Source organism: Peromyscus leucopus, chromosome 5 (assembly GCF_004664715.2).
Source record: "Peromyscus leucopus breed LL Stock chromosome 5, UCI_PerLeu_2.1, whole genome shotgun sequence".
In the NCBI taxonomy this organism is placed as follows: domain Eukaryota; kingdom Metazoa; phylum Chordata; class Mammalia; order Rodentia; family Cricetidae; genus Peromyscus; species Peromyscus leucopus.
The window spans coordinates 89,862,119-89,934,207 of NC_051067.1; the positions used below are offsets into that span (position 1 = coordinate 89,862,119).

The window sequence follows — 72,089 nt, forward strand, 5'->3', positions numbered from 1 at the left end:
AGGAGCCACAGAAGGGCTGAATCCTGGCGTGATATGGATGAGTGCAGCGAACTGGATTAGTGAAGCTAATCGGTTGGGTAATCTAAAGTATGAATAACAAATTTTAAATAAAAAAGGAGGACAAAGGAAAAATTGGGAGCTTATTTAAAGACCAAAGCCAACGCTTTCATTTAGGCCAGACGATTCGTAAGTGAACCGAGAACCTAAATGGCTTTCTCCTCGCATTGTATTATTATTGAAGTCTGTGCCCTGGGTGGGTTACCTGGCACCCCAGAGTAAAGATGTGTAAATATTAAAATTAATTCAATCAACAGCGCGTTACTGTGTAGACGAATTTTACTACCCATTTTTATATCATTTAAATCTACTCTGACATCCACGACCTTATACAAAGGTGTCAATTTTGGTTCAAATCATTTACAACATAAGGAAGTACAACATGAGGTTTAATACAATATTGTCTTTTATTCGCTACTGAGGCAACAAATTTATGAATGAAGGTATTCGTAGCATGTTCGTGTTAATAGGGTAATCAGACACAAAATATATATATCAAATAGATTTGTACCCAAGATAGCCTGGTTTGAGCAAGGTGTGTCATCTAACAGTGCAGAGTTGTAAAGACTGCTTCCCACTCAACGGCGTTGAATCCCGCCCCTCCTGACACATTTTAATAGCCATCAACCCCAGTCTACCAACCTCTGCATCGAGACCTGGACTAGGAAATGTATCATTTATGAGAAATCTACGCCACGTAATAGCTCAGTCTGTCTGTCTCTTCTATATACCACTAATGTCCCACCTCCAATGGAGTCGTTAATCTCGAACGTGGCTGAGGTTCCTCACCTTAAGGCCTCCTTGGCGTCTTGGTGTGTAAACACCACTGCCATCGTCATACCATAACTCAACTCTACCAATAACATCTACATTTTTAGCGTTTCTGGGGTGCCTTTTGACTTTCTTTCCAATGGCGACCGATGCGAGTGCGCTCTAATCTGTTTTTTTAACTACTCGGGGCAGGGACCGTCTGAGGATCTTCTTCATTGGCACGGTAGATCAGTCTGATGTAGAAAAATCCTGCTCAGAACACCATTTGACATTGTTAGTTTATCTCCTCACCCCAAAGAATTAGGCTACGTCTTATGTGTGTCTTTGGCCAACCATTCTTTTTTCTTGGAGCGCATATTTGATGTGTAGTAAGTGCATTGAGCACTCCTCATTTATCCACTTCTCTGTCGCAAATCTGTGAATAGACACCCCTCGAGCAGCCTTTCTCCTAAGCCCAATGAAAAACTAGTCTCTTAGTCTTTCACTTGAGCGTGTGAAGTGTTAGAACTTTCGCAGTTTTGTCAAGTTTACCGAGTTCTGAGCTTCTCTATTGTTCTTGACCTGCTTTCTGAGCTCGTGTGTATCCTCGACACTAGCAAGTTAGTTCGTCCGTTTTTAACATCAAAAATTATTCATACGTAATTGGAGCAATGATAGTAAAAGTTCATAGCAGTTTGTCCCAGATCACCTTTACACGTGAGTGCTCAGCAGCTTTCTGAAGCAGCAGAGGAGGAGCCATGGTATTATAAGATGATATAGGGTGGGACGGGGCGCCTCGCAACTGGAGACTCTCAAAAGCGATACCAAACATGAACACTACTTGTATGAAACTGTACCCTTTATTTTGGTATATGTCAGCGATCATATCGGACTGCGTGAGAGTCCCCTTTGATCCTAATTTGCCTTTCTAAATGACGCTGTCTGTTTCAGCTTGACTCTCATAATGTACTCTCACGCTCTGTGCTTTCTTATTGATAGAGTTCCCATTGGATCACTCTCTAAGATAACATCGTTTCGACTGCCTCGTAGACCATGATAGGAGATAGAGGACGGATTTACTGGGTAAACCTGGAACTGAGGGAGTCAAATGCGTATAGCGTCGATGGCATTGGTATTCACTGTGTTGCGTTCCCTTGCCTGCGCTCCCTCTAACTCACTAAGCACAAGCTGAGACTGGGCTAGAAGAGGTTCTTCCTATGAAATATACCACCTGTACACCATCTTTGTCGTTCTCACTCTCCACAACATCGATCGCTTTTCTTAACTCCAGTATAGCATATTGTTATGCTATGGTAAATCCTGGTCTTAACCTCTTATTCCTGGATCTCACTACGTTATCCTATGAAGCATCTCGTTCTAACGGTTTACAACTGCTTGAATGAGGTAAGTTGGGTGTCTTGTGCTCTCTTTGTACAGATAATATCTACTCCTATAACTCCCCACTTAGAGGTAGATAAACATTCGAGAAAAAGTCATATTAGGTCCCGTAGCTCCTATCGTTCTTGCCTCTCCACTGACTAGCCTCTTAGCGCCATGAGCTGTTATAACAACGTAGGCTGGATCCCCCAAGTCATGGTGGAGAAAAGTATTTAATGCAAGAAAACTTCTTCAAAGCCACATCAGGCTGGCTTCTGGGGCAAAAGGGTATACAACTTTATATTAATAACGTGCCAAGCCTTGACGCTACAGGCCCATAATCTAGCTATCTGGAAGCCGAATTATGCCACAGCCCTTGATTATAGAGTGAGGTTTCAAGGCCAGCCTGCGCCCGTAGAGAGACTCCTGGACCAGTCAGAGGATGTTAAAAAGATCGGAAATGGGTGTGAGCGATTTCCTCTGCCAGCTTCTGCCGCTGAGTAGACTAGCCTTTAGCATTGCAACAGGGCGCCTAGTTCACATCAGTGCAAACATACCCCGAGTTTGGGAGTGCCCGGGCGAACAGCGCTGGGGGCGCGCCCGGCGGGGACACTTGTTGTTATAATTCCCATCGATTTTCTAGCAAAATAGCTCTTCACTTATACTTAGTCAAATAAGTTGTAGTGGGCTCGTACACGTCTAACATTCACGCCACTACCTGCGAAGTCCAGCATCATACCAGACACAGGAACACAATACAAGATAGTGATTTTTCCAGAGCAAATGCGGACCCAATAAGAAGAGGAAGAAAAGAGCTAACCTGACATTTTGTGTCTTTCTGGATGTCTCTATAAAAGGTGTCCAAGGAATACCATATACACGGATAATTGAAACCTTATTTGCATAGGGAGGCATACATCATATTTACTTACACTGAGATGGTCGGTTTCAGAAACGTGGAAGAACTAATAAGCGTGATTGAAGTGTTCGTGTTAAGCCTTGCTCCATTGTGGTTCTGCTCTATTCTTACAGCAGCTTAGCCACATGGCTCTTCGCTATTATGTAATAAGGCAACAGTTTTTTGTGAACTTTAAGGTTTACAACAATTATAAAGCCTCTCTTACTTTTCAGAACCTCTCAATAGGGTGGATGAAGGCTAGCTCCTGCTCTTTAGAGGACCTTGTCTCTGCAGTATCTTAGTTGCAGCCGGGGCAGTTTGGGCTCGTATCGGCATATTCATATTCTTCTAAAAGGTAGCTGGATGTCAGCCTTTGAAGCTAAGTTTTCTACACAAGGACTTCCTCTCTCTCACGCTACTGTTCTCCCATACGTTTTAACATCTTCTATTAAAGATTCGTTGCATGGCTCCCAGGTTAACACTAATCCTCAGTATTTGTAGTGTTGTTAGGCCCTTTCTATTCAGTTGAGACGGTCACAGGGATAAAAATTCATGGACTTAAAGCAGGGTGTTGCGGTTTGAGCTCAATAATAGCTGAAAAAACGCTATTATAACTGTTTCTTCAGATACTTAAATTTTTCAGAATTTGTGGAATAATAACATGGACTCAGAGAAATAAAAGGGGTAAATGAAAAACACCGTCCTTTCTTTGTTACACGTTTTTTCTGACGTTGTGATACACATTGGTGATACATGCCGAAGTGGAAATGGTCCTTTATCTGGGACTGCTAATAACAGCCAAGTAAAGTTTGTGACAGAGGACTTGAGTGTTTCAGGGAAAGACTTTATAGCTTACAAGTGTGAATCGTTGTTGTTTAAAACTGAGATCCCGTAGATAGACCATCTCATCATTCGGGTAGTCAGTCACCCGCAAAAAGCCTGGTCAAGCAGCAGGATATATTTTTGGAGGTACTTACACTTTCATCTCCTTATATATTATTAGGCCATGTAGGAAATAGATGTGGAAGTCATATTACTGTTGAGTTTGAGTTAGACTCTTGCCAATTCTCTGCATAGCAGAAAGACTTTGTGAGTGGGGACCCAGTTTGGGTTCTCCAGCATCCATACAAGAAAGTCAAACCGTGGGTCAGTGCTGTCTTCCTATATTTCACTCAGTGGGTCCACCCAGCATACCTGGAGATGGGGACTTAATCCGCAGGGTTCTGCCTCCGTTAGCTCGTATTTATGTACACCAGACTTTCCTGGAGTATTCTTCTGGCTCGATCTCCCATGTTGCAAGCTCTCACATTATGAGATACATCAGTTTAAGACGCTAACTCCTGTTCATATTTGCAAAATCGCTAGTAGGCATGTGACAACAGTTTAGTAGGTTGCTGGAGGAGACATCCAGAAGAGTTGTCACCTTCTAGGCCATCTCACACAAACAGCTCGTAAGGATAGTCAGTCAAATAGATCAATTTTTCATCTGACATATGTCATATTCCTCCTGGCACCTATGTACGCGCGCACCCAGGCGCGCCACGCAACTGTTTATCCTGGTGCCATTTAGTGATTAGGGCTAGTTTCAGGTAAACCGAGGGGCACACGAGGAAAAGTGAACGAGGCAGGAAGAAACGTATTAGAGACATCTGTTCTTTATCTACTGATTCTTGTTTGTATGCACAAGAGTCGCTAATAAGGGTATAGTGTTATGCGGGTTCAGGACTACATGATAAGTACTGAGAACGGCAGACGAGGACAAGCGTCTGCCTTCCTCGGTCCATCCCTTGCTTTCTGTCTCTAGCCAGTTCAGTCCACTGTTGCACTGTAACGCATCGAAGCTGGCTCTCTTCTGAACTCCACCTACTTCAGACAGCTAATTAAAAACCCCTCTTCACAGGTTGGCGATAGATGGTTTCCACACAGAGCAAGCCCAATATGAAGAGCCACTATGAGTGAGGTCAAATCTGAATTACTTTCCGATATAAATCCTCTATTAATAGAAATATTTAGGCAACCTTCCTACACTGTCAGACAAGAGCCTGCAGCCCTATCGAATCGCACACGTTCCCGAAAGGTATTCCTTGTATATTTCTTATGTAGAGTGGATATATAACATATACCAAAATGATGATCAAACGTGAAACCTAGTTACTAAGCGATGTCCCAACATTACCATCCTTCTCAGTGGTCTATCCTACCCAGAACTCTACCCATCCTCTCAGTCGATCGCAGAAACTATGTCATCCATTATAATAATAGAAGCATGAATGTTAAAGTAAAACAATGTAATAACATTTGGCATTGCTAGAGATCTGCAAAGTGTTTTCAGAAGTATACCTCTCAATGAGGCGCTTCCACCCACCCTTTCTCTAGCTTATCTCCACCTCTCTGACTGCGGGTTGCCACCACTATGATTGAACCTTAATAATATAGAAAGATTTTTGGATTCATGGGTTCTCTCTATTTTAGACTATTTTCAAACATGAATAATAAGTGTTTCGTCATATACGCCATCCCTCTTGTCCATTCTCGTCGATCCCTTTTTCTTTCTTTTCTGTCTCCTTTTCCCTATGCCCATGTGGCCTCCTCTCTGACTTCATTTCTCCTGTTTTCAAAGACCTATAGTGTCTTTTGCATGGAAAAAGTGTTATGGGTTAGTCTGCTCTCGCAATATGATTTGCCACTAGGGCTCCATGCACTTGCTGCAACTCATCCAGATAGGCCTGAGGTCTCTTACCACACAGAACAGGCCGATGGCCCTCTGACTGCAAGTGTGCGCTCGTCCCTATTGTAGGCGTTAATTTACCCAGCGTTGGGCCATTTTGACAAGAGCACATTGTACACCAGATTCTACGCTCTATTTTGGATGTCCCCAATGTTGATCTGGACTGAAACATTTTCCGCCGAATTTTCGTGACATCTGCTCGTAAACAGGTAGGGGTAAATGCGGATCAATTTAGGACTTCAGACTCCTCGTGGCAGAAATAAGATAAATTCAGCAGACGTTAGATACTAAACCATGAGGGCTCATCTTCTTCCTGCAACTAATTCTCTGATATGGCCACCCCTACTCGCCTCTATACTCGCCTTCCTAGAGGCTTACAAAGACACAGTCCCAACATGTCCGAGATTCAAAATGCGGCGTTTTCGAGCCCCTTAACTCCTGTCTGTGTCCTCTTCTCACTATCCAGCTCTCTCGCTCGCTATCCATTTTCGTGCATGTCGTTTCTTCGACTATCTCAGTGTTATAAGTGAGTGATGAAGTGCCGCTTGAGTGTTTGCATAAGATCATAAACTTCACACTCTCCTAATTATTAATACCTTCTATCATTGCATGAACAGCCTTATATTAATATATACTACTCATTACTCAAACATAAGTATTATTCCATACTCTCTATAGCACTACTCTATTTAGGTGATATTTCAAAGTTCTATAAAGTATACAGCTAGGACTGGCAGTATCTCTTAATCTTAAAGAGTTAGTTAGGTCCTACTAAACCGCTGGTATTGATTATTGTAATGAGACATATCCCATGGTATATCGCCAGGACTGGCAGATAAGTTAGTGGAGATCATGTTATCTTATTCAAGTTTTCCAAGAGGCTTATCATCCTATACATTGTACTTTCTCAGCTTATCACCAAGTCAGTATATTATAGAACTTCAGCCATTCCCAACCAACAATAGGGACTAATTTCACCTCTAGTTAGGCGGCAGGTCTCTCATAGTGCTGTAAAAAAAGCAGCCTGCTGATACAAGCAATCTATAAACCACACGAATCAAGAGTGCACTTAGTGAGAGGGAAAAAAAACCCTCTAAGGAGCTGGGAAGTCGCATTACATTCTAGTGCACCTTAGCTCGATAATCAGGTGCTCAAAATGAGATTGTTTCGCAATCCCACACATTACCTCTGAACATCACAGTTTTCCATAATTATACCTATTAATTTATCAGATCCCAATTATATGTGGGGGTACCTACCGAGGTATTCCAATCGCTCCATCTATGTGCCGTTTTGGAAACATTTTCTGTGCTGGCTATTGTTCTTTCAAGCACTCTGATTTAGTTCTTTACAAGGTACGTTAGATTTCATCCGAGCCTCCCCTAACGTGACGGAGAAAACCGACGCTGGAACATTTAAGTTACAGGCATCTATGCTCATTTAACGCCACAGGAAAATGCCAAATCAAAACCACTTTGGAGGCCAGCACCTACCTCATCTTTACTTGGCTTCCTCTCATAATGGCCTGCGTGATACCGCCCGAAAGACCTCCTCTTCCACAGAGCGCATTTGATGAGCGCATGAGTGACTCACAGGTGAAATTAGCCCTACCATGTTGGTGGACAAAATGGTCTTCCACAAGCTAACGATTAATTATAATCTGTCTGCTGATTCCGACTCAGTAATGGAGTAGCCTCTGAAAAACTTAGAAACTAGAACTAACATGATCCAGCCATTACCAGGTACCCTGGTGGAACTTACAAATAATACATAAAGGCAATTATTGTATACTCCATCAAAGCCGCCTCACGTTGAATAATATTTTAACAATAGTCATGTTGTCATTGTCCGCTTTATTACATGTACTCATGCCGATGGCGTAAAGATAAAATGTGAGATTTACACACACACACACACACACACACACACACACACAGAGAGAGAGAATGATGAATGAGAGACGAAGAGGATGCGAGACGTAGATAGAGCGATGTGCATGGAGACGACAGACAGGCAGATGGACATACATTGAAGTATTATTCAGTTATAAAAAAGAATAAGGGGGCTGGAGAGATGGCTCAGTGGTTAAGTGTACTCGCTGCTCTTCCAGAGGATCTGAATTCAATTCCCAGCACCCACCTAGCAGATCACAAATGTCTACAATTTCAGTCCCAAGCATTCAATTGTCTCTCCTGGCCTCTGTGAACACTGTACAGTTGTATAGACAAACATGCAGGCAAAACACCTACACATTAAAAGAAAAGAAATTATGATATTTGCAAGAAAGTGAATGAAATTGGAGATCATCATTAAGTGGAAAAAATCATATTTGGAAAGACAAACATCACACTTTTACATGCAAAATCTAGGTTGAAAAACAAGAGACATGAAGTTAGAAGGAGGCCACATGGTGGGGAAAGGGGACCAGAAGGAAAGAGAGAAGGGATACGAGAGGACAAGAGGGATGCGTATAGACCAAACACATTATATACATGTTTGAAAATGTCATAATGAGACCCATGATACAAAAATTTTAAAAATTAAGTTATAGTGTGCAACCCAGTCAGAGATGGAGATTCAGCTGAGAAGTGGTGTGAAGATGGAGAGGATCTCAAAAACATTCATTTCAGCAAGACTTTGTTGTTCATTAAATTTAAATTTCTTTAAAAATGCATACGAAGTGGTAGATAGGGAGACTCTGAGCAAAGAGAACTAATTCCACGTCCATTTGTTTTCCTCAAAGAAAACAGGAGTCTTTCCTGGAACTGTTGGTGCTGCATGGCTGGATCAGAGACAACTAGGAAGCTGTTTTTAGCTCCATTTTTGAATCTTTTTTTTTTAGGTTTTAGGTGGAAACTCTTGCCAACCTGTTGGGTTCCTTTTGTAGCTAGAGTTTTCCTGGTCCTGCCTGGCCCACGGTCAGGACAAAGTGTAAGATAGAGGGAGATGGCCAAGAGGAAAGGAAAGATTTTGGCTCTTACATTCCAATGAATGGCTATGAACTGCACACTAAATTTTGCTCGGTTGTGTTGATGTACATATCCTTAATTTCATTAAAGATGATCATGCCTAGCTAATCAAATCTTTACATATGTGTGGAAATCTATTGGTTTTAATGTTCCCACCATTACAAGACCTAAGGATTGGGAGATGGATCTGAAGAATATCCAGTAGGGCCCAGGAGAGAAAAAGTCAATGAATTTTTTTACATCTAGAGCTTTAATGTTAAGGCCATTCTTGGAACCCGTACCGTTGACATAGCTGAAAGTATTTCTTCCAGGCAGGTCTATTATGGCTGCTTGGGGATCAGAGTGCAGAAGTCTGTGAGAATCACCAGGAGGGGCCTGTGGTAGTCATTAATTGGATGGGGCTCTGGTAGGGAAGCAGATCCATTTTAAATTCTGTGGTTGGAGGAAGATGCATAATACATAGAAGTTAAACATTTCCAATAATATACTCCCAATTCTGCTGCCTTGAGAAAGCTTTGTGGGAAATACTGGGCCTACGAATGAATGATGACTGTCTATTAGATGGGATAACCCGACCACTATACTAGTACACAAACTTACTTGGGCTGGTAGGCTCTCAGTGCAGGATTTTTAAGATACACGTTAACAAAAAAACTTGTTTTTTCTTTACCTTTTTTTTCTTAGTCATTTACTTTTCACTTCTGAAAAATTTAAGTTCCTGAGAAAACGTATAAAGCTTTTCAGCATAGAGCAACCAACACCCTGCTTTCAGGATTGCTGTACCCTACACCAAGATGGATTTAACTGAGCATGAAGAATCTTTTTAGAAGATGTATCGAGAGACAGTAGAGAAAGAGAGGTCTTGTAGAAACTACTCTGAAGTCTTTGGGAAATATGAAATATGCCTCGGCCCCCCGGCTGCTACCAGTAGGAGGAAAAGGCCAAAGGAGGAGCTATTCTCCCCTATTGGGGTTCTGAAAAGTGGGTTTTATTTTTAAACCAAGTTCACAACTGTTGTTTATACTGAAGCCATTGCTAAGTGCTGTATGGGCAGAAACCACATGAACAGAAACCCACTTCAGCCATATGTATAAAACCGACTTCAGTTATATATATGATGTATCCTCCTATGCAAATAAGAGTTTAATATCAGTTTTATTGGTATTTAATGAATAACTCTGAAAAGCCAGTTACTCTTCTTTTCTTCCACATTTGCTCTGAAATCACTATTTTATTGTGTCCTGTGTCCTGGTATGAGGTTGGGATAGTGAGTTAGATCCCAGCCCTAAGTCTATTGAAAGTTAAGTGAAGAAGCCTTTTGCTAGAAATGTGGAATTATAACTAACAGTGTCCCCCCGTCCCCGCCTTCCACCACTGAGGACTGAACTCAGGGCCCTGTGCATGCTAGGTAAGCACTCCAGCAAACAAGCTGCATCCCCATTGCTTTTTACTTCTGAGTCAGGATCTCTCTACGGTGCGCAGGCTGGCCTTGAACTCACTCTATAGTCCAAGCTGGCATTATCTCAGCTTCTCAGATAGCTAGGATTATGGGCCTGTATCGTCAGGCTTGGCAGCGATTATTAATTTTAAGTTGTTTACCTTTTGCCCCAGAGCCAGCCTGATGTAGGCTTTTGAAGATTTTTCTTTGCAACCTCCCTTGCTGACCACTTTGTCTTAATTTCTCCAGGTTTCTGTTGGAGCTACACCTTTTTTGTCTCCTAGAGAAGGGAATCACAGATGCATCCCACTCTCATCAAGCAGCACGGTTTTATGGGATAAGTAGTGAATCTAGCTCCAGGTTTGTTACCTGGGAAGGTATTTCATGGAAAACCTCTTTTTGTGTATGAGGTTGCTGGTCGCACAATAAAGGATGGTCTCAAGTCCCGTCAAGGCTTCCGTAGCCCCCTTTCCTTGGGAGTAAGCATCTAGTGAGGGGAATCTGAGAGCCAGCGGCTTTAGTACTGAAGCGAGGTCTTTGTTGCCTTAGTCAAAGTCTCCCCCTGTGTGGTGGAAGGCCAGAGTTTCTTTTTCCGATGCATCTCCAGTTTAGTGCGCTCTGTCCCACGTTATCTATACCTTCCTCCTCCTGCTCTCAGAGCTGGCTGGATATACTTTAGGTGATCTGGGACAACTTGCTATTGACTTTACTATCATTTATTAATTTTATTTTTAAGCTCTATCTTTGGTATTTGTCAAAACAGGAAACCTAGATCAATTAAATTTACAAATTTTACTTGAGCAGGAAAAAGTAGTCCAGAACCCAGGTGGCATTTCAGATTGAAGGTGGTTCAGAGTGCTCACATGTACAAATTAATAGCCTAAGAAAAAAAGATGTGTTGCAAAGAAACAACCTGCTACTTGGGAGACTAACAACCAAGGGTTACTTGAGCCAGGAGTTCAAGACTGACCTGGGCACTATAATGAGACCCAGACCCCCCCCCATACAAAACAGATACGACACTCACAAACAAAGGACCCAGAAAACCAAAAATGATTATTACATTGTATGGATGTGGTTTGAACAAGCAGCCTGTGACTGCCTGAGACTCATTGTTTGGCCCAAGTGAATACTGTCAGAATAGGTTGTGATTTGTTTATGCATATTAAGGGGGTACCATTTACTATGTACAAAGGCTGTTTGGGTACAAAATTATTGCTTACATACAGAGCTTTCTTTATTCCAAAATTACTTTGATTCAATGCACTTCTATCATCATTTCACTGAATTCTCACACAGAACCCTTGATGAAATTATTCATATTTTCAGGTAAGGAAGATTTAAGAGAGAACATGGTAGGCTAAGAGTGGCTAAGTTCCCTGCACCATGATGACTGTGCTACATCTCAACTACAGTGTGAATAAAGAGATGCCTTGGCTAGCATGGGTTCGAGGTATTAAATCATAGGCCTTATAGGTAGATGTTCATTTTCCCCTAAGATTCTTCTTGGACAGTGTATTATTAAAAGCTATTCTTCTTATGCTTAGGCCGTGTTACAGACTGAATGATGTGTTCTCCTCACATTTATATGATGAAGCTTTAATCCCAAATGTGACTGGACTTGAAAACGGGCCCTTTAAAGAAATAAATAAGATGGAAAGAGGTGAGAAGTATAGAATTCTGATCCGGAAGGACTAATGTCTTTATGAGAGACTCAGAGCAAGCTCCCCCTCCCCCTCATACTGTATAAGGAACAGTGAGAAGGCAGTCACATGTAGTAAGGAAATGGTCCCTCACAGCAAACCAAGCTCTCTTGGTTAAGAACTTTGGACACGAAAACACTTCTCTGAATTTAGCCACCTGATCTGTGGCATGTTGCTTGTTATGGCATCAGGTAGATCTGATAGGCTGTCACAGAGGATGCCTATATTCTCTTGTATATGCAATGGTTGTACTATGGAGAGAAATCATGTCTGTAGAGAAAAGGGAGGCCCGGGTATTGCTTATGTGATGTGGACCATCACATTCATTGTTAATGTTAAGGAGTCACCACGGTATAAAGTCCTAGTTGATTTCAAAATGTTCAAATGCTGAGGTAAAGTTTCTTTGTCAAATAGCTCATAGGAGAAATGTGTAAAGCAGCACACATTGGACCAGGGAGATGGATCAGTGGATAAGGGCCGCAGATCCCTAAGGCTGATGACCTGAGTTTTCCAGAAGCCACATGGTGCTGAGAGAGAATCCAGCTCCCAAAGTTGTCCTCTGACTTCCATACGTGCACACACACACACACACACACACACACACACACACACACACACTTAAAAAGAGCATGCAGGCTGGGTGTTGTGGCAGCACACCTTTAATCGAAACACTTAGGGAATAGGAGGCAGGTGGATCTCTGGAGGTTCAATGCCAACCTGGTCTACATAGAACATTCCAGATCAGCTAAGGCTACACAATCAGCTCTGTCTCAAAAACCAAAACCAAACCAAACCAAACCAAACCAAAAAAACATGCATTAATTAATAAATGTGTGTGCTGTGTTTAAACACTAGGTGTTCATACACACACACACACACACACACACTAAAGAGAGGAGTGTGTTGTGTGTGTGTGTGTGTGTGTGTGTGTGTGTATTAAAATCTACATAAATAATCCTGTGATCTTTGTGGGGATGTTCCATGTAATTTTCTTTGATTTTTGTTTACATACTTTTTTTTATGTTTTTATCATTGAAAAGGAAATAAAAGTTACCATTGAAAAGTTATCATTGAAAAGGAAATAAAAGGAAATAAAGTTACCAACATAACTAGAAGATTGTTGGAGGTATGTCTCTCTTCTTTGTAGAGAGATGAAAGATTGTAGGTGAATGTTCAGAATCAATAAGTTGGAAGTGTGCTTTTTTCAGAAAATCTCTGGCAGTAATTTGAGGAAGCATTTAAAAATAACCTCAGAATCCCCACAAACTGTTCTCCAGTAAACACACTCTCTGGAGTTGCATAAGCTGCATGTAGACTCTTTATAGGTGGTCTAGGGAGGTGACCACATTCTCCTCTCCAGACAGCTGCGCTCCAGGCAGTGATTAGTGTAGACACCGATAGCAAGAGCAAGGGGGTTGGAATCCACTCACCTGGCTATGAAGAGAAACAATGTAGAGTAAGGGCGGGGGGCTTAGGTCAGGTGTGCCAGCAACAAGATCTGAGATTTAGATGAAAGTGTACCAATATTTTGAAATGCTCTGAGGAAGGAAGCAGGATTCGGTGGAGGAAGATACTGGGCTGTGAGAGATGCAGTTTGGCCTTGCTGCCCCACTGGGAGCTGAAGATAGGTTGGGCCTGCAGAGATTGCCTTGGATTAGGGAGAGGGGCTAGTGTGTTGGATTCCTGACATGATGAGAAACTGAATACAAGCTGTCCCCTGGGAACTGGGCTGTGACCTTGAGGACAAGCACTAGCATGGGTGACAGCAGTGAGCTCCCAGCCAGGAGCACTGTGTCAGATGGGGAAGCTGTTGGGAGCAGAGGATTCCTTGTTTCTGTAGAGTGCTCAAGGGAATCCCTGTCAAAAAAGTTTTCAGAATGTATTTAAAGGGCAAGGAGGGAAACAGTGTTTCTAGAGGGAGATTTTACTGCCATCTACAAGTTTCTTATGTAGATGATCCATGGGAACCCATCTTTCTGTGTTCACCCTTTGCTTTTCCACTCATGTCCACCATGCTTCATCATATTAGTAACAACAAGAATGCCATTTATGCCATGTGATGACAAACTTTACTTTTAGAAGTAGGTGCCAGCTCCTTTCACAAGAAGCACTGTATCACTAATTAACTCTTCAATTAATCACTGTTAAGTTGGCTGATTTGGCCTATAAAAGTCTAGGGAAGTCATCCTGTAAAACACACACACACACACACACACACACACACACACACACACACACACACACACACACAAAGGGGTGAATCAGCCGTGGAAGATGCTTTCTTTCTTTTTTTTTTTAAGGGACCCCAAGTTTGAAGCCACGTAAAGCCTGCTGTGGGGAATGATCTGGCGTCTCTGACCAGAGCTTGTGCCTTGAGTGTGGAAATGGGGAACCTCCAAGGAGTTGATGCCTCACAAACAATATAGGAGAGGAACAATGGCCTCCACTGCTGTCCCACAGGCTGAATGCCAGAATCTCTTCAGCACTCACATCTGTCTCTTCCTTGTCTGCTCCATTCATAGATGCCAAGACAACACAAGAGTCATTCACGGAAGATGCTCTTTAACTCCTACCTCAGATGTGACCCCAGTGGTTGTTAAATGCCATTCCACTGTTACATTTGTACCACTAGTCCATGAATACCAGGACAGCAACTGGTGTGGAATATTACTCTAAGGTGTGTTACTTTTGTTTATGTTGCATTTGTTTAACTCTACGAAGCTGTGATACTGTGCCTGTCTAAAACACCTGATGGTCTAATAAAGAGCTAAATGGCTTATGGCAAGGCAGGAGAAAGGATAGGTGGGGCTGCCTGGCAGAGTATATATAGAAGGAGAAATCTGGGAAGAAGGATTAAAAAGGAGCAGCCATTGTTTTTCTCTGCTGAGTAGTATTCCATTGTGTATATGTGCCACAATTTATTTATCCATTCTTCAGTCGAAGGGCATCTAGGTTGTTTCCAGGTTTTGGCTATTACAAACAATGCTGATATGAACATAGCTGAGCAAGTGCCCTTGTGGTATGATTGAGCATTCCTTCGGTATATGCCCAAGAGTGGTATAGCTGGATCTTGGGGGAGATTGATTCCCAATTTTCTAAGAAAGTGCCATATTGATTTCCAGAGTGGTTGTACAAGCTTGCATTCCCACCAGCAGTGGAGGAGAGTTCCCCAAGTTCCACATCCTCTCCAGCATAAAGTGTCTTCAGTGTTTTTGATCTTAGCCATTCTCACAGGCGTAAGGTGGTATCTCAGAGTTGTTTTGATTTGCATTTTCCTGATAATTAGGGATGTTGAGCAATTCTTTAAATGTCTTTCAGCCATTTGAGTTTCCTCTGTTGAGAATTCTCTGTTTAGTTTTATAGCCCATTTCTTAATGTCTAATTTCTTGAGTTCCTTATATATTCTGGATATCAGTTCTCTGTCAGATGTGGAGTTGGTGAAGATCTTTTCCCATTCTGTAGGCTGTCGCTTTGCCTTGTTGACTGTATCCTTTGCTCTACAAAAGCTTCTCAGTTTCAAGAGGTCCCATTGATTGATTGTTTCTTTCAGTGTCTGTGCTACTGTGCTATATTTAGGAAGTGATCCTATGCCAATGTGTTCAAGACTACTTCCTACTTTCTCTTCTAGCAGGTTCAGAGTAGCTGGATTTATGTTGAGGTCCTTGATCCACTTGGACTTAGGTTTTGTGCACGGTGACAGATATGGATCTATTTGCAGCCTTCTACACGTTGATATCCAGTTGTGGCACATATACATAATGGAATACTACTCAGCAGAGAAAAACAATGACATCATGAGGTTTGCAGGCAAATGGATGGATCTAGAAAAAATCATCCTGAGTGAGATAACCCAGACTCAGAAAGACAAACATGGTATGTACTCACTCATAGGAGGATACTAGATGTGGAACAAGGATGACTGGACTGCTACTCACACCACCAGGGAGGCTACCCGGAAAACAGGACCCCAAGAAAGACACAGGGATTGCCCAATGGTGGAGAAATGGCTGGGATCTACATGAACAGCTTGGACATGAGTGGGAGTAATGAAGAGTGAGGGTAGAGGGAAAGAGAACGTGGGGGAGCGGGAGATCCCAGCTGGATCAAGAATAGAGAGGGAGAACAAGGAATAGGAGACCATGGTAAATGAAGACCACATGAGAAAAGGAAGAAACAAAGTGCTAAAGAGGCCCACAGAAATCCACAGGGATGCCCCCACAATAGACTGCTGGCAATGGTCGAGAGGCAGCTGGAACTGACCTATTCTGGTAATGGGATGGCCAAACACCCTAGTGATCATGCTAGAAACCCCATCCAACGACTGAGGGATCTGGATGCAGAGATTCACAGCTGGGCCCCGGGAGGAGCTCTGGGAGCCTAATTAGTGAGAAAGAGGAGGGTTTATATAAGCGAGAATTGTTGAAACCAAGGTTGGATAAGGCACAGGGACAAATGGCCAGACGAGTGGAAATACATGAACTATGAACCAAGGGCTGAGGGGCCCCCAACTGGATTAGGCCCTCTGAATGGGTGAGACGGTTGATTGGCTTGATCTGTTTGGGAGGCATCCAGGCAGTGGTACCGGGTCCTGTGCTCATTGCATGAGTTGGCTGTTTGAAACCTGGGGCTTATGCAAGGACGCTTGCCTCAGTCTGGGAGGAGGGGACTGGACCTGCCTGGACTGAGTCTACCATGTTGGTCTCGGTCCTCGGGGAGGCTTTGCCCTGGAGGAGTGGAAGGGGGGACTGGGGGAAGGGGAGGGGCGGGAGGGGGAGAACAAGGGAATCCATGGCTGATATGTAGAACTGAATGGTATCGTAAAATAAAATAAAAGGAAAACAAACAAACAAAAAACAAACAAACAAAAAAAAGGAGCAGCCAGAGAAGGAGGAGGACATCAGGGGCAGCCACCCAGCTACACAGGCAGCCACAGAGTAAGAGTAAGATTTACAGAAGTAAGAGAATGGGAAAAGCCCAGAGGCAAATGGTAGGTGGATAAATTAAGTTAAGGAAAACTGGCTGAAACTAAGCCAGGCTAAGGCCAGGCATTTATAATTAAAAATAAGCCTTCATGTATGATTTACTTGGGAGCTGGGTGGCGCTCCCCCCCTAAAAAAAAAAAAAAACCCAAAAACAAGCAACAGTAATGTCAGCAGCAGGACTCAGGAATGCCGGCAGCTTCCCCTCCCCTCCCTTCCCCTCCTCTCCTTTCCATTTCCCCCACCCCCAACAACAGCCTGGAACAAGAGTTACTTTCACTTAAGTAAGTTCTGAGTTGTGGTTCATTCATATGCTGATATCTTTTAGGACTCTCACATCTGTTGCTAATGACAATAAAGAGATGATTAAATATTAAATGCATCGGTATCGTATCATTTAAAATTACTCAATTCCCTCCATTCCCCAGCCCATATTTTCTTGCATTTCTGAGAAAAATTAGCTGGGAAAAAGTCTACACAGATGTCATATTGCATTGAGCCAATAGGCTCAGGACACAGTCAACGTAGTCACTGAGAACAGTAACTCCATTTTCCATGTCCTCTCTGTTCCGCTGCCTGCTCTTGTTTAAACCTTCAATTCCAGGAAGAAAACCTCTTTGCTCTGTTGAGGTTACTATTTTCCTTATGACTGGAAGTACCTGATGATTTCCACAATTACTTCTAGCAAGAAAGAGCCAGCTCATTAAATGAAAGGCATCTCGCAAGAGCCCAAGTTCCACTTCCCGTTCCCTGAGTAGATATGCATGTCTGTGGCCTCTAAAGATGCACGAGAATCCAGTGAGTCACACAGCTAGTTGAGAGGCCATAGCATTTTGTTACTGAATGGTCCATGCCACCCCCACCCCCCAACCATATCATTTAGACTCAGAGAAAGGTGAGGTTTTTCCAGTGGTCCTTTGGATATAAAAAAGATCTCAAACACTTACGTAGTAGTTTTCTTTCCTACAAACACTGACCAGAGTATTCTTAGATCTCTATGTTTATTGCCTGTTTCTCATCTTGGGTCTTGGTTATGCATATTAGCCACCTTCATGTTCCCTGACTCAGCCCTGACTATCTTGAGGATCTCAGTGGGGCATAAAAATTCTCCAGGCTGAGAACTGACTCGTTACTTCCACTTTCTCAACAATCATAGTTCTACTGTACTATATAATTCCTGGACAGAAAAGCTCCATGTACTGTTTTTCATTTCAGAATATTTATGGCTATTTGCATACATTTTGGTTTTCTAGCTAAGGAATTTTCAACCTAGCAATAGTGACATTTTGGGCTAAATGTTTCTTTGTGGTGTGTGTGTGGCTGTGGGGAAGATAGGGTGTCTCCTGTCCTCTGACCTCTCCCCACTGTGTACCAATAGTACAACCTCCATCACATGGCCAAATACTACCTCCACGATGGAGCAGGAGCAATGTAGGCATGTGTAAGAACTACTTTTGGGATACACTTCATTATGAGTTTATCTTGGAGACAGTATAGGGCTGCAGTCATCTGCTTAGACCATTGATTGGGTCAGCCTCTCTTGGACTGCTGAAATAGCATACTGACCTATTTGGAAAATTACTTTGGTTCTTTGTGTCTCAGATTTTTCACCTATAAAAATGGAAAATTAATATGTCCCAATGTCTAATAGTAGAGACACTTTGATGTGAAGAAATTAAAATATTTAGCACTTCTATATATTAGTAATACCAGAAATAATCTAATTTACTTACATTAAGACATATTAAACTGAATACTTTTGATAGAAAAACGTTATCTTTCAACTGAGAAGGCAGATGATTTTTTCACTAATTGGCAATATTTGAAGCCATTATTCAATCACAGTTCTATTCAATTGAATAAATAATGTCTTCAGAGCATCCTGTTACAAACAACACCACTTTCTAGGGGAAGAAGCCAAGAGAAGGGTCAAGGACAATTCATGAGTTGTCTTAAACTGAGGCTGAAAAAATGTGGTTTAGTGAGTGATACATTGCTAGCATTTGACAAAACCGCTTCTGAGAGACTTACACCAAGAAAGAGACCCTAATTAATAACCTTCTTTGAATAATGTTTGCCCACTGGTGATGCAAACCCAGATTAAACTCTGTTCATAACTCTGGAAAGAAGTTCAAGGCTGTATTCAAATCACAGGATACTACTTAATCTTCTCAAGTTTGAATCTCAAGCCCATCTATACTGAAGTGTTCTTTAGCTGACCCCTGCAGGGCTGGAATTCTTGTCCCTAAGTTGCAAGCTGCTATCATAGTCACTGGAACACATTGGACATGGAACCGGTAAGAACTCGGAACTCTGGATGACTCTTCTGGCCACTCATAGGTAAATCCCATGTAGGCTATCTATAGGGGAAATGTGTCTTAGCAACTGTCGTGTTCAGGTTTGTCTTTAACTTTGAAAATGTTAATGGCTTCAACTTTCTGAAAATATAACTGGTCATATTATAGACTATTAAGAATCTCAAACAAAAAGAAAGGAAAAGACCAAGATGACTATAATCCTATACCCCAAGATTAGCAGTTAGCTCTGCAAACAGCACCCCCCCCAACATTGAGCTCTTTACATAGAACTTGTCATCTTTCACATGCTGTTGTAGGTTTATTAACACCCTTTCTTATTTGTAAAACTTGTAGTTTGTATCATGATGTCATCATGTCCCAAGGTTTCCAAAACACCCTATATTTTTACATATCCAAAGAAGTCATCTTGGGAGTTAAAATACACATTTATGCAAAGGCTGAGGCTGAGCAGAGGTCTTCATCTTCCTGTCAATCAAGGGAAGAGATGCAGCATGTGACCAGGGCCTGTTACACCTCCACTTTATGTCTCCTATGAGCAAGACAGAGTGTGTCCGTGTATAAGAGGGCAGAGCATGGGAACACTGGGGTCGCTGGGTTTACCTTTCCTTTGGGGGACTGTGGGTCTCCTGGATCCTTCGGAGACTTCTGACCCAGGAACACTCCAGAATGATCTGTTATACCCTTGGGGTGATTGGTGCACTTGGAGATAAAGCCCTTCTCTGAATATTCTACTCTTTGCTGTCATTCTAACAGAAGCTGAAAGTGAGTTTGCAGCCACCAGGGCATGCCTTTCCAGGGGCGCAGAGCTGGGGACATGACTTGTCGCAGGCACACTCATGCTGTGGGTAGAATTTTTCCTATCTTTTTATTTGAGCAGCGTCTGGATTTCAGGAGTTTCTTTTGTGAAAATAGCTATTTGGTGGACTAAATGCTTAAGATACAGGACATGGGTGCATCACTGTATGTTAACACCACAGCAACACTAGGCTTGTACACTCTTCCCCGGTTCTTTGAATTCCTTATTCACACTGAATGCTTCTTTCTCCCATGTGGACCCTCTGTTTACATCTCTATAAGGAAACACCCAGCATCTAATAATAAGTTTTCTAACTGGCTTCACCACCCTTGCTCATCTCAATCCCCAATGTTAAGAACTTCAACTACAGTCATGCATGGGGTCTTGATGTTCTTTCTGCTTTTGTGTGTTGGGGTGTTTTGTTTTTGTTTTTAGCCAATTTAATTATAAAAAAAATACAAAGGGGCTAAAGGTCATTTCTTCATGCAAACACTAAATTTCAATTTGAAAGTCAACTGAGACGCACAAGGAAACTGCCTAGAACAGTTCCAGGAGATTAAAGCAATATGTACTTTAATTATCCTCTGCATTCCAGAGCTCTGTTGAGACAGAACATTACTCTAATCTCTTACTGTCTTTGACCAGTAAGTTGCTTTAGACATAAGGTTAGACTCAGGTCCTCTCTTAGTCTACCATTTTATATTGTTTGAAATAAGTACATTTAAAATTACCTTGGCACTTGGGTCATAATTGAACTATAATAACTGAATAATATTCTTAAATCTACTTAAAATATATATCAACAAATATTCTCTTATTTCCATTCTTTATTTTAAAAAGGTGACAAGCATACAACATCCTCTGAACAGGCAAGTAGATTCTTTAAAAATTTATTAAAAGTAGATTTAAATTTCTAAGACTAAATATGTATTGTAGCTGTTTACTTAGTTATCAGAAAACAAGGTAAAGCCATATGGAATCTTGTCAACTTGGAAATAGATAGTCACAGGTCTTGTTTTATTTTGATTTTTAAAAGGTATTTTTATTAATTCTTTGAGAATTTCATATAATGTATTTTGAACATATTCATCTCTTACCCCCCCTGCCACTCCTAGATCCACCTCTACCTCCCCACCCCTCCCAAATTCAAGTCCTCTTTAATAAAAACATTGATTATTTTAAGTTTTGCTATAAAGGAGTACAGTGTCAAGTCTAGTCACAAAGTTCCTTAGTCACTTCTATCTAGAAAGTTCTTTTTGATAATTCATTTCCTGAAGTTTTATTAATAAGGGAAACTTTCACTGGATGAATTCAAGAAGTTTGTTGGGAACTCAGATTACCCATTAAAGTTTTCACCTGCACCTCATATTTATACACATTGCTGTAGTTACTTTCTGATTTCTATTGCAAGGATGGGTCTGTGATTATTTTCATCCTTAGGGTACTCTGGTCTTTAAACATCTTTTTGCAACATTAGTCTGAACTCTGAAGGAGTCAATCCAACACTGTCAGACAAATTACTTTGAATCATTCAAAAGCAACTCACTGTTCAAAATATCCACTACTTTTGTGTTGACTTACATATCAAATAATAGATGTGTGTCCTTGCATGCATTTATGTTTCTGGCATTTCTGAATATGAGCTTTATTAGTGTGGGAAAAGCACCCACACCGCTAACATGGAACTGTGTGTTGCCTGTCTGGCAAGGAAGGACAGGGGTAGGACTTGCCGGCCTTTTAGTTTATTTAAAACAGTGAAGCTGAATTCAGCAGTTAGAATGATAAAGGAACTTGGATTTCACAGAGATACTATAAACCTTTCAATGATAACATTATGAACAAAATATAACACAGTCAAATAAGTCAGTCTTAATGGACAGCATATAAACTCAATTGAAATTTTGGAGCAAAATTTCTAGTGAAGTAGTTACAAAAATTTTTACCAACACGAAATCAAGTGTAAAGGAAACTTGTTCGTCATCTTCAGTTACTAATGAAAAGAGGTGTCCCTCCCCCGCCGCCCCCCATCGTGAAGCTTCAAATGGTGACATTTTCTCTTATAACAGTACAGCTCAGGACGGTACATAATTTACTGAGATGTCTGATTCTTGTATTACTTTTTCCATTGACTGAAGTCTTGTGTTTTCTTTGAGGTTTTTCAAACATCGGCAGGCTCTTCTTGAACAACGCTCTGTAGAAGGATGGGGCGGGTACAAAACAGTCATACAGGACACCGTTAGATATGAAACAACATGAGATCGTTGCATCCAATAAATGCCAGGATGCTACATTCTTGGAGCAGTCTTTGAAGGTAATTGTTATAAAATAGCCTTTGTTTAGCTCTATTGGAGGGTTTGTTTGTTTGTTTTAGAAAGGCACAAAGTTTTTCCTTTTGAAGACCTATTTTAGAAATCCCAGGTGAGAAACAAACTCAGTTCTACTCCTCCCTTCTCCAGAGATGAGAAACCACAGAAAGTGGGGAGCGGCAGGGCCTAGAGCCACAACAGTAACGAAGTGAGTTGATTTACATACACATGGTCAAATTGTAGGCAGGCTCCCAGTCTTCAAGGTCTTTCTTAGGAATAATGTCCTTTATGAAGAACCTGCACAGAAGCTTGCTGCTGCACTCCTCTGACTGCTTAGAGGAAAGGCACTCAGCCAGCTCCCTCAGTGTACCCCATAGCCCTACCTTCTTGACTGGAAGGTTGCACGTAGGTCATGTCGTGTCTCAAGAATATAACAAAAGGGACCTGAGGGCATTTGTCCCGACAGCATTTCCTAATCTTCTTGTGTTTGATACCACAGGATGGTATCTCAAATATGCCCAGTGAGCCTGGTAGGGTACATGAGGCTGGTAGGGTCATGTCAGGAAGCCACCATGGGCAGTTGACTAAAATTCACATACTCTAATTTCCCACCACGCCCACGTCATGACCAAGTACAAGGAAGGTAAGCACTGTCTGCCTTGCTCATCCCTGAAGATTCCTGGTTTCTACAGAGACCACAGAGCATCCTGGCCTTTTAAACCTTCAGCTTCAGCATCAATTTGGGACAGTATTCCGTAAAGTAAGGACTAAAGAATTTTAATGATTTTCGTGTTTTCTCACATCTCTTGTGGGATGTTTGAACTCTTAACTCATTTCACTCACAACTATACCCTGAAAAATTTAATCTACACTGATATGGGAAAACAGTGAGCCTAAAATTTGGTTCACGTGTTATGATTATGGGAAATAGTGTTAATAATTATGGGAAAAGCTTCAGTTGATTTTGAGCATTCTAATTCACTGTTCTCAACTGACGTCTCCCCCAATACATACTTCTTAGGTTGATGCTTCAGGCACAATTTCCTGAGAACTGTATGAGTGGAGTGATACCAAGACTGTGCACACAGACAAACTGTAGCAGGACCATTCAGCACTCACTCAGATACTCTGAATTGTTTTCTTACTGGCATGAAGGCCCCCCTTGGCCCTCCTCCCCTACCACCTCCCACCTCTCTCCCTTTTCCCTGCCCCAGGGATTGTTAAAGTTTACATTTTTCTTACAGAGGGAATCCTTGCACTTTGTTTTTAAGATGTAAATATTTCCCAGTATTGCTTTTGTCTTTGAGACAAGGTCTCTCTGCATAGACCTGGCTGTCCTGGAATTCACTATGTAGACTAGGCTGGCCTTGAAATGAACAGAGATTCACTTGAGTCTGCCTCCAAGGGTGAGGGATTAAAGGCGTGTGACACTGTACTTGGCTTATTTCCTACCTTTAAGGTTGGTAATACATTTTCTTTAAACAAACAATGACCCTGGGGCAATATTCTTCGGGATGAACAAAACATCCCTGAAATCTTGCATGTGTGTACCAACTTAGAACCCGAGTATGAAAATAAATGCAGGGGCCCAGACTTGCTGCAGGGGTACAAGGAGGCCGTTTAGGAATGGAGTCTGCCGGTGGGGTGGCCATGTCAGAGGAGCAACAGGTGGCAATTGAAGTTCAGGCATCAGCCCACCAGGAGGAAAATCCCTGAGGGTGAATCTCAGATAGGAAAGGCCCCAAGACCACAGACTCCAGAATGTCTTTTGCTTCTGCTGGGCTTTTACATGTTTGCTGCTGCCATCTTTCTCTGGTATCTGGCATGGTGTGAATGGGTGTGGGGAGATCCCCACTGCCTGTGATGTAGTGTGTTTATCTCATGGAAACATCCCAGTAGACTGGGCATTTTTTTTTTTACTTGTGGATTATTATGAAGATGATTTCTTCCTAAGCTGTACTATCTAATTGATAATAATATTGTTAGTTTAAATAGAGTTTTGATGATTAAAAATACAAAAACAAAGTGTCATACAGCTGTACCACGTAAGTTTCTATTGAGGAGTCATATAGACTGTGGCTTAGGTTAATGATTAAGAAAAACAACTGAATCCCAGTAGCCCAGACAGCTTAAATTCTTTAAACCTTAATGTTGGCAGATATGTTCACAGGTTTTGGAGTGCATCATAACTGAAACAAAGCTTTGAAAATAACTTAAAGTTAGACTAAGATGTTTTTGTTAAATAGCTTTGAGGTGAAAAACCCAAGAAGACAATCTAAAGTTTCAGAAAGGCACATAGTTGAATGTGGAACTCTTTAAAAGTCAGGAAACAAGAACAAAGAAGCCCAGTTATCATTAGCTGATGTGCCTTTCTTGGTTGGATTGGTTGATGACCAAAGGTGATGATTATTTCTTTATACCCATTTCTGCCCTCAATCTCCTGATATAAAAAATTGTTGATGAGTGGGTATGCACCCTAAGGATTTAAAGGAGAGCTTACTGATTGTTTTTCATGTATAAAAATTTAGGTTTGTGATTCCTTTAAGATTCCTTATTAGATTACCTTTCAAAATAAGTAATAAAGTAATTGATTCTTTTTTTTTGTAACCACAATATGCAGCCTGCCAGGAAAAAAAAAATGGGTAGAAAAAAATGCCCTGCTTGCTTACACTCTGTTAATCTACAATAAGTTTCTTTGACGTAAATGTATGTGGGTTCTTGGGATGACTTTGTTTTAATCATGTAAGGGAGATGAAAAACATGTTTTTACCTGCATTCATTATAACCATTCACTTGGAAAATAGAATGTAACCATATAGTAATTTTTATATTGCCTGGAAGATTTTGCTGGGGTATATAAGCTGTAAGGGAAAGAATAAAGACAGATTTAGAAAGAATTAGAAGGAAAACATCCAGAGTTAGAAGGAAAACATCCAGAGTTAGAAAGAGTTAGAAGGAAAAAATCCAGAGTTAGATAGAATTAGAAGAAAAACATCAAGAATAAAGATAGAGTTAGAAGGAAAACATCAAGGATGAGAGAAGGAAATCACCAGGAAAATAAAGAATTGAGAATATGAAAGAAAAATAAACAAAAGGTCTGAAGGAAACCATCAAGAGAATGTGTGAGTGTCTTTTTCTCTAACCCCCTCATATAAAAAAGTCATAGTAAGTGCCAACTCCATGGATTCCCTTTGAGCCCTGCGCTGCTGCTGGAGGCTGGGCCCCAGGGAGTGATAGGAGTCTAAAGTGCTGATGCGAGCTCACAGGCAGGTGCATCCCAGGTAGACTCTTGCTCCATAGCCCAGGCTACCCTCCAATCCACAATTGCCACTCTGTGTGCTGGCAGAAGAAAAGGGCAACTCCTCAAGGTTGTAAGCCAAGGGGTGTGGTGTGGTTTGGAAGCTGGCTGCCTCTATAGTTAGAGCATCACATCCTAACCATGCTTGGGTCTCCCACAGGTATTGCTTTGCTGGTTGGGAACTAAGGAGTACACTAAAAGAGTGTTTATTTTTTTCTTTCACTTACAGAATTTGTTTTACTTTAAAAAAAGAAAAGAAAAGAAAAACCCTCCACCTAGGAGAGACTCTCTTTAAGCTATGAGCAAATCTCAATTAAAAAAAAAATTAGCATTGGTGAATCCAGTTAGTTTGCTTCCCCATGATTCAGAAAGATGGAATTCACTAATCCATTCCTTTCTCCAAACACCAAATGAACATTTCAGGGTTTGAACATTACCTAAGAGAGAATTTCATTTTCAGAAAATGACTTTTCTGCAATGCATAGAGACAATACCACTAACCTGTTCAATAGAACTTAGATGCACATCTGTGTCTTCGCTCTTGGGAGGGTGTATGTCAACTGAACTTTTCTAGGAACAAAACCCAAAAAACTATCACCACCATTGTCTAAATCAAATAAAAGTCCCTCAAACAAAATCATTTTTTTCTAAACTCCTTTACTTTTGGTCGAAAGTTATATAGTCTTATTCTCTTGGGAAAAGTCTCTATCTCATAGATACATAAGAACATTGATTTAAATTCTGTTTTGTTTTGTTGTAACAGGATCTCACTATGTGTAACTCTGGCTGTCCTACTAGAACTCCCTCTGTAGACCAAGCTGGTCTCAAACTTAGAGATCCACCTGCCTCTGCCTCCCAAGTGTTGGGGTTAAAGGTGTGGGTCACCATGCCCAGCTCACTGATTTAAATCTATATCCAAATTTCTAAATAGTATTTCAATTCAACAGGGGTCATACTATCCTATAGAGTGACTTTGCCATATTCTCTGCAAATAGCAAATGTGGAAATAAGAATAAAAATGAAGAAAGTACATTTCCAGAGTCATGTTGTCCAGATCCAAATTCTTCTGTGTATAAAGAGAGAATATTCTATGAATTTTGCCAACTGAACATTTCAGGGTTTGAACATTAGCTAAGAGACAATTTCATTTTCACATATTTTCTGAGAAGATGACTTTTCTACAACGTATAGACTTGAGATGAAGGAGTCATCTCATATCCGGCATATCTCAGATAACAAGCAAGCACCCATAAATTTAATATACAGCCAAATTACTAATAAATAATGAAATGTGTAACCTTGACTGACAAAGTGTTGACTAGGAAGACATATTTACACTGAATAATGAGAATTAGTGATAGAACTGACTGATTGTGGAAATTGCCTATAAAAGTGGCTGAAGATCCAAGCAAAGAGATGGTGTAGATTTCCTGTCATTTTTAGTGTGATGGCCCTGCTACCATAGTGTGGTCTCCCTCTAACTTTATCAATACGATACAGACAGATCATTGTTATTGTGGAGCAATCAGGGAGAGATTAAAAATAGAAGATGCTAAATGCCCAGTTGTCAATTTTATAAATTCTGTTTTGTTTTGTTGTAACGGGATCTCAATTTTAATTGTTGTAACAGGATCTCAAAAGCTGTCAGTTTTATATGACTTGGTGCTTGGGATATAGGACATAGCACTATAGATCCAGGGACAGTATCACAAATGTACAAGGTTTGTGTCTCAAATATCTTAGGTAGAAACCTATATACTCTAGAAAGCTGTTGAATATGTATTTAACAAATTATAGAAATAATTCCTGAAAGTATAGTCTTATATATGTCTTTAAAAATAGCTTTAATGATTAAAAATTCATATGGTGAAAACTAATGGGTGAATTTTGAATAATTTATTTCAGAAACAGCTAGAATAGAAATAAGTAGAAGTGGGTCTGGAGAGACTGCTCAGTGGTTAGGAGGAGCAGTGACTGATCTTACAGAAGACCCAGGTTTTGTGCCAGTACCCACAGGGCTGGTTACAACCAGTTCCAGGAGATCTGATCATTTCTGGATGCTGGAGGCAATTGCATTGACATGGTACACCCAAACTCATGTAAACACACACACACACACACACACACACACACACACACACACACACACACGCACACACAATATCAATCTTAAGAAAGGAAATAAGTAGAAGTTTTAAATGTATCTAAGTATGATATATTGTCTTAAATATTTTATTCACAAATTAAATACAAGTAGAAATTTGACTAGCTCAAAAGATTTATATGCAGAAGTCACCTTAAATTTGGCAAATGCAAAAAAACGGTAGAGTTGAGGATTCCGTGTTTTAGGTGTCCAGTTAAAAAGGATGGAGCTTTACAAAATTTTGCTTCTCTTTGTGTTCCAGTTGTACTCAGAAGACTATGCTGCCCAAAGTTGTTCACACTGGTACTTAAATCACGATGGACAGTGAACTCTTACCTTGGTTACTAGGCTGATTAAGTAATAAAAGAGAAGGATAGTTCCAACGATGCCAGCGATCACCCCCAAAACAATGGCTATTGTCACTATGGGAGATAAAAAGGAAGAAAGTGAAGAATCCACTGTGTCATTTGGAAAACCAAACAGGGTATTATAACCTTGCCTGCTCACAGAAAATGCATCAATACTTCATAGTTTCATCCACATTTAATCTTTAAAAACTTTGGATTTTGATAGTAACCTTGTGGGCACCTGGAACTTTATGCATTTGGCATTGATTGGAAAAAGCCACAAACTCTCTGATGGTTTGAACATTATGAGAGAAAACAATGTTTTCATGTATCCAAGGGTATGGAATGGATCACAGAATCACAGGTTTGGAAGGGAAGTAGCATAAACAGCTTACAAATGAGTAAATCCAGTTGAATGAGGCTGAGGTACCCAGTCAGACCACAGGAGAGCAGAATTAGAACTATTCTCCAGGTCACTTGGGTTCTAAGCATTTTCTTGTTATGGTCCACTTCCTGCACACTTGCTGACAGAAACAAAAGACCAGATCATGTATTGCTACTTCCAAAATTTAAAAGAAAAAAGTTCTTCCTTTAAAATCAGGACTGTTTGTTTTGGTCACTGACGTTAATGGCATATATTCACAATGGCATAGACCCTGTCACTTCTTCGGCATATGAAATGAAAACACTACAATTTAAAAATGGAATGGTTGTCATTTCATTAATGCACACCAACATACCTGGCTCGGAAAAAGGATGGTCATATCTTTTCAGTCCTGAAAAATAATGTTTTCAAAGTAAGTCAGAATAATAAGTAGCATATGTCTTTACAAAAAAAAAAAAATGTTTTAAAACAAGAGGATTTCTGCTGTGGAATAATCCTTCTGTACACTGTGAAAATGTGTTGCTTTCATTGCTAACAAAAACCTGATTGGCCAATAGCTAGGCAGGGTTTTCGGGGTAGAGAGAATGCTGGGAGGAAGAAGGGTGGAGTGAGAGGAATCGTGAGCCAGGCACAGAAGAAACAACATGGAAGTTCATAGATGAGGTAAAGGAGCCTCGGGCAGCACATAGATGAATAGAAGTGGGTTAATTTCCATTGTAAGAGCTAGAGTGGCAAGCCTAAGCTATCGGTTGAGCACTTACAATTAATTAGTCTCTGTGTGGTTATTTGGGAGTGGCTGCCAAGATACAGAAAAGCTCTGCCTACAGATTTCCTTTTTTCTTTTTGAGATTATAATTTATTATATTTCTCCTTTCCCTTTTCTCTCTCCAAAATCTCCCATGGGCCCTTCCCCACTGCCCTTCAAATTTATGGCCTCTTTTATAAAAAATTGTTATTGCATGCACATATGTATATGTATATACATATAAATTCCTAAATATAACCTGTTCAGCCTTTATAATTCTACTTGTATATGTTTTCAGAGAACTATAGGTGACTGAGGAATGCTGGGAATGGGAGGACTGTCCTTCCCGAGGGAAGAACATACCAACTGGTTGTCCAGTGCTAAAAGGATTTCTTATTCTTAACCATTTTTTTGGTCACTTTTCAACTCTAAAGTATTTGTGTTGGTTCAAGTGAGTGTTTGAACATTTGACTTTTAGTTGATGGAACTCTGCTGTGGTTATGGGGTGGTGCAGCCTAGATGGAGGAAGAATGGCGCTGGTGACAGACTGTGGAAGTTACAGCCTTGCCTCACTTCCTAATGGATTTCTCTGCTTTGAATTTGCAGTTGCAGGTGTGATTTCTCCATGCCTTCCACCACATGGACTCACCCCTGGAATCATAAGCCAAAATAACTCTTTTTTCCATGAGTTGCTTTTGGTCATGGTGCTTTGTTTTAGCAGCAGAAAAGTAACTAATACATTGTAAGGAAACATGTCATTCTTACCTCTAGTCATTTCAATGTGGATTTTTACTACCCAACACATATTCTCGGGTGAGAAACTTGCCAACCAGCTCATTAACTGAGGGGAAGGGTGTGAGGAAATATTTAAAGGGACACCTGATGACTTCATTAGGGTGTGGAATCGTGAAAAAGTGAGACAGTAGAGACTCTTAGCCAACACTCCACACACTCTATTCTCTGTTCCAGCCTAAAGAGGCTTACATGGCTATCGATCTTCTGGATTTATGGCTCGGCCAGTGTCTGAATCTGAACGCTTACTGTGTCTCATTTGAACATTTGGCAGTGGTTCCAACAGATTTCCCATCTGTTAAGGTTTCTGGAAGTTTCCTCAAAGCCCTAATAGAATCTGTCTTCCCCCACCAGTCCACACCACAGAGTTTTTTCTCTCCTGGCCTTTCACCAATGAAGTCCTCACACTATCACAGCCGAAGTCTCCTGTTTTTATTACAAATAATTGTCTCATATGACATGGTTTCATATGGCCAAGAATTTGGATATATTTTGCTGCTCTCTAGGACTGAGAGTTCTATCCAAAAATAAAGATTCATCAAAGCTTTTTGTCTCTCTTTTTGGGGCTAAGCATATAGGCTTTGGGTTCAACCACAGGATGTCTATTACTTAAGCAAGTTACTTATTTTCTCTGTGCTTTACAATTTTTTCAGAGAAAATGAGAATTATAATTTTTATGTCTCTGGGTTGTTGTTAGACTGTTAACTGATGCATGAAAATAAATAGTGCCCTGTCCCACCAAGCTGTCCTTTATAGAATGCATGTCGTGTAGCACTGTGTGTCTTCCAGGGGCTCTACGTGTTTTCCAGTTGACGTCTTCTTGTTGGCTTCATGCTGAAGTTACTCTCTAGTAAGATTGTTAATTGGATCCATGAGCCCAAAAAGCAGTTCTAAGCACTTGGCCTAATTTTTCTCCCTTGGCTTCTGAAACCTATTGCTTCCATTTATTTCAGTAGATACTTCTCAACAATTCCAACTCACTTATGATCCTGAAGCCATCTGAGTCTTTCTGAGGCTCTATTTTAAATGTGGAGTGCCTTCTCTAAGCCCATCTCTAAGTCCACAGAAGACCATCTGCCTTCTTCCTTCTATAAAACTAGACAGACAGACAGACAGACAGACACACACACACACACACACACACACACACACACGCATGTGCATGTGTGTGCATGCACGCACACATCCTATCTACCCTCTTCCTTTTAGAAAACTACACACACACACACACACACACACACACACACACACCCCATTTATGTTCTTCTTTCTAGAAAACTAGACATACAGACATATAGACAGATAGACACACACAGACCATCTATCTACCTTCTTCCTTTTAAAAAACTAGACAGACAGGCAGACACACACACACACACACACACACACACACACACACATGCACAAACACACATCCTATCTACTTTCTTCCTTTTAGAAAACTAGACAGACAGACAGACAGACAGACAGACAGACACACACACAACACACACACACACACACAGAGACAGAGAGAGAGAGAGGAGAGAGAGAGAGAGAGAGAGATCGCATACGCAACCGCACCACAGGCTCACACTCATCCCCACACCCAGCTGAGCTTATGGTTATCAGCTTGTAGGCTTGGGGATCCACCTGGCTCCGGACCTGCATCCTGACTGACCTCCTATTTAATCTGTGGAGAAACACTGTAGGGCAAGTATGACTGGCTTCCTTTTAAGATTAATGGCATGGAGGTCCCTCAAGACAATTCATTCAAGGTCTGTAGGGAAACAGGGCCAGCCCAGGTGAGCTAGTTTGGTTTGCTCCAGACTCTCTGAGGCCTTCGCTCTTGGTTCCTTTATTTGTCCCCCCACCCAATTTCTGGGTCATATTTATCATTTGGGTGCTTTCCTGGTTTCAGTTCCTTTGATTCACAGTGTTATTCCTGTGTGCTATTCCAAAGCCTCTGAAAGGCCCTGAGCAGCCTAGCTGGCATTTCTCAGTGTTGGTCAGTTTCCCTATGGTCACCAGCGGAATCCCACTGAGGAAATCCGCATCACAATGTAGAGTAGGTGAAAATAGAACAAACCTGTGTCATTTTGTGCTGTGAAGACAGGGATCTCAGGAGTGACAGACGGGTCACTGGGGGACATGTCAAATGGTGTGACAGAAGTACCTGTGTAAGACAGAAGTTGGGAAAGAGAAAGAACATGCAGTGACTGGGTGCACCATGAAGAACGCAGTAGAAGACAATTTCACCCCGTGCCCCTTGGTGGCAGCTCCAGAACATCCTTACAACACAGACACAGAGACAGGATGAGTGTGGCTTGGTTTCCTCAGCTCTGAAATGACTATACCTCTGGTTACATCTCTCAGAAAGTCATTTTTGATTTTGGATTTCACCAGACTTAGACTGCATGGGCAAAGGTACAGAACCAATGTCACAGACGGTCTAGAATTTGAGACACCATTACAAGTTGAGGGAACTACAGGTGCCTCATAGATCATGAGAGGAAAGGAATGGAGAGGTGGGTTGGCAGTGGAGGGAAAGGATCCAGGGACAGGCAGGTCCCACACAACACGGCTGCTGGTGAATGTGGACGTTACCCCACACTAAGGTTCTGATAGGTGACAACCACTGTCAATAGCATCCAGGAGGAGGTAGATAAAGAGGCCATGCCTGGAGAGGCACATGAGGGAACCCCTCCTTGTGGCCAAGACCTTTCTGGATAAGCAGTCCTCTTGTATACAAGCCACCCCTCCTTACAGAGAGTCCTTATCACTCCTTAACATTGCCTTCAGCGAAGACCTGTCGGTTTAAATTGTTCTTGTGCAAAAGCAGGCAGAGACAGTGTAGAAACAAAGCACATTGAGGACATGGCTGTGCTGTCAGCGCTGATGGGCAGAAGAAGCTCAAGTCATATGACATTCACGTGTCCTCAAATGCTATTCTTTTGTTTTCCTAAGCACTTACAAATATAAAGGCCATAAGCTGTAGATTGTACAAAATCCACAGGCTATGTATAGTTTTCTGGGCCCCATATTTGTCTAATTGGCCTCTTTGGCTATAGAACCCAATTATCAGGGTTCTTAGACCCCCCCACCCCAGACGATCCCATCATGCAGAAGATAGTGTATGCCTGCACTAGTGACCCATGATGTTCCTGTTACATTTTGGGTGGGTCTGCCTCATTGTCTCCTCTGAATACTTTACTGCCACCAAACTGAGGGCATCAATAGCCCATGAGACACCTGAGGTTTATTCATGCTCCCTATAAACCATTGGCCATTTGGCTCAGTACAACTTTATCCATCTCATATAGGATCCATTAAGACATATAGGTAACCAATGGAAAAATGAGCAAATAGGCTGTATGGCTTCCCATATATAAGAGAGGATAAGAACAAATAAATGTGTATATATGTCATACTTCTTACATATTTTACATTATTTGATTGTTCATCTACTTATTTATATGTGTGCATGCATGTGTGGGCATCAGTGTACCACAGTGTGTGTGTGGAAGGCAAAAGACAGCTTGTGGGAGTTGGTTATCTTCTACTATGTGGATTCTGAGCATCAAACTCAGGAGGTTAAGCAAGCACCTGTACTTAAAAAGGGATGAGGAGGGTTATTTTCATAAAAGGTACATTACCGAATGACACTTCGGTAAATACGGGACATTGTAGCTCCTAAACACAGGGACAAGGACTGTGAACCAAAGGAGAAATCGACATAAATATGATACTAAATTTTAACAGGGTTCTTCAATTGTGACAGACCAAAAAAAAAAAAATCCAAAATACTTGCAATAACAAATGATTAATTATACTTCTAATTTACTTCTGATTACTCATAAATAAATGAACATATACTTTGCAGTCATGTCTGCTAACATTCCCATGCAAGGTCCCACTCATTTTGTAGGTACATTGTTCCAATGCATGACAGAAGGATTTTGAGATCTGCACTCAAAAAATAGTTCAGGAGGGAAGGTGAACTTCTACAGTATTTTTTTCTAGTAAGCTATAGATTTCAGTGTTATAATCCATTGTCCTGGTGACCTCAAATAAATAGTTGTATTCATTTTGTTTTGTATTTTTATTTAATTTCTTCCATTTTAAGTATTGAATATAATCATGATGTGACTGGCCACATCAAAGAGTTACTCTCAGATTAAAAAATATCCATGTTACAAAAGAGTAAGAAATTATGACTGTCTCATGGCTTTGGAGGCAGCTTAATTGCTGTCATTACAGGAGAAGACAGACTGTGAACCTTCACTGAAGCCTTCTCCTTATAAAAAAGAAAACACAATTGTAAGAGGAAGAGCCAAGCCTGGAATATCATTCTGTGTGACAAAGAGAGCCACAAAGAGAGTGGACAACAGTTGTCCACTCAGCATGTAGACTGGAGTTGAGTTACCTGAAGGCAAATGAATTCAACTGAGGACTAGGAACACTTTGACCAGTTATTTGCAACTTTTGTTAGTATAAAATGAGATTATGACTAGTGTATATATCACACCATCACTGACCACATTAAATGAATGTGTGTGTACAGTGTTTTAACAGAATGGAAAGGCTGATCCTAAAATACACATGGAATGAATAGATCCAAATAGCCAAGGCAGTGAAGCAGTGTCCAAGGACACAGTCTAAAGATTCAAACTTCCTGAGTTCAAAATTCATGATGAAAAAAACAGAAAACAAACAAACAAACAAACAAACAAACAAAAATTCCAGTGTTTGGAAAGGTGTGTTGCTCTAGTGATGAACATAAAGATCAGTGGGATAGGATTGAGAATCCAGAAGTTAATTTATATCTCTGATTAATTTTCAAAGGAGTGTGGAGGCCATTCAATGGAAAAAAGCAATATTTTCAATAACTGCTATATTTACATGATAGGATTGAGAATCCAGAAGTTAATTTTTATCTATGACTAATTTTCAAAGGAGTGTGGAGGCCATTCAATGGAAAAAAGCAATATTTTCAATAACTGCTATATTTACATGCAAAAAGGTAAAGAACTTTTTCTTCATGTCACACAAGAATATTAACTCAAAATTTATTGAAGATATATATATCATATGTATATACATCAAACTATCATATAGAATATATATATATACACATACACTGATGTATAAAAGGTAAAACTGTAAAACTACTCTTGGAAGAAAATATAGAGATATATTTTATAACCTTGAGTTTGGAAAAATGGTTCTTCAGATATGACACCATAAACAAAAGCAACAAAATAGGAAATAGAGTCCATAAAAATACATTGAAAAGGTAAGAAGATGATTCTAGTATGGAAGAAAATATTTTCAAGTCATGTATCTGATAAGATGACATCTAGAATATACAAAGAGTTCTTACAACTATACAACAAAAATTTAGACATTTTAAACATTTCAATAGACATTTCCCCCCAAAGAATATATGAAATTAAAATGCCAACAGTTATGGTAAAAGTTACTCGGCATCATTAGTCACTATGGAAATGCAAACCAGAAACACCATGGAACTCCATGCCATACCTGCTAGCATGGCTACATGGAAGTTTGCCAAAGTAGAGTGGGTTGGCTTAAGACTTTCCATGTTGATTACCAAAAAAAGTCAAATACATCGAAGCATCTTTCCTTTTAGAGGTCTTCAATACTATCCTAGACCTTCAACATTGTACATTAAGCAGGCTTTTGTTTGATGATTTTGCTCAACTGTAGGCTAACACAAGCATTCTAAACACACTTAAGGGAGGCTGGTCTAAGCTGTGAGATTTAGTAGATTAGGTGTATCAGGTTCATTTTTTTCACTATAGTTTGGGGACATTACCCCAGGATAAGTCAAGGACCATCAGCAATTCAAATGGTGGAAATTACAAGTGTGAGCAAAGATCTGGAGAAACTAGAATCTTTACACTCTGGTGGGAGAAAAGTAAATAGTGTAGGTCCTGTGAGGAAAGTCTGGGGTCGACTCAGCAAACAAAGTGCAGTATCTATGACTCCATAATTTGACCTCTGTGAATATTTACATGGGTGTCCTCCCCCAAATTAGCATATGAATAGTCATAACAGCCCAATTCACAAGAGCTCAAATACACACATTGCTATTAATTTTCTGTCAGTGAATGACTAATTCATTCATTCAATGGGATAACTTCCAGCCATAAAAAGAAATGAATACTTCATGCCCCAATATGCACAGATAAACATGTTATCCTAAGAGAAACAAGCCTCACAAATGCCACCGGTTGTATGAATCTATTTATTTGAAATATGCAAAATAAATAAATCCATAGCAGTAGAAAGAGAATTAGTAGTTGCTGTGGTACTGTGGGCACAGGAGGAGGGAGTGACTGGTAATGGACCTAAGATTGCTTTTTGGAATAACGAAGATATTCTGAAAGCAGACAGTGGTGATGAATATACATCATTCTGGGCAAACCGAACACTTAAGACAGCAAAAATGGTGAACATTATCTCAAGCATATTTCATGTTGATAAAAAAAAATGAGATAACTTTATTTCTTGGGGGCATGGGACATTGGTTTAGTATGAGGATACTACAGTATAACCACATAGTGTCTAGATTTACACACTAATTCTCCATTCACTGGCTAGAGGTAAATTTTCAAAACATTTTGAATTCCTGTTTCTTTCATCTGCAAATAAAATACTTTTTGCAAAGAACTTGTAGAATAATGGAAACAAATACACGCGATGTTTGAATATACATCATAACCCCATTAACCAGAAGCAATAGAAGCCAACCTTTTTTTGAGATGGTTTCTTGAAGTAGAGGCCTTACTTACTCTGTCTGACTGTATATTTTTGTAGTCTTAGATACGAAATTCCAAGTGGTTCCTAACAGCACTGAGCATGTGTGAATACTACCTGCATGGAAACTGCTTGGAAATATTGACAAACTGAGGTCCTTGTTGAGGCGGGGGTAGGACAAAGGCTAAATGTTACTCAAAATAGATCTCACTTTTAACCTGGACTGGAGGAAACACAGCTAAGCAGAACCTCTTTTACTTATATTTACACACACTTCCAAGCACCAGATTCTTCTTCCCTGCATTGAGTGGTTTGCTTTTCTGTATTCTGTCAAGTTCATTGCTTAGATTGAACAGTGTCTTTGTTCTATACCTCCTTAGAGGAAGCTCAGCCAGTTGCTGAACTCAAGCCTGATGTAAAGATCTCAGGAGATGTCTATAGAGAACATGAGGGTTAAGAACTCCCTCGCCAGACCTACGTCCGAGGTCAGCATGGGGCAAGAAAACTGAAGGAAAAATGGGCAATGCTTCAGGGCCATTCACAGCTCTGAATTAGGCATTGGCCAGAACACTACCTCATTCTAAGGATATGGTAAAAGTCTTCAAGCAGTTGTGTGGTCTGAGGTTCTATTACAGCTGCTTTTCTGATACTCTTAGTTATAGAAGGTGTGGCAGTTTGGGACTTGGGAATGAATTCCCATTTCACTATGGAAAGACTAAGATGAGAAACTGTTGCCAATGGTTTGTGTCATGCATTCACTGTGACTTCTTGCTCTTTCCTCTACTGTATCCTTTGAGAATCAGTTTCACCATGAACCCTTCCACAAATTTTATTAACCACAAAGCAGTGAACAGCGATGTGTGTCTTCCTCCATTGACCGGAAAGCACTGTTTGCTGACAAAGACTTTCTAAGAAGCAGGGATTGTGTTCGTTCATTTTGCTTTTCTAAACCCTTTAAATATTTCTTCAGTGCATGAGATGATTGATTCTCTTTGCAGAAACATTTCTGCTTAGGAAAAAGCCAAGAGAAAGAAATTTGTGAGCCTACCCCCAGAGGCAACTGTGGGATGTTTCTGGTCAATGTTTTAGTGTCAGTTTGTTGACACCAGAAGATGTTGCAGATACACCTTACTGAAGACTCAGATAAGATTCCAACGGCTAGAAACCCATTATATAAAAACCCAGAGCCTACCTGATGCTGGCAACGAAACTAGATGCTCTCTTTGGTAGTGTTCAGTTGAAGGTATCAGGGGAGCAGGTGACACATGAAGAGAGTCTGCATACAGACAGGAAAGTTAGTTCAAGTGAGCCTCCCACAGCCCACAAGGGCTGACATCTCACCCCAGCTTGAACGGTTACTAAAAAAAGACTTATCATTTTATTTAATGGGTGTGAGGATTTTCTTGCATGTGTGTTTTGCACCTTTATGTACCTGGTGCCTGTGGAAGCCAGAAGTGGCATCAGGATCCTGTAGAACTAGAGTTATAGACAGTTGTGAGCTGCCATGTGGGTGCTGGGAATTGAACCCAGGTCCTCCACAAGAGCAACAAGTGCTCTTAACCATGGAAATGTGTTATGTAAAAACATGGGTTCTACCTAAGTCTGGCAATGATGTCAAATGTTCTTCTTGGTAACCTGCAGTTGAAGATGTAAAGAGGGCAGTTGTAAGAGAATGGCCTGAAAGGAAAAGGTGGACAAGTCATTTAAAATGTGTTTCCTACAGCTTACAGAACGGCACAGAATTTGTTAACTATTCATCTGGTAGAAGGTTACTATGCAGAACACACCAAGAACTCCAATATTTAAAAACATGGAGAAGTCCTCAAAAATAGGGAAATAATCTGAACAGATTCTTCCTGAAAAAAACTGAGGAGGCCACAGGTGTGTGGAGGAGCCCTAGACCCCACCAGGGAATTGCCACCTCACTCCAGCAGGAACAGCTACTGAAAACAGATTTACTGATTTTTATGTCATAGGTGTGAGTGTTTTCTGGCATGTATGCACATGCACCTTGTGTGTGCACAGTGCTGGTGGAGGCCAGATGAGGCCAGATTCCCTAGGAGGGGAGCTACAGACAGCTGTGAGCTGCTGAGTGGGTGCTGGGAACAGAACTCAGGTCCTCTGCAAGAGCTACAAGGGCTCTGGATCATGGAGCGGTCTTGCCAGCTTCTTGCTTTGACACAGGGTCACACTGTTAAACCCTGACTGGCTTACAATGTGCTGTGTAGACCAGACTGGCTTGAACTCACAGAGATCTACCCTGAGTGCTGGGATTAAAGGTATGTACCCCCATGCTAGTTGGAATAGGTATTCTTTAAAAAAGAAACAAACAAACAAACAACCCCCCCCCCAAATACCCAAAACAAGTGTTGAGGACTTGGAGTAAATGTAACTCTTATAAGGAGTTGGTAGGGACATGGATTGCTGCAGTCACTGTGAACACAGTATGGAGTTGCCCCAAACGTATTACATAGCTGTTCTATTAGTGGTGTGTATTGAAAGGACATGGAATAAGCTCACCAGAGATACCCACATGTCATGCTTACTGCAGCTCTTTTCGTGTGCTCTAGGATGTGGAAGCAGCCTAAGGCCATCAGCATGTGATAAACAGATGCTATGGAGTACTACTCAGCCATATATTCAGCTTTGTTCTCCAGTCTGTCATGATCATCATAGCTAGCACCTATTTAGTGGTACTTATCGATACTTACTATGATGGTGATTCTTAATATACAATAAACAGATTTTTGCCTTCTTTTGGGTGCTGGAATGAGTACATTGTATTAGCACTTCTCTTAGCTCTTCTGCTGTTACTATGAGACAGGTACCGACATTGCCCACATTTTCCAGATGAAGCCAAGCGAGGGACTATGATTTGCCTCAGTGTTTTCCAGACTTTTAGATTTGATCCCAGTTTTGCTGTCCCTTGCACCATGTTCTTAACTCCTGCTTCATTCCATCTGCAGGGGAGTCTGGATCCCACCCCTGCATCCCACAGAAAGCTCTGCGCCTTTCTGCTCACTCAGACCCAGATCACAGCTATGCCCACGGGCAAACTCTGCTTCATACAGCTGCCTGCTCCTCCTATGCCTTCTGGGCCCTTGCATTTCTAACACAGAATCACTGTGCTTGAGATAACATTGCTTAAAATATCCCCAGAAGGAGGCCAAAAAATAAAGCTACTTTGAAGGAATTTAATAATACATGGACTTTATTTTAATGAACACACTAGTTTAGATTCATAGAACACCTAACCCAATTAAAAAGGTTTTCTGTTTGTTTGTTTAGTTTTTAGTTTTGTAGTAACAGTTCCACAAAGAGAAACCCTTCACGGTTTCAGAGTTCATGCTCACTCACAGCTTGTCTCTTTTCAGCAGGAGAAACTGGATATACTACTTTTGAAAAAGAAAGGCCACAAATCTACCTTAACCTTCACTACTAACTTTGGCTTGGGAATAAGTCTCTTCATAGCCCAAACAAAGTAACATGTTTATTTATATAAAGATATTACTTGTACTTGATACAATTCTTTTTAATTCTGTCTAGGCTTAGAATCGAAGCAAATTTCTTATACTGGGAGACTGTGATTCAGACTGTGCCCCAAATGGTGGGCACCCTTGTCTTTGGCTCTCATTGCCAGCTGAATCCTAGTAAAACCCACCCATGAGACTATTAACAAACTACTCAATTCATTTGCTCAGTTAGGTAAGTAAACCAAAATTAACGCAATTCATGGTTTAGTAAATTAACGCAATTCATGGTTTAGTAAATGAAACATCATCAAACTGAAAATACTCACTCACCTGATGTTGATGCCTCACCGTTACAGTCTCCTGCATATTGAGAGTGTCATTTAGCTCAGCCAGGAAGGCTAAACGTTATTCCCTGGCCCTGCCTACTTGCCGGTATCTCTCAGGTCCACCTTCCCCGGGCCTCTATCAGTTGATACACATTGGAGAGCATTTAAACGATGCAAAGTTATTTAGTGTCTGTTAATAAAGATAACCAGAGGGCTGCCTAACGGAGAGGATGTGTGTAATTAAAATCTTCATTTCAAAGAATTGCCGGCTGTGTTAAATTTACTTTATGTAAATGAAGTGGGCATGGCAAGGTAGCTGCAGGAACCGCTCAGTTGGACAAAAAGATAAGCGGCGAGGTCAGGGCGGGTGCCAGACTGCTGTAGAATGCGAATGTTTCTAATGTGGAAGTCCATATGGTTCATTAAGAAAATGACTTCTTATGTATGAATTGGTGCTCTTGAGAATTAAAAAGCTTTCAAATTTGTGACAATTCAAACAGTCATGAAAAAGACATGAGACAGGAAAAAATTTTCAGGAAACTAGAATTCAAATTGAACTCCAGTGTCGATGTGGCTGTAGAAGCAGTTTCCTTTAAAATGCACCCAAATAACAAAAGTAAACAGTAGAAAGCAAAAACAGGCAAACGCCAAGCCCCGAAGTAAAGCAGGTTATAAGGAAGGGTGTGAAACGCTAAGGAGATCCAGGCTAACAGAAAGCAGGAACACAGCCCATACAAATCCCAGGCAGCCACCCTCCCCTGCTCAGGACACAGGAGAGCAAGGGCTGCTTTGAAGGTCTTTGGAAGACTAGTCAGCTCTTCCTCGGCTCCGGAGCAGGAACTGATCTTGAGCTAACACAGAAATGCGTTCCTTCAGGCGAACTCGTTGCCCTGTCCTACCCGGATGGAAAAAATGCAAAACCTGGTGACTTCTCAGGATGGGAATTGGATGTCAGCCTCAGAGTCACAGAAGGGAGTGTGGAAATGGAGCCACATGGGGACCTCTAGCGGCTGATTTGCGTAATAGAAAAGAAATGTGAAAAATGCAACTGGAAAAAACATTACCTTACAACTGTCCTTCCCAGCCATCATTGTTCAGGAGTATCATCAGAGCCTGCCTCTGAATTCCATCACTCGAATGTGTCAGGTAAACACAACTGTAATTTTAGAATTTTGAGTCAGGGCCTAAGAGTTAAACCAAAGGTGTTTGAGCGTTCAGTCTACTAGCAATCCCATAGGTTTGTTGGTTCCGTGCGTGCTTGGCTACTTTCCTCTCAGTGCTGTTGGGAGAGTCCCTGCAATGACATGGATAAACATGAAGCTATGTTGGAAAGGAGGAAAGTAGCTTGGATCAGTGGACGTTTTGGCCATTCTTTTCTGCCTGCTAATATCTCCCAACTACACCTGCTTGGGATGATTTCTGAGGGCGGTTCCATGCTGGTCACATCTGCCAGGGAGAACATTTTTTGTTTGTTTGTTTGTTTTACATGGAGGGCCAAGGAAAACGGTACAGGAAAGTTGAGACGGTGGTTGGTGATAATGGCCTCCTTGTGACTGTTCCTTCAGCATGCCCAGGCTGCTAGTCAGAATGCTCTACCTCCTGGATTTGTTTTCTTCCTTTGCATGCTTTTTTAAACATAAGGAAACACAAAGTCATTCATATATGATGCTCAAAATGACCCTGTTAGAGAGTTGGGGCAGATAATACTCTTTAGACTCGAGAAAGCCAGGAATGGACAAGAGACTGCAGCGTGGTCCTTATTTGTCGCCACCTGCAGCTGTGTGGATTTCATCAAAGGTTATTTGTTGTTGTTCAGAGGTTATGATGGCTATACTTGCCTGTCAACTTGTCCACATCTGGAATGAACAGCAATGCAGAAATGGAGGGCACACTTGTGATCGGATCTTGAGGCAGGAAGACAAGATGCCTTCCATCAGGATCTTGAGGTTGGATGACACACACCTCTAATCCAGACCTTGAGGTGGGGAGACACACCCCTTCTGCGGGCAGCCTGTGTAAGGACAGTGGAAGAAGGAAGGTTGGTTCTTTTCACCTGCTCGCCCTCACCTTGCCAGCACATCATTCCCTCGCTGACATTGGAGCCTGCGTCTTCAGAATTCCAGAATATACAGAAGACCATTCTCTAAGTTCTGTGATTCTAAAGAACCCTGACTGATGCAGAAGTATAGCTCAATTTAAAACCAGGATATTAAATGGAAAAATGAGATTATTCTTTGCTTCTTTGCAGTTTTGACAGGCTCAAACCCATTAGGCAGCTGCCCTGGAACTCCTGGCCTTTCTGGCTCCCCTATTTCCCAACTACTAGGATTAGAGGCATGCACTTCTCTGCCGGCATAACATCGTTATCTTCTTCAGTGTTCTTGCTTGATGCTGGGATGAACTCAATCTCAAGCCTGCTTAGGAGATGCTGTACTAGTGTACTACAGCCAGGGTCCTTGTCTGTTCCTGCTTTCAGTTTTGGAGATGGTGTCTCAATGTTTAGCTTACATGGTCCCTTCAGCTCCCTTAACTCCTACCTCAGTCCCCTGAGTTTTTGGAGTACAAACATGTCACCATGTGTGGCTAGGCTCCTCTGGTGTGACTGAGCTTGCATCCCCATGGTGACAGGATCCACTGACCCCGCCACAAGCAGGCATTCTGGAGTTAGCCAAGTCCCTTTGCTGGTGCTCGCCTCCACAGCTTAGCCCAAGGGTCTGACGGTTGTGGGCCCAGAAGTTAGGAGGTAGGGCTCCCTCCCGCACTTTGGCATATGCTGCTCTTGTTGTGGAAGGTAATGAAAAACAACCTATGAGAAGAATGCCTTTACAGCTCCCGGTCTGTTGGCCGAAGCAAACCATGGGCCAAGCTGACATCAATGAGACCAGGAACTGTGGTTCTTCTAAGCAGATGTCTGTAAGCCACATGGCAGGGGCAAGACCACGGTTACAATTAGGAGTGCCAGTACAGGCTCACTCTCATTTACACTTGGTGGTGGCATAATCTTTTTGTACACTGTGAAGATGTGTCTTTGCCAAGGCACCTTCTCATTGGTTTAGTAAAGAGCTGAATGGCCAATAGCAAGGCAGGAGGAGGTATATGTGGGACTCCTGGACAGAGAGATGTCTGGGAAAAAGGGAGAGTTGCCAGCTGAACCCAGAGGGAGCATGACATACAGGAGGAGAGTTAAAAGTCATGAGTCACATGGCAACATGTAGATGAATAGAAATGGGTTAATTTGAGTTATAAGAGCTACTAGGCCAAGCTTAAGCTATAGGCCAAGCTTTCATAATTAATAATAAGTCTCTGTATCATTTTTTTTGTAAGATGGTGGCCCAAAGAAAAGATATCGGCCTGAAGAAAAGGCCTGCTACAGCACTTTCTGTCTCAACTTCTTCCTGTACTTTGGGGTTTACAAATCAGATTTAGTTAGCAGACCTCTTCAAGGCCTCAACAACATCCAGTGGTGAGGTTTAACTCAGATCTCAGTGTGTGGGAGGAGTGTTCAGTGTTTCTCAAGAACATTGCCTCTATTAGATTGTTAGATGCTGCTCCAAGGTGCCTCCAATTCCCTGGTGTCAGGTGACAGGTGTGGCTTTTCTGCTGAGGTTAAGTCTGTGCTGTAGCCATCTCCACTGGCTGGAGACACAACCCTGGTTACCTCTGGGTCCCCTCTGGAAACTTCAGTGTAAATTAGACACATACAGAGGCAGTTGCATCCCTGGATGCTGACAGGTATTTAATAGTGATCACAGGGCACTATGGTTGTGGACAGGAGTGTTAAACTCAGACTTGGGACTCAGCTCGGGACAGCTTTCTCAGAGAAAGCAACAAGACCCAATGGATGAGTGATCAGACAGAGCAAGGGAGACAAAAGAACATGCAAAGCAGAGAAAAGAGCATGAGTAGTTGTTGGGGAATATTATTTTGAGGTGTGTTACTTTTGTTTATGTTACATTTGTTTAACTCTACGAAGCTGTGTTACTGTGCCTGTCTAAAACACCTGATGGTTTAATAAAGAACTGAATGGCCAATGGCAAGGCAGGAGAAAGGATAGGCAGGGCTGGCAGGCAGAGAGAAGAAATGGAGAAATCTGAGAGAAAGAGAAGAAGAGCAAGAGCAGGAAAAGGAGGACATCAGGGGCCAGCCACCCAGCTACACAGCCAGACATGGAGTAAGAAATAATGAAAGGTATACAGAAATAGAGAAAGGTAAAAGCCCAAAGGTAAAAGCTAGATGGGATAATTTAAGTAAAGCTGGCTAGCAACAAGCCAAGCTAAGGCAGGACTTTTGTAATTAAGAGTAAGTGTCTGTGTGTAATTTATTTGGGAGCTGGGTGGTGGGCCCCCCAAAAGAGCCAAGAAACAAATAAGTAATGACAGCACAAGATAGATAGATAGATAGATAGATAGATAGATAGATAGATAGATAGATAGATTTCCAGAAGGGTTTAAGAGAGGAGGGAATACCTACCTTGAATGTAGGCAGCACCATCCCCTGGGCTGGGGTCTCATACTGAATAGAAAGGGAAAAGTGAGCTGAGCACCAGCGTCCATTGTTCTCCGCTTCCTGTCTGCTGATGGTTCTAGACTGGATATGAAGGAGAAAGTGAGCTGAGCACCAGCGTTTATCTCTCTGCTTCTCATGGCATGACATGGACATGGCATGGCCTGCTGGGCCTTCCTTTCATGACAGATTTTACCTTCAAACCATGAGTCCCACAAGCTCTTAAATCCTTCATTAAAACAATGAGAAAAGTACCAGATACAGGTGCAGTGCTAATTGAGCACCAGGTTTATACAGTTGTAAATTTTTTTTTAATTAACTTTGCATTTCCAGCTAGAAACTAGAAACACAATGCCTTTTTTATTTGTTATTTTTTCTATCTAAAAATATTGATGGAATTTACTTTTTAATTCTAATAGTTTAAATTGATCCCTTTTAGTATACACTTAACATAATTCTGTTAAATCTACAATTGGATGCCAGTTTGCTTCCATGTGTATCCACGCACATGACCATATGTATTTATTTGCCATATGAACTTGGGAGGCCCCAATAAAATGCTTGATGAAGGATGCTGGTGGACAACTTTGGTCAATAAGAAAGGTCTGTCTCTGGTTTCTGAAAGGTTTTGTTCTGCATGCTTTCTGTCGTTGTAGTGGGGATACCATTTTGTTCTTTGCTCTGTTAATTTAAAGATTTTCATCCATTTCTTTCAATTGTAAAACAAATCAGTCTAGATGAAATGAGTTAACACTTCGTGTATGAGGTTGGATTGGATGTGCTGACATATGAAAGATTTCTGCATTTAGATATTTGAGAAACACCACCCCATACTTTTCCTTTCGTATAATGTCAAGTTTTGTTAATAAGTTTACTTTAGGCTTATAAAGTGAAACAGAAAATACTCATTTTAATGATCTGAGTTGTAAAAAATTAATACTAATGAGCTGAGAAATGGCTCAGAGGTTAAGAGCACAGGCTGCTCTTCCAGAGGACCTGGTTTGGTGGCTCAGAACCTTCTGTAACTCTGTGACCAGAGCATCTAATGCTGTTTTGGCCTCCAAGAACATTGCACATACATGTAAAGACACACATGCAGGCAAAACACCCATATACATAAAATAAAATAAAATAAAAATAAAAATTTTAAAAATGAATATTAATTACTTCTTAATATATAAACAATTTGGCCCATCTCCTGTTACCAAATGAAGCTTCTGGGGCCAAGATTGGGCTTTATCCAACTGAGTTGTTAGCCAAAGGGGTCCCATGGAAATCCCCAAACATCCCGGGCTGTTGACAAGAGAACAGGTTGCTCTCCACAAACTGACAGCAAGGCCCGAGTGCTGAAGACAACACCCACACAACTCACTGAACATGGAGAGGTCCAGCTGGTGCCCACACAGAACCTTCTACTCCCATGTTCTCGTGCAGCGCTTCTCAGCCTTTCTAATGCTTTGACCCTTTAGTACAGTTCCTCATGCTGTGGTGACCCCCAAACATAAATTTATTTCTGTTACTAACTGTAATTCACAACTGTAATTCTCTACTATTATGAACCGTAATGTGAACATTTGATATGCAGGGTATCTGATATGTGACCTCGGTGAGGGTTGCAGCCCACAGATTGAGAACTGCTGTTCTTGTGTCTATGACACAGAACGGTTCTCTGCAGGCCACCAAAGGAGAAAAGTAAGCTGTCCTACAATCTGTCCTGCCTGCAAAATCCGCTAAGGCAACGGTGGCACAAAGCTTGTGGGCATAACCAACCAATGTCTGATTTGACCTAAGGCCTACTCCATAGGACGGAATCCACACCAACACTGCTTGGATCACCAAAAAAACCAGGGTCTAGAGAGTCCAGAGACCTTGGGTAAAACAAAATACTACTGGTCTAAAAAAAATTGTAAGAATGAAATGACTCTTAATGATATTCTGTTAGACACATATATTGGTGCCTTATTCAGCCATCATCAGAGAGGCTTCCTCCTATATCAGACGGGAATAAATACAGAGGTCCACAGCCAGACATTACACAGACAGAGAGACCTTGGAACACACAGTTCTAAATGAGATGTCTCTATCGAACCCCTCTCCTCAAGGCTCAGGGAACCCCGAAGAAGAGGGGCAGAAGGAGTGGGGGAGACCAGGAGAACAAGACCCTCTTAAACAACTGAGCAAAGCTCATTGGAGCTAGCAGAGACTGAAGCAGCCTGCCCAGCGCCTGCCCAGGCTTGCCTATATATATATATATAGCTTCCAGAGCAGTGTTTTTATGAATTCCTGAGTGTGTGGATGAGTTGGTCTCTGATTCTCATGCTTTCTCTTAACCCCTTTTGTTTCTCTGTTGGCTTGTTTTGTCCAACTTCAACTTCATGGTTTTGGGGCTTTTGTTTTTTATTTTATATTTTATTTTGTTTAAAAGACATCTAAGCCTAGAGTTTTATTTGTAAGAAAAGTTTTTATTTCTTTAAATATGAATGACCTTGTATTTGACAGATTAAGTTTCCTTTAGCAAAATATATTTTAATTTCTGGGTTTCTTTTGTGTGAGATTTGAGGCATTTTCCATTATAGCTAAGTTGTCAGATTCATTTCTTGTCTGTAAAATTACTCCTGTATTGTGTTTTCCATTCCTAATGTGGGTTATTGCTATTTTCTCTCAAGCTTCCTTAATAATTCCCAGTAACTTTGAAGACTCAACATTGGGCTTCCTTTTTTTTTTTTTCCCCCGACCTCCACATTCTCTGCTTCCTCTTTACCATTTCCCTACATTCTTTATCGATAATTTGATGTTCCTTTTCCTAGCTTGTGAAGAAAGGAGTTTAATCATCTGTTTGCATACTTTTTTCTTTTTAGATATGAACTTAAGATTATATTTTCACTAAGTAATATTTTGTCTATGTGAACACATTTTATATTATGCTTTCATTACAACTCAACTCAAAATATTAATACACTGCACATTTATTCAGTGACATATGGATTATTTAGAAGTACATTGCCTATCAAACATTTAGAGTTTTTCTATTTATCTTGCTAATTTCTGATTTCTAATTTCTAATCATATTTCATGGTTGCTTATGAATGTGCTCTGTATTTTAACGAGTTAGAGTACACTGTGATTGTTGGCTGTGTAACTTATACTACTTCAGCATATGGTTTCTGTTGATAAATATTCCAAGTGCATTGAATAGGACTGTGTTTTTTAATTTGTTGGTTATAAAGTTTTATACTGACTCACTTGGTTAATTAGCTACTGATGATTTTAGTATTTTTCTTTTTTCTTTTTCTTTTTTTCTTTGAGATAGTGTTTCTCTGTGTAGCCTTGGCTGTCCTGGAACCCATTCTGTAGACCAGGCTGGCCTTGAACTCACAGACTGCCTCTACCTCCCAAGTGCTGGGATCAAAGGTGTGTGCCACCACACCACCACCACCAGCCTTTCTTTGGTTTTTATAAATTCATATTGTGACAGGACAAGGCAGTGTAGAGGTTCCTCCATCTTGTATTCTTGCTGAGGCCATTCTAGGTTTAACTTGAATTTGATCTTCTTGATGAGAATCCCGTGGAAAATTATCCAACTCTATTCTAGGAACCCACGTTCAGGATGTCCTAGCTAACTTACCTTAGCTTCTGTTAGACTGCTTGTGTGTGCAACCTCCTCCCCCACCCTCCCCCCACAGTTACAGAGCAAGATACCAGGATGTGATTTTCTGTTTTTAAAAGCCCCTTGCTCTAAATGCTTGGGGGGACCTACACTTAGGTCCTAAATACCTGAGTGTAGTCTCAACCAGCTGAAAACAAGACTTTCAATTGGCTATAAACTGAGTCTGAGTGGTCATCTCTGGTGGACTCCTTGTAACAATATATACAATATATTCTAAACATATAATCAGTCTGCCTTGGCTTGCAAAAGTCAATCATTTCTGGCATATTTGGCTTGGCTGAGTGAGCCTTTGAATACTTTGAAATCCAGCCCCTTTCTCAGATTGACTAATTCTTCACTTATAAGGAAAGGTGATGTTTTCACATTCTACCTTTTGAATCTCCATGCTTCTTTAATCTTCCCAAGTAGGAGTCTGACTAAGGCATTTTTTTTTTTTAGTTTTATTTCTATTTACAAAAAGACTCTATTAGTCCTCTTAGTCACTGGATCGATGTTTGGTTATCAACGAAGATTTTACCGACTCCCATGTAAATGTAAGAGGGTGGACTAAAAGTCACTTCAGATTATAGCTTGAGAAACAGTCCCTTCCTGTCTCTCATTAGAAAACAAATAGGCTTCTAAGGGATAATGATATAACATAATATAAAAAATGAACACATTAGAGTTGGAGAAGACAACAAACAGAAGGAAAAGGGCCCAAGAGAAGGTACAAGAATCAGAGGTCCACTCATTCACACACTCAGAAATCCCATAAAAACACTGAACTGGAAGCCATAATATATACACAGAGGACATAGTGCAGACCAGTGCAGGCCCTGTGCATGCGGTCTCAGTTTCTGTGAGTTCATATGAGCTTTGATCATGTAGCGGGCCTTGTTCTCCTGGTGTCCTCCATCCCCCTGGCTCTTACACACCTTCTGACTCCTCTTCTGCAGGGCCCCCTGAGCCTTGAGGGAGGGATTTCATGGAGACATCCCATTTAGGGCTGAATGTTGCAAGGTCTTTTACTCTCTGCATAATGTCTGTCTTTAGGTCTCTGTATCTGTTCCCATCCGCTGCAGGGAGAAGCTTCTCTGATGATGGCTGAGCAAGGCACTGATCTATGAGTATAGCAGAATGTCATTAGGAGTCGTTTTATTGCTGTTTTTTGTTTGTTTTGTTTTTGTTTCAGAACAATAGCATTTGGCTTAACCCTAGGTTTCTGGGCCATCTAGTCTCAGGTTCATGGTCACCCAAGCAGTGTTGTGTATGGGTTTCTTCTTGGAGAGTGGGTCTAAGTCAAATCAGATAATGATTGATTACTCACACAAGCATTGGGCCACCATTTCCTTAGTGTATCTTGCACATGGGATAGTACAGCTGATAAAGGGTTTCTGTCTGAGTCGGTGTTTACGTTTCTTCATTGGTAGTGTGCAGCATATGTTTCCATACCAAGAGGCTAGTGCGTAGGGGTAAGAGCTCTATGTGGACACCAGCTCAATGTCTCCAGGTTCAACGAGTTGTGTAGCTATTGTCTTTACCAGTGGGGGCCTTGCCATTAATTTGTGCCTATAGTCTTGGCAATAGTGTGGGTTGTTTGAGGGTTCCAATGGGACTCTTTGGCCAACAACTCAGTTAGATGTAATCCAGTCCCAGAACTGGAAGCTTCATTTGGTAACAAGAAGTGGCTGTTGGCATCTTGTCTCCCCCATTATTTGGCGATTTCAGTTAGATTGCTTCCATATGTGTATATATTTTAGGAAGCCTCTACTGTGTTAGGTTTCCACAGTTCCCGTCAAATGCCCATTAGTTTTAGCTGTCTCTCCCTCATTTCCTTCCCTCATCCTTCTCTGCCTTCTTCTTCTCCTCCTGACCCTCCAGTCTCAGGGCCTCATCCATCCATAACTATATTCTAGTTCCCTTTCCCAACAAGATCTGTCTGTCTTCTCAACCCTAGCCCCTTGCTGTATACCTAATCTCTGTGGTTTTCTGGATTGTAGCTTGGTTATCACGGACTTAACAGCTGACACCCACATGTAAGTATATACATACCGTATCTTTCTTTCTGGGCCTGAGGTACCTCAGAGTAATACTCCATGCATAAATATACCACATTTTCTTTATCCACTCTTCTGTTGAGAGAGAGCTAGGTTGTTTCCAATTTCTGGCTATTATGAATAGAGCAGCAATGAACATGGTTGGTCAAGTATCTCTATGGTAGGATGAAGAGTCCTTTGGGTATGTGACCAAGAATGGTATAGCTGAATCTTTAGGTAGATCAATTCCCATCTTTCTGAGGAACAGCTATAGTGATTTCAAGAGTGGACATGTTTGCACTCCCACCAGCAGTAGAAGAGTGTTCCCCTTGCTCCACATCCTCTCCAGCATGAACTGTCACTTGTGGTTTTGATCTTAGCCATTCTGACAGGTGTAAGATGAGTTCTCAAAGTAGTTTTGATTTGCATTTCCATGATGGCTAAGGATGGTGAGCATTTCTTTAAGTGTTTCTCAACCATTTGAGTTTCCTCTTTGAGAATTCTCTGTTTAGATCTGTACCTCATTTAAGATTGGTTTGTTTTCTTGATATCCAGTTTTTTTTCTTTTTTCTTTTTTTTTTTTAGTTCAGATATCAGCCCTTTATCGTATGTGTAATTGATAATTTTTTCCCACTTGTAGGCTGCCACTTGGTCTGAATGATAATGTCCTTTGCTGTACAGAAGCTTCTTAGTTCTGTGAGATCCCATTTATTAATGTTCTTAGTGTCTGTATGTTCTGTTCAGGAAGTCTTCAGCCTCTGCCGATGAGTTCCAGGCTATCTCCCACATTCTATTCTATAAGTGTATTTCATTTTATGTTGAGTCTTTGGTCCATTTGGAGTTAATTTTGTGTAAGGTGATAAATATGGATTCTTGGACATGAAACCTCCAGTTTGACCAGTTCCATTTGTTCAAAGATGCTGCATTTTTTCCAGTGTGTATTTCTGGCTTTTTTTTTAATAAAAAAATCAGGTGTCCACAGGTATGCAGATTTTATGTCTGGGTCTTCAATTCGATTCCATTGATCAACATGTCTGCTTCTGTGTCAATACCATGCTTTTTTTTTTTTTTATCACTATAGTTCTGTAGTACAAATTCAAATCAGGGCTAGTGATATCTCCCACAGTTCTTTTATTATCCAGCATTGTTTTAGTTATCCTTCTCTCTCTCTCTCTCTCTCTCTCTCTCTCTCTCTCTCTCTCTCTCTCCATATGAAGCTAAGAATTGTCCTTTCAAGATCTGCTAAGAATTGTGTTGGAATTTTGAAGGGTATTGCATTGAATCTGTAGATTGCTTTTGGTAGAATGACCATTTTTACTATGTTAATTCATGAAGATATCTTCAAATATTTTCTTTAATTTCTTTCTTCAATGTCTTAAAGTTTTTCTCATAGAAGACTTTCACTTGCTTGGTTAGGGTTGCCCCAAGATATTTTATGTTATTTGAGGCTATTGTGAAAGTGGTCATTTCCCTGATTTCTTTCCAGTCCATTTGTTGTGTGTGTGTGTGTGTGTGTGTGTGTGTGTGTGTGTGTGTGTGTGAATGAAAGCTACTGATTTTTGTGAGTTAATTTTGTATTCAGCTACTTTGTTGAAAGTGTTTATCAGCTGTAAGAGTTCCCCAGAAGAATTTTTAGGGTCACTTATGTATACTATTATATCATCTTCAAATAAAGATACTTTGACTTCTTTCCGATTTGTATCCCCTTGATCTCCTTTAGTTGTCTTACTTCTCTAGCTAGAACTTCAAGTACTATATTGAATAGATATGGTGAGAGTGGACAGCCTTGTCTTGTTCCTGATTTTAGTGGATGGCTTTGAGTTTCTTTCCATTTAAGTTGTTGTTGGCTATGGGCTTGCTATAAATTGTCTTTATTATGTTGAGGTATGTCCCTTGTATCCTAATCTCTCCAGGACTTTTATCATGAAGAGGTGTTGGATTTTGTTAAAGGCTTTTTCTGTATCTAATGAGATGATCATGTGATTTTTTTTTTGTTTTTCAGTCTGTTTATATGGTGGATTATGTTTATTGATTTACCTATGTTGAACCATTCCTGCATCTCTGGGATGAAGCCAACTTGATCATATTGGATGATCTCTTTGATGTATTCTTGGGTTTGTTTTGAAAATATCTTATTCATAATTTTTGCATCTATGTTCATAAGGGAAATTGGTTTATAATTCTCTTACTTTTTTGGGTTTTTTTGTTGTCCAGTCATCATGGTGATTGTGGCTTCATAAAATTAATTGAACAATGTTCCTTCTGTTTCTATTTTGTGGAATAATTTGAAGAGTAATGGTATTAACTCTTTCTTGAAAGTCTGATAGAATTCTGAGCTAAAAATCATCTGACCCTGCACTTTTTTTGGTTGGGAGATTTTAATGATTGCTTCTATTTCACTAGAGGTTATAGGCCTGTTTAAATTGCTCAATGTCATGACTTTTTGTAGTAACAAAACAAAAAAGTCAAACATCATGATTTCTGTGAAAAGTAGGTGGTTATAGTCAAGTGAGGAATTTCTACTGTTGTCCTCAGTTACACTTGATTCTAAGCCTTTGGGTCAGTGGAAACTGGGTGTTTGCCTGTGCGTTCCCAAAGGGTTTACTCAATAGTCACAAGGATGTCAGGTCACACACAGAGGTGGATAAAAATGGCTATTTAGACAGACAAAGACAGTTTGGGATAGTTTTGGCTCCCAGCCTGTAATGTTCCTCCACAGTTCTCAGCTCTGCTCCTGCCTGAGTTGATGCCCCAATTTCCCTCAAGGATGGACTGTGATTGGGATGTGTCAGCCAAGTAAACCCCTTCTTCCCCAAGTTACCTTTAGTCACAGTGTTTATGACAGCAACAGAAAATGAACTATGGCAGAGCCTGAGTATACATGTTAGGTGTCCTTGGAGGCCACAGGGCATAGGCGCCACTGTACCTAAAGCTACAGGGGGTCGTGAAGCAGCTGATGTGGGTGCTGCAAACCAAACCTGGGTTCCTTGCCAGTGAGAAAGTGCTCTTAACCACGGGATAACCCTTCAGCCCCTGTGCTGTGTGGGTTTAGTGTCTGTTTTCAAGATTTTCTTTTTGCTTTCGATATTCAGACATTTGATTGCAATGTGTCTGCAGGTTAATTTTCTTAAAGATTTGTTAGTTTCATAAATATGTATTGTGATATTTTTAGCCATTTTTTTTTTAAAAAATTGGCTTTTCAAATATTTCCAAGTATTGCCTTCCTCTCCCCCTGGTATTTCAATTATGAGCAGTAGGCTTTTAAGTGCACCGAGGTGTTTTTCCCTATGCTTTTCTTCTTTACGATGTTTTGTTGACTACTAATGACCACTAGTAATTATATTTACATGTCAAGACCACTAGAAACCATGTAATGCATTCTTTGATTCTAATCCTGGAGTTTTTCAACACAGAATGCACATTTGGTCCTACAGTCTCTAAGTTAAAGCTGGGATTCTACTTATTTCCACTTGTTTTATGTATCTTCTATTCTTATCTCCCAACCTTACTAATAAAGTTATTTAAAGTCTTTATTGACTCCATTATCTAGACATCTGAAGTTCACCTTTTGACTTATTCATTTTCACTATGGAAAACTGTGCATAGCATACCATTTGCCTTCCTAAATATGTCTTTAAGTGTAGAGTTGGATTATATTAAGCACATTGGCAGTGTTGTATGCTTAACTTTAGCAATCTTGGCCATTTGCTGTATTTTTCCATCCTTTTGCATGACCAGTTCTTACATGCAGACATCAGGATCTGTATTAAGGAGGCAGAGACCCACAGTGCCTTACCCAGTCCTCTCCTCCTTAGCAGGATTTTCATTTACTTCTCATTTTTGTCCCTCAGCCTCATCTGCCTCCTTCAGATTCAGTGTGTGGCCTGGGGTGAGAATGGGTTTGAGGCTGGGCCTCTCACTCCCATCTTACATGCTAAGCCTGGTTACCCACCAAAGGACAGTTTCCCTCCCATCCTGTGACCCCACTTCTGTAGCATTCCCTGTTTACAATCTTTTTATGTCTCATGAAAAAGATCATCAAAAAATGTTGCCTAGAAAAAGAAATCTTGCTCTATGTTACTGTGCATTTCCCTGTTTATGCATATGCATAAGCACACTGTGTGTGTGTGTGTGTGTGTGTGTGTGTGTGTGTGTGTGTGACACACACATACACACGGATCAAATGGCTTTGGTACCAATGAAAGAATATTCTAGAAGATTTTGGTACCCTCTGTTTCCTCAATATGCCAATTTCAGAGAGTAGTTTTATTATGTGTCAAAATGATCAATGGCAAATAATTGATAGTCATTTTGAATAATGAATTTTTCTTAAAAATCAGCCCAAAGGGATCAGATTCATTTCATTAAACACTCAAACTATAGCTCCCAATGCTTTCTGATTTATCTTTCTTGAGTGTAGTTTTGGGGAGAGGAGCAGAAACTGTTGCTTACTATAGCAACAAATGTTAAGTGCGCATGCTCAGGCCCTGAGATTCAGCTGAGCCCAAGGTAGTGCACTGGTTGACTTTCTAATTACAATAACAACTTATGTTGTTTTCTGTTGACTTTATCACTCATGCTTCTGACAAGGACATTCCTCTGGTGAAAAGACATTGATTCCTAACCACATTTACTTAATTTTGTGGGTGATCTTCATCTGTCATCACGGTTTCATGTAGCATGTGGCAGAGCTAAGATTTGAACCCAGGCAGTCTGTCAGTTGGGCCCATTACATCACATAAACAACAACAACAACAACAAAAAATCATTTATCATTCTCTGGAGCTGCAGGAAAAGGACAAAATACTGAGAATAGAACCTTGTTTCACAAAAGCACAGGAGACAGGACTTGGTGTCGCTACCTGTCTTGGAGCCCAAGGCAATGATAGACTCCCTGTGGCTGGGGCGGATGGAGAAGTGAGTCGTGGTGTGAGGCATGGCTAAAGGCTGCCATCTGTGCTGCTGACACCATGTCAGGATCTGAGGTTCCATCTCACAGCAGAGGAAAACCACTGCAACTGTGTGGCAGGCTAGACCCACACAAGACGGAGATGCTGTGTTATTACAGGTGACATTGTTGATGAGCAACATGTAAGAAGACCTTAGAGGGAGCCGAAGTGGGAGTAAAGTTCAGGGTTTCTACAAAGGAGCCATTGTAGAGGTGACTGACCTGATTAGACAACTTCAGACTTAATATCGAATGTCCTGGTGTTTAATTGGATAAGGTTAGGTTCCAATTTTCCAGGTTGCATGAACGGTCCTGACTATAGAGTTAGGAATTCAGAAAGCAAAGCACACTTGTAGAGAAAGACCATGAGCTTACTTTAGACATGTTGAATTTGAGGTCTCTCTGAAGCACATTAGTGAAGAATGAAAGAGGAAAATGGATTATTGGATTTGATACTTAAAGATCATACTGGCCTGGGCTAGACATGTGACCATCACCCATCACTCATCATTATGCAGGAGGCATGAACAAGGTGCTTGCTACTCTCATGAACAGGAGTTGTCTCCTCGCTGATGAACAGGGCTTAGCAGGTCTGTAAGTCTCACCATAGGAACTGAAGACCTGGCACAGCCTCGTAACAGCAACAAAGAAATCCTTGGTTCCTGCAGCTTCCAGTTGCAGCCTCCTAAAAGATGTCCAAGCCCAGCACCTGTTTCTTATTTGGGAGTACTTTCATCTTTAGTGACAGATCCCCAGGAGTTATATACTTTACTGTGTGACTAATACTTCTGAGTTTGGCTGCTCAGCACATACACAGGCATCTCATGCAACCCGAGCCTGCCTGTTCCCCTCCAGAGCAGCACAGGAGAGTGGAACCCAGAAGCCACACTGCATTGATGGTGGCCTTCTCAGATGCATGGCAACAATAATCTCCAGCAATGAACCTGTAGCTTCCTGCCCTTCCTGCTGCCTGTGATCCATGAGAAGCTCGCTGTCTTTCTGGATCTTCTACGAAGCTGTGGTGAAGTGGGTTTGGAATGCTTGAAATTAAAAGTATCTTCATTAGGACAAGCTTTATGTGTCTAATTAGAGAACAATTAGTACAAGGAGGCTGGACTCATCTGGCCTGTGACCAAGAAAGCTGGCATTATCAGACTCCAGGATACAAATGAAGACGGTAGAGACTTCTACAGAAGACTGTGGCTGAAGCCACAGAAGATAATTTGGCTTCAAATGACAAGAGGGGCCTTTTGTGTGTGACTATCACCTAGAGACGTTGAGCAAAATTCTAAATGCACTCCTCAGGCTTGTCCTACACTCCCCTAAGTGAGCTGAGAAGATCTGCTGCCTCTGTCTGATCTGCTTCTCTCCTGATTTATCTGCTTTTGTTTTTCCTTTATTGTTGAGTGTAGAGGGATTCAATTACCTATCACTCTTACAAATATGCAGAGGGGTGGCTTGTTCTTCTCTGCTTTGGTGCAGTCTCATTACAGAAATGTGTGGCTCGTCGGAGCACCAGGGTTGGTGGGTTTTATCCCTTCATAGAACGTGACAATACAGAAAGCTGATGACCTGGGTATAGTGAGGGAAGAGAAGAGGGCATTGGAGTAATTTTCTGTCTTTCTTTAGAAGACAAAGGTTTGAGAATGAGAAATACTCAAAGAAGTCGTTTTTGTTACTAGTCTCATATCTTATTAGATGATATAATTTAAGAAGAGGAGTCCTATAATAATCATGAGGAGTGCTGCAGGTTTGAGGTTGGTCTGGTCACCAGCTCAAAAAATTAAACTCATAAATAAACAAAGTTTCTAATAATATGTATATTATTAGACCTGTGTTAAAGAATAAGAAAACACTACACCATACAAAAGAAAGTCTTAGAAATATGACATCTCAGTGTTGGATTTATTTGTTTATATTTTGTTCATTTGTTTAATGATTCTGCAAAGTGTTCTGCCTTATGAAAAAATGAAACACACTGAAACTCAGAAAAAAAAAAAAAACCTCACAAAGCTATGCTCTTCCGGCACAAATAGTTGATATAGCATCTAGGAGAGAAGAAAACTAATGTTCCCACTGGCATTGTGCACCATCCAGTAAATAAAATCCACCTTGGCTGGAGGTAGAGTCTCCCTTGAGTTGAAAGAGGCACCTGTGGGTAGCCCACGTGGCGTGTGGAGTGGGAAGATTAGTAGACAGAACCTGGTTTGAGCTGCTTTTTCCTTTTCGGGTGACCCTTACTGTGTTCGGAATCCTCCAAGCTGCTCGTGTTTCTTTCATCGGGCTGTGCTTGATCTCTCTTAGCCAACACTGATCTATTTGGCATGTTGCCATACAGCGCTAACCAAGCTCAACCAATCCTCCACATCTCCACCGAGCATCTCAGAGGTGAGGTGTGCCTGGCCTCTGTGATGTTCGGACAGCCCAGACCTTGGCCAGGGAGAGGCATCTATCCGGGTCATCCTCAGGCTGTGGGGAGGAGGCCGAGGAGAGAGGAGACGGATTAAGTAGTTCCCTGCTCCCTCTTTCTGTGTGGTGGTCTGGTTCCTGCTCTTGCTGTTCATCTTGGGAAACCATCCAGGAAGTGACTGTAGCTATTGGCAGGTCACGAGTACCTTGTGTGTGCAGTCTGATGGGAAGGGCGGGTTGGCCTGACCCACATCATCCCCTTTCACCAAAGGACTCTGTTCTGAAGACAAGCCACAGGAGAACTGCTCCAGGGTACGGACTCAGAGCTTTCCAGCTCTTCCCACTTACCACGTGTACACAGTTTAAACCAACCTAGAAAACATGATGGGTTTTCACTTTCTGCAACTGGCATTACAGAAACAAAGCATATGTAAATATGCTCTTTTTTTTTTTTTTAAATCCACACAATTCCCGTGATCCATTGGTATATGCTTCTGGGAAGATGGGGTACAGTGTTGTTGAGTACAAAGAAGTCTGATTTCTTCAGGTTCCAATCTGATTTATACGTACACAGCACTTCAGAGTGTGCCGCCTTAGTTGATAAATGCAAAACTTTCACCCTGCTACCCTTCTAGCCATCCTTCCTGCGTGGCAAACTTGACCTGTCTTTGTCTTTGATGCAGGAGAAGGACAACTGTATTTATCCTATGAATTCCCACACGATGGAAAACTAAGCCTTCAGCAAAGACGGTGGTTCTGCAGCCTTCAGCTGAGAGCTCCTGGGTGGGGACCTAATGTAAGAATGGAGGGCTTGTCTGGGCTTGGTGGTACAAGTCTGCAATCTTGAAAGGCAGGGAGAGGAGGATGGTGAGTTCAAAGCCAGCCTGGGCGACACCCTGAAATCCTGTCTTCCAAAACAAAACACTGAAAATGTCTTTTTCTTTGTTTCTGATATAGGAACTGTATTTCATATGTAAAAATGCCTTGGGGTCTGATAACTCTGTAATGATTCCCCTCCCATCAAGTGGCATGACCTTTAACTGATGGACCGGTTTTACTATGTAGCTCACTGATGCCTACACTTAAAAAATACATTTAATTTTAAAGTATGTGCCTGTGTGTGGGTATGTGCACATGATGCAGATGCTCAGAAGTCAGAATACTGAAGCTGAAGTCACAAGCATTTGTGGGCCTCACCCTCAGCTGGGCATGGGTGCTGGGAACCAAAGGCCAGTCCTCTTCAAGGGCACCAAGAGCTCTTGATGGTCAAGCCATCTTTCCATCCACCTTTTATTTACTTCCTTTCATTTTTAGTGTGTGTGTGTGTGTGTGTGTGTGTGTGTGTGTGTGTGTGTGTTTGTACATGTGCCACAAAGCATGTTTGTAGGTCAGAGGACAACTCAAAGAACTCAGTTCTCGCCTTACTCCATGGGCATCTTGGGCATCAACTTAGGTCATTAGCCTTGGCAACAGGTGCCTTCCCCCCCTCCAGCCTCCATTCCAGCACTTTGATCATCATTATTAATTATTTATTATTTGAAATGCTGGAGCTGAACTCAGATCCTCACATATGTCAGACAAGCACCCTATGAATGGTCTTCTAGTCCCAACCCTAATTTTGGCCATTTTTGCTTCCTTCAGCTACCGGCCAGGAAGGCCTGGGTTATAACTGCTGTGTTTATGGGCTTCCGTAGCCTTGCAGAGTGCTACGTGTTCCCTTGGTAAGGACACTATAATCACATCACTTAAACATTCCTCTCTCAGTTATTTGGCAATTTGATAATAAGCACTGAAAATATTTTCATTCTCCGTGGATGCTCTTTTAAAATTTTTATTATTTTTTTTTTGACACAAGGTCTCTCTGTGTGGTACAGATTAGTCTTAAACTTGTGATCCCCCTGCCTCAGCCTCCTGAGCGCTGGAGTTACAGGTATGTACTATTCCACTTGGCTCACATTTTTTCATATTTTTAACAAGAAATTTGATTTTTTAAAATTCTTTTTTCAGTTACAGAATGGCTTCCATTTTTATCACCTGAAGCAGATTAATGCAGCAGATATGTGTCCCAAGACTTTGGGCTTTTTTTACTTATTAAATTTTAAATGGATGTATAAGGACATATGAACTGTGCATGATATATTTTGATATATGCTGTGTAGAAATTTCATTTCTAAGTCTGTAGAAGTCTCAGGGCCACAGTCCTGGAAGAGCACAAATGTTTACCTCCCCAAATAATTTTTTTTTTAAAAAGCCCTAAATATCTGGTAGGGATAACTGAATAAATTATGATGAAATATTAAACAACTAGCATGAATAATGTGGTAGGAGCCTAGATAATGACATAGGAAGATACCAAAAATCAGCCGCTAAAGCAGTGTAGTTTGAGAATGACCATGCTGTGTCTGACCCGAGTGTGGAGAATTCCCCACTGTTGTGTCCCGTTGCAAACCTGAACGGAAATATACAGAAAGAAGACCGAAAGGGATGAAGACTCAGGTGTGAAGGTTGTGTCCTCCTTTCCTTTATGATTTTATCACTATGGAGGAAATTCGGCAATGCTATAGTTCTAATCCTCAGCGCCCGTGCAAAAAGCCAGCCGTGGTTGAGTGCATTTGTGACCCCAGGCTTGCGGGAGGAGGTGCGGAAACAGGAACAGGAGGATCATGGGGACTGACTGGCAGCCACCCTAATCCCATGTTCCGGGGAGATCCTATCTCAAGGGAGTAAGGTGAAGAGTGATGGAGCAGGCCCCCCCAAAGCCTTCCTCTGGTCTTTGCACGCACATACAGAACACACACACACACACACACACACACACACACACACACACACACACACACACACACCAGGAAGGAATGGCAGAGTTACAAAACAAGCATGAAATCTCTGATTGGAAAGTGCTCCGCTTTGAGAAAATGCATGCAGTGAGTGTAATCCTCAGCTTTGATCGCTAGAGGTCACTAAAGTCACGGAGATGATCACCTTTCTCGTTTCTTGTTTTTTGAGTCAAGGGCTGTTTCTGGCTTCCTGCTCCAGTTTCAAGCGTTTACTGGAATATCTCTTTCTGCTTAGACGTAAAGAAGAGTAAACTGTTTGGATTAGTTTTTTTCCCCTAATATTAATATACCCTGAAACAGACACTCATCTATCCATGGGACTATTCAAAACAGATGGGTGTTTCTGGAGAAGTGATTTATTCCCTCCTCTGATACCAAAGGGCTGATACCAGCTCCATGTGAGTTCTGAGTAATGTTGTTGAGACAGAACCACAGCTTGCCCTGCAGCAGCACACACCGTTTCAAACGAAACAGCATGGGCCATTTCAAGAAAAAAACGTCCTGCCTTTACTGGTAACGTGTGGGGTAGGAGGGCTTCAATGAAGCAGAACATTCGAGAACACCCATTGCATCTTTTGAATAACAGTCCACACTCCCTCTTCATGTGTTAATGATTCCTCTTCTTTTTTTCTCTTAAACTCCACATTAACCCAAAATTATGGAGAGGCAGGAATGATCACAAAACTAGATTGGGTCTTGTAAAACATTATAAGAGACTGTCTTCCTTCACAGGGCTGCTCAAATCAAGCTAGAAAAAAAACATAGTTGTTAATGTCAATGTTCTTAATATATTGACATCCCAGAGAAGGGTAATTCATGCCCCAGGTGAAGTTGTCATGCTTAGCCAAGACACACCATGTGGAATGTGTGTATTCACTAGGAGTTAAAATGGCAAAGATGTGCTGGGTCACCGGTGAGCCTCTCCCATGGTCAATGCTTCATTTACCAACAGACAACCCGCTTACCTGGTTGTGAGAGTGAGCCTTTGTTTGCACAGTTTTCTAAAGTCCCCTCTCTGTAAGAACCCCCAATGCTCAGATAGCTGACAGGTCCAAGGCTGAGCCTTTCTTAGCCATAAACTAAGAGCTTCAAGCCAACATCAATGCGACACACTCTGCATTTGAGCCTACTCCTTATGCAATGGATTTGACTTGACTTTGATCTCGGTTAACTTTGAAGTAGCCAAGGTCCCTACTTTCCATAAGTTTTCTCCACCTCTCCTGTAAGTTAAATCAGACAGGCTGGCAAAGCAAAATCTAAACCTTGAAAGGAGTGAAAACAGCTAGATGCAGTCAGCGATGTATTTTCACTATTTTGTTTAATGCAGCAAGCACATTGCTGTAGTTAAAGCATTTCATGTCAGCAAATTACCTAGCAGTTGTAAATCATGGTCACATTTTCCATTGCATCGAGGGAGACACATTGTTGAGAACCTGTCCTGTGATTCATCTGAAAAGTTCATTTAATTGAAAGATTGCAGACTGTAGTTAATGGTGTACTAAAAACTATTACTACAAAGTAGCATGGAAAAAGGAAATATTTGTGTGAGAATTCTGATATTTGAGAACATAGATGTGAAAGCTGGATCTTTTATGCAAGTTCATAGAATTCAACATTTGCATTTGTATTTATAAAATTATTGATGCTCACATCTCAAACATGGGTTGATATTTCCATATTATGCTCCAGGTACACGAGAGGATTTTCTTACTGCCCTAAAGACAGTTGCATTGAATGATAGAGTCCATATACAAATATACACATATGTACATGGCATGTGTGTATGTGTGTGTGAAACTTGCATCTGAGAAGAGTAATTACAAAACCTGGCCCAGCCAAGCACCATTCATCTTTTCCACAACACCTCATTGACCTCATTCTCCTCTCTTAAGTTTGAGGAGGCTGGTAAAGGTAGGTAAAGGTATGTACAGATTTCTGTTGTAAGAGGTCACCTGCAGCCTGCCCTGGGGTCTGTTCATGGAGCCATTTCCACTGTATTCAGGAAGAAGTAGAAGTGTATCTTATCTTTCAGGTCATTAGGAAGGACGCTGTTCTCTTTGGGGTATGTCAGAGCCCATCAGCTTTCAGATCCAGGAGACTTATTGGGCATTTTGTCTGACTAGTAATGCAGTGAAGGCATTGGCATGCTTCTTAACTGTGGTACTGAAGGCACTCTGGGGTAGGAAGCAAGCTTTTCATCTCCCTGGGCACTAAAGCACTCATTTCTGAACTAGTTTTTGATTCCTTTGGACATTTGGGGAAAATCCAGGAGATACATTATTATGTATACTGGAAGATTTTTAAAGATGAGGCTTCAGAGATAAAGAAGTAATAGGATAAAAACACATGTGCTTCTGCACTCACGCTCCCCCGAGAAAACTGTGCCTAGTAAAATGAGACACTGTCCAGGTGACGAGATGCATGGTTTGAACTGTGCTGTAGGTAACATTGAGTGCATGTTAGCAGGCTAGCTTATCAGAAGTTGCCTTTGATCTCTGAGTCTCAGTATTTTTAGTTGGAATCCTCAAGCTGTGTGCTACTAGGCAAGTTACTTAGCCTCTTTGAATCCCAGTTTCATCGTTTCAAAAGTAGAGATAGGACACACTTGGAAGAGCTGCGATGAGAATCAGGAAAGAATTCAAATGTAAGGCACTCATGTGTTTTCTTCTATGGAAGTTGGTTGTAAACTGCAAAGTGTTAGTTAAGTATTGAGTCATTATTAATGTTATTCTGAATCTATATTTTGGATGTACTATTTTTTCTATTCAAATAACTTCAGTGAACAAAATAGAAGGCCTAGAATTGATATAGGAATTCTACTTGTTAATGCAAATCCAAGTTTATGAGAGTAACCCTTTGCCCCCAAAGCAGGGGGGAGGCAGTAATTAACAAAGAACTTAGCTTGGACATGGGGAAATTCCTATTTTTCTTCCTTTGGACACTAAGGTGCCCCCAAGGTAAGAAGAGACACAGAGTTAGGGGTGATGTGGGAGAGAAAGAGTGGAAATAATGACTGAACATAAACTGTGATACTGTGATCTTAATTACTTTTAAGAATGGAAGTGCTACCGCTGACTCTTTCTCCTGATCGTGAGACACTTTTCCTCCTATTTGGTTGCCTTGGCCAGCCTTAATATGAGGGCTTTCACCTTGTCTTATTGTGTCTTGTTTTGTCCAGTTTGGCTGTCATCTTTTGGAGGCCTGTTTTCTTCTAAAGAGGAAATGGAGGGGGGGGGTAGATCTGGAGGAGAGGGGAGGTGGTGGGGAAATAGGGGGAGTGGAGGGAGGGGAAACTGTGGTTGAGATGTATTGTATAACAGAAGAATCCATTTTTAATAAAAGAAAAAAAGAATTGAACATTGCATTAACATGTAGTTTCCTTTGAAGGACAAACATCTATAATTAGGCACACACCACTAAATAGACCTAGAAAGAGCTGATATTTGGGGACTGAAGGTTCAGCTTTAAGGAATGGTAGAATATTCTTGAAGTTCCCTGTTTGTGTTGAAAATGTTCAAACCATGCAGACAAATCATAGACCCATCCTAGGAAAAGCTGGCACCACAAGGCGAGACCAAAGGAGTTAAATGCCTTGGGATAAACAATCTTGTGCATCCTTGAGGGGCACTAAATATAGAAGCCAAGTCCAGTAGTCCAGAATACACAGAGGCAGGGTATCATCGGGGCTCTGTGAGGGTGTTTCTTAATAAACTAGGCTTCTCATGGATAATGGCTTGTTCAAAGTCGTGGGAGACACCTTAGAAGAACTAAGCTCATCTGTCTATCTGATATCAAATGAGGAGACAATAATCCACGGGAAGAAACAGCACTGAAACTTGAGAACTTTCTAGAAACCAGCCCATTGCTGCTTTGTACTTTGTGAGTTTGGTCAAATTGTGTGTGTGTGTCTGTGTATGTATATATGTCTTCTGAACTCCATTATCTTAATGTAGAATAAGGCAGCATTGGGTGACGTGCAAAAATGTATGTAAAGACTTGAGTTCTGTGACATATATCAAGCAGCTATGATAATGGATCATATTTTAAATAAAGTATGCACAAAATGCTCTGTCATGTGGTCAGGGGCTTCAACCAAAGGCCCTCTGTGGAAATATGTCAGGAATGTTGGAGCTGTCTTGAAGAATGTTCTATACTAACTTGGAGAGTGAAAAATGAGGACTTAGATAACAAAAGCCAAACAAAATGGGAATCATACTCTAATATGTTCTTTGAACATCTGTTCAAGGAAAAGTTGCTTTGGACTAAGTAGAAACACCTTCCAGATTTAATGATTCACTTTTGGACTCTGGCAATTGTCTTTGTGCCCAGAGACTTTAAATATGTTATTTGTTTTTTTGTTTTGTTTTGTTTTGTTTGTTTGTTTTTAGTTCTGGAGAAAGTATTTTTATTTATTTATTTTGTTTTTTGAGACAGGGTCTTCCAGGGTTCAGGTTGGCCCCAAACTCACTGTGTTGCTGAGCGTGGCCAGCCTTGGACTTGGGATCCTCTGGCCTCCATCTCCCACATGCTGTGATTGCTGGTGTGCTCCACCACACCAAAATGAAGGCATGACTTAAAGTATACTTCATTCGAATATCAATTAGTTGGTTAAGGCTGCTACATTAAGTATGTTAAATTCCAACAAATATTTATAAAATATACATGCCTGTATTATCTACCTTTAGTTCTTTCTGGGGGAAATTTAGTCAACAAAATTCATGACCCAGAAATGATATGATAACTCTATCAGATTCTGAAAAGCTAATTTTAAGTCAGTATTTTCTCTCCATGAAAAACACGTATAGTAGTTAAAAAAACAACTAACATTGCTATTTGTTTAGTGATGGCTGACTCCTTCTCTCAGTGGCTGACAGTGCAGTTTGGGCAGTGATTATGAGACATGGGAACGTGACTCCTTGTCTTTAGTGGTCTACTTTTCCTGGTTGGCTCATGCTGGTGCGGTTATGCCCGGTCCTGCTGTCTGTCCACATCTACTGTAAAATCAGAGAAGCGGGGAGCTTTCCAAACCTGACTAGACTAGATGTCCAAGGCAAGCCAAAGAAGAGGTGGACTGAGCTTCCCCCTGGGTAGTTTGTTCTGACACTGCCTTGACTTTCATTTTGGATGATTCATTGACATTGTTCACTGACGGTTCACTGAAGGCCAGGCTGCACTGTCATTAGTGATAATTTACTCTATAGTCGTTTATCATGAGAAAATTATGGTCTTTTGTTCATAAAGTATTCAACGAAGTGTTTAGTAAAGCAATCACAGAAGTATAAGACATTAGTAAGTGGTTATAATAGGACAAAATTAAATCATTGCAAGGCCTTCCAAGGACAGATCCATTATGGCAAAACATAGGCAAGGATAAGACACAAAGGCGGAGACAGAGAGGGAGTGTGGGGATCGCTGACCATGGCAGGCACTAACAGTGAGCCGGCCGGAAAAGGATGGAGTGGGGAGAGAAGGGAATCGAATGTCAGCAGAGGTGAGAGGGCACATGACTTGGTGACTCCCAGGCTTAGAGATCGGCAGCCCAGGAATGGGGTGGAATCATTCCCTGAGGAAAAATCAGGAAGACAGTAGACAGAGAGGGACGGAGAGTGAATGGACAACATGCAGGTTCAGGTATTATAACATCAGATATTATGAAAAGCAATGTCATACAGAGAAATACATATTTTCTAGATTAGTACTTAAAATAACAGAGATCAAAATAAGAGGCATCAAGGACAGAAATATTTCAGCCATGACACCAACCTGTCTTTCATGACTCAATAAATTTTAACTAAATAAGACTACTCATTATAATAAATTGAGAAAATATGGTAATAAACATCAAAAGGTCTTGTGAGGTTAATATGTTTTTTGTTTTCACTATTAAGAGGCCAGGAAAATAACCTGTACAATACATACAATGCATAAAAGACACACAGAACAGCAGTAAAAGGATCAAAACGTGAAGTCAGACTGGAAATCCAACAAGAAGGCTGAAAAGTAATCACTCAAATACATATATATATATATACAGATAATCAGCATTCAAAATTAGTTTTCTTGATGAGTCTTTAAAAATATGGGTTCTTTAGTTTTTTTTTTTTTTTTTTAAACCAATCACTGGAACAAAGCATAAGGACAAAATAAGAAGCGCATGCCCCCTCTCCAGTTCCTCAGCTCTGGGGTCCAGGAATGGCTTCTGGCCTCTGGCTCTGGGGAAACATGGGACCTTACCTGAACCGTTGACCAGCAGCTGGCCACAGCTTCTCAGGGCTTTCCCTGGGCCTGAAGAGACTTTCTTGGCTCTGGATGCTGGCTGGAAGCGTGTGTGGCAGAAACATGGAGCCCATCACAGGGATCCTCACAACACAACAGCTTGGTACCCCCAGAGTGATGAGGGGCAGAACACAATATGGAAGCCACGGTTGTTTCTGTATCACTCTCAGGAGTGATACCTGTCATTTCTGTCACAGGCTATTGTCAGTGACCACTCTTGAAATAGTATAGGAGGATTCCACATAGGAATAGAATTCCAGGAAGCGGGGGTCATTAAAGGACATCTTGGAAATGGAGTCTCGCTGTGTCACGTGGCAATGGCAGCACATTACCTGAGTGGGGAGATGGCTCAGCTGTTGAGTACACAATACTTTTGTAGTGGACCAGAGTTCGGTTCCCAGCATGCCTGTCAGGTGGCATACAGCCAACCACTTGTAGCTCCAACTTTGGGTGGTCCTATGCTCTCTTCCAGACTCCAGGTACCTAGACTAACGTGTATTCCCTTCCCCCATAATTAAAAAAAGGTTAACTGAGCAAAATAGAGACTATGAAAAAGACCTTAATTACTATAGAAAAAGGTCAACATAAAGATAACAAACATTGTTTGCCTACATTATAAGCAGTGTTGGTTTGTTTCATTTTTTTCTGTATAGATTTTGATATTTTATAAGAATTGTATAGTGGGCTGAAGTGATGACTCAGCAGTTTCCAGCACCTGCATGGTGGCTCACAGCTGTCTGTAACTCTAGTTCCAGGGGATCTGATGTCCTCTTCTGATGTCTGTGCATGCCCTTCCATGACATATACCCACAAAGAAACATACACATAAAAGTAATAAAAATAAATCTTTAAAAATAATTTTATAATTACCACAGATTTATTTATTATATTCTTTATAAATACTAACGAAACTCAGAACAAGCATTGATCAGTCAATATTAATTTTTCTTACATTCAGTATGAACACACACAATACAAAGCAAATTCCTGACCAAAAAGAGTGAAGTATCATAATATGAAGTATCATAATATGATTAATTAAATTCAGACTGCCAAAATGGAAAGGACCCATATGCCTCTGAGCCCAGGTATCGTGGAGGAATTCAAAGACAATAGCTAGGCTCTCGGTTGGTGGCAGGGAAGCTAATTTTTCATTTTCACCTTCTTAAAAGATACTTTGTGCCTAGGCTAGGTGACCTCTTAGGTAAGTTTCCAACTTCAAACTCGGTTGATTTTCAGCAGATATGTATTAAACGCTTAATAAGTATTTAAAGCATAATGCTTTCTCAGCCAACTGCTACACAGTCCAAGATTCATGAGGAATTTCAAGGTGTTTTTGGAAAGAACTGTTGCTGCGAATGTTTATTTTTTACTTGCACCATGAAGTCCAGACCCTGCCCCAGCACACCAGAGGTTGGCATTTGGAGACATGAAAAGCACGACAGAAGTTTTCTGCAGCATTTACGGCTTCAATTGCTTGCTCCATGGAGGGGGCATATCTGTGATTCTGCGCATTTAACCCTGAGCAGGGTCTGCTGGTACCCAACAGAGGTCGGTCCTGGTATTTCCTTCTGCAGGATGTCTGCTCTGCTTGTCTTCCCGCATGAGAGAATGCAGATGTTCCTGAAAGCATCTTTTTGTGGACTGATGCTGAGAGAAGGCATGGGGCTGGACGGGAGCTGTCAGGGCCAACCGGGGGTGCAGCCCAGCTACTGAAACATGAGCTGTTTTCCAGGAAGCAGACTCACTCCTGTTTCTGTTGAACCAGAGGACAAAATGTTCTACTGCTCTTTTAAAATGTCAAGATCCAAATATCACCATTGCAAAGACACTCTTGGATCATCTGTTTCCATGAAGTGTCACTAACATGTTTCATGCAGGTGTGTGATGCAGAGACCTGGATGTGGTAAAGGTGGGTCCAAAGAACATGGAAATGTCATGTGACTGCAAGTAAGGATGATGAGCTCTGTACATGTCTGTCAAAATGTCACTCAAATGATAAAACCACTGCTCCCTGTGAAGGGCTTTTCCAGGCTGTTTGTGATATGGACACCACAAAAATGTTTGATAGTCTATGGCATATTGCATACTTGAGTAGTTGGATTTCCTGGCAGATGGAAAGTATTGACATCTGCCCCAGAGACCTGAGACATACAGGTGAGGAAAGAGCCTTGGGGACGTTGCTCTTTAGAGACTAAGTTGAGAAGGCACATTAGCTCATTCATGCACTAGGATTGTGAACGCACCGTGTGTGTGTGTGTGTGTGTGTGTGTGGTGTCTCTCAATCATATATAAAGAAACACGCAGGAGGAAGTCAGACATGTGGGTGTGGACTAAACCAAGCCTCAGAAGTATAGTCGGGATTTTGGGCATGGATTTGCACCAAAGCAGACAAAATATATGTACCATAGAATGCAGAAACATCTTCATCATATTCAAGTCACAAAGCAGGCAGAGAGTCCATAAAGATTAGTCTGAGAGCATGAGGAACTTCCCTGACTTCATCTTTTCCCACAGTCCCACAGGTGGTGAAGACTATGTCAGAGCTTAAATAAAATGGAAGAATGGTGGCCACAGACAGAATAAGGCTGAGAGGTACTTAGTTACAAGTTCAACTTTCATTCTGTTCACAGCCAAGAACTCCTTGGCCAATCAAATCCTTAAATGCTTGAACACCGCACACCAGGCATTCTGAGTCAGCTGAGCCTCGGCTGTGTCAAGGACCCTGACTTGGTACTACCTTCTTTTGGAAAGCCTGACTGGTTTACCACCTTACCATCTTTATCACTGGGAGACAGGACTGTTTCTCTGAGATGGTAATAGGAAATTCATGATTAACAAGATGTGAAAGTTGTCCATCTTGAAGAAGAATGGAAAAAGAGAAAAATATGTTTTTCATTTACATACCTAGAACTCTGTGTGGTAGGAGTGATGATAATATTTAACAAATAGTTACAGAGCAGGTAGTGTTAGTAACTTGTACACATTGTCTAGTGTAAACCCCATAGTAACCCAATGAGGTTGATACTATCATCTTGTAAAGGAAAAATCAGAGAACAAATGCACCCATGATTTACAAAATTAGTAAGTGGAAGTCTTTCTTTGAGACATGGCATTATACTCAGAGACCATTCTTTTTCCACTGGCCAATGTTTCTTTCCTTAAGTCTTGCATAAAGTGGCTCACACAGAGCTGTTAAAGAGGTCAACCACTCTGTGGTATTTCTTGAAAATATGCTCTGAGGGCCTCCTCATCGCCTGCCCTAGCCGTCCTAACAGCCACCTCATCACCTCCTCCTCTGACAGGCCTTGCCTGGCTTCCTCATTAGAATGTGCCATGATGTCTCTGATTTTGCTCATTGTGCCCATTGCTATATGATATTTTAGAGCTATTTTGTACTAGCTTATTTTTACCCTTATTCTGGTATGCATGCTTCACTGTGAGCTCGGTCCTCCTCCTCTTCTCCGTCCTCTTTATCCTCTTCCTCTTCCTTCTTCGTAGAACTTAGATCAGGGCCTAACAGACAAGAGATAATCTATAAGCAGTTAGTTGGTTCATATGCATAAATATACTGTTATGAATATTTTACTTGGTTTGAAGTAAAGGAGAAAAATCATAATTGGCCCCGTCTTTGTTTCTACTCTGTCTTTGCCCACTGTACTCTGTTATTGTATTTATGAAATATCAAGCTTTAGTTAACTCTTCCCCTGTCCAATGTTAAAACTCACTACAAGGAAGACAGTTAAGGAAGATGACTTTGCCATGGATGGCCACGTGTCCACCCAAACCCACCATTCCTGTCCTGTAATGCTGGGAGGGACTACGTAGCCTTCACCCATGTTTCCCAAGGTCTTCTTTCTGCATGGAGGACAGACCTAGGATCAGCTCTTGGCAATGATGAGACAGGTACGTCATTTCAGGGATGATCTTTTAAGCACAAGATGAGTTTCCCAGTTTTCTCCAGCTAACTACAGATCAGGGCAATGAAGCCTCACTGGAGGACGATCCAGAGATACAGTCTAGGTCTCTGAGTCATTCTGTGTAGGAAGATTACTTACTCTCTATAGGTGTAACACCAACATTTTAAATGAGTAAAATATGTGCCTTCAGGATTTATTTGTTTTAATGTCTGTTTTACCTACATTTATATAATAGGTGAGAAAAATTCTGGGAGATTTGGTGGAAATTTTGGTTCAGATTTACAGTCTTCTTGAACTAGAAGACATGTTAAAGATACTCCATATTTTTCTAATTTTTAGTTTTTAGGCTTAAAATATTCTTTAAAAATAAATCATTGTAACTTTGCTTTTTATTGGTGGGGGGAGTATAGGCGTGGGTCTCTGCTTGCTGACTCAGAAGTGCTGAATGAGAGGAGTTTATGACTGCAGACTTTACAAATTAGTGGGGAACTTCTGACTAGGACAAGCCAGCCATGTCTCCATGTTAACACATAGTGTGCTAACAGCAATGAAGGATGTGGATGAATGTCTCTGAAATACAGCTGAGTTGCCTAGACTCCTCATGGACCTTCCAATAAGGTTAAATGATAATGGGCTTTGAAGCTACTAGAGGCATGCCTTAACCTACAGTGATTTACTACTTATCTTTGTTTAGATAGAGCAGGACCTTTGAGAAGGACCATATTAAGTTGGAAGAATCCCTGTGTTAATGTCCTAAAGGCTTTAAAATAGAACAACATTTAATTTGACTCTGGTTTCAAGGGAGATTCAGCCCATTCAGAGGAAAAGGCATGGCTGCAGGAATGCCTTCTTACAAGAGGGGTTGCTTCATGGCAGTGGCAATATGTGAATGCTGCTTTTCACATCCTGGCTGACCAGGAAGCA

The 72,089-nt window shown here is 41.1% G+C and overlaps 1 protein-coding gene across 2 annotated transcripts; it reads right to left on the reverse strand.

Annotated features, from left to right (window-relative positions):
• Positions 1-21,733: 21,733 nt before the first annotated feature.
• Positions 21,734-40,703, reverse strand: Gypa (glycophorin A (MNS blood group)). 2 transcript variants are annotated; one of them, XM_028881758.2, is made up of 7 exons: positions 40,595-40,701; positions 37,984-38,067; positions 32,098-32,184; positions 28,848-28,883; positions 28,097-28,182; positions 26,119-26,187; positions 21,734-22,204 (listed from the first exon to the last, which is right to left on the reverse strand). In XM_028881758.2, exons 3-7 carry the CDS (start codon positions 32,159-32,161, stop codon positions 22,172-22,174), a joined length of 288 nt encoding a protein of 95 aa, XP_028737591.1. In that variant the 5' UTR covers positions 32,162-32,184; positions 37,984-38,067; positions 40,595-40,701; the 3' UTR covers positions 21,734-22,171. The 2 variants fall into 2 exon arrangements, with proteins under 2 accessions (XP_028737591.1, XP_037062041.1); XM_037206146.1 differs by lacking the exon at positions 37,984-38,067 and having other exon boundaries at positions 40,595-40,703.
• Between the last annotated feature and the right edge of the window lie 31,386 nt (positions 40,704-72,089).

What these genes read in the sequence shown, in the direction of transcription:
- Gypa (XM_037206146.1), bottom strand. Translation starts at nt 32,161, where the DNA reads ATGTCCCCCAGTGACCCGTCTGTCACTCCTGAGATCCCTGTCTTCACA. An exon ending in CCATCCTTTTTCCGAGCCAG is followed by an intron (nt 28,183 to 28,847) that starts GTATGTTGGTGT and finishes TATCTCCCATAG; the next exon opens with TGACAATAGCCATTGTTTTG. An exon ending in ATCTAAGTTCTATTGAACAG is followed by an intron (nt 22,205 to 26,118) that starts GTTAGTGGTATT and finishes ATCCTTCTACAG; the next exon opens with AGCGTTGTTCAAGAAGAGCC.